General features: G+C 39.4%; 3 protein-coding genes across 4 annotated transcripts in view; 1 reads left to right on the top strand and 2 right to left on the bottom strand.

The window, feature by feature from the left end:
• Nucleotides 1–3,657: 3,657 nt before the first annotated feature.
• LOC126262901 (mediator of RNA polymerase II transcription subunit 28-like) lies at nt 3,658–31,537 on the top strand. 2 transcript variants are annotated; one of them, XM_049959805.1, is made up of 4 exons: nt 3,658–3,979; nt 4,060–4,239; nt 28,427–28,789; nt 31,382–31,537. In XM_049959805.1, exons 1-4 carry the CDS (start codon nt 3,920–3,922, stop codon nt 31,520–31,522), a joined length of 744 nt encoding a protein of 247 aa, XP_049815762.1. In that variant the 5' UTR covers nt 3,658–3,919; the 3' UTR covers nt 31,523–31,537. The 2 variants fall into 2 exon arrangements, with proteins under 2 accessions (XP_049815762.1, XP_049815771.1); XM_049959814.1 differs by having other exon boundaries at nt 31,334–31,523.
• Nucleotides 31,538–44,100: 12,563 nt separating this feature from the next.
• Nucleotides 44,101–44,787, bottom strand: LOC126206407 (uncharacterized). Its single transcript, XM_049938878.1, has one exon. It carries the CDS (start codon nt 44,785–44,787, stop codon nt 44,101–44,103), a length of 687 nt encoding a protein of 228 aa, XP_049794835.1.
• A 24,278-nt stretch (nt 44,788–69,065) lies between these two features.
• Nucleotides 69,066–72,089, bottom strand: part of LOC126262894 (ionotropic receptor 93a) — a 317,492-nt gene continuing 314,468 nt past the window's right edge. Inside the window, exons 16-17 of the mRNA XM_049959792.1 lie at nt 69,746–69,903; nt 69,066–69,459 (exon numbers count right to left, since the gene is read on the bottom strand). Of these exons, the coding sequence (XP_049815749.1) occupies nt 69,362–69,459; nt 69,746–69,903 (256 nt within the window). The 3' untranslated portion in view covers nt 69,066–69,361. The remainder of the gene's footprint in view (nt 69,460–69,745; nt 69,904–72,089) is intronic.

The following is a 72,089-nucleotide window of genomic DNA, read 5'->3' on the forward strand; positions in this document are numbered from 1 at the left end:
GGCCTGTGACGACATCGCCGACGCGGGTTTGTGTACTGTAATAATCATCACATTTCGTTGAACAACAAGGAAAGACGTGAATTCGCTCGTCCTCGATGTTCTAATGTCTTACTCCTTCCGTCCTGCATTACACTTCAACCATTCAACATACACATTCATTCGCGCCACCGTTTAGAGACTCCTATATCGGAACACATAGCATCATTCAACAACTATCACTTGCTCTTATCTAATAACTCATCCATCAGGTCTGGGGGCAAGGTCACCCCTTTCTTTCTTTCAGCAGGAGAGAGCTATTTTTTACAGTGGGCCATCAACTTAACATCGCCAATGGCAAAACATATCTTCAAATACGTAAACACTCTTACTCAATTACACAGTGTTCCCGCTGAGGACATGACCTTCAATATTACAGTTCTTAATCCAGTACCCACCAAAACAAGTACTAAATGCTCAAACTAACCCCTTGCACCTTACAAAGCGAGCGTCCGAGCGCCGCCGGCGGCATGACAAAGCCACATATCTGTCCATCTAAACAGCCGTCCACTCAGCCCCAGCACCAGCATCCTGAAGTGGGCTCTCCCTATACCTACTCTCCAGCTATTGTGTAACGACATACAGTGCACAAATGGATTCCTGAAGAGCGCAGATCTCTATCCTCCCCTCCATCTCCAACTCGACATGTAAACAATGTATCCCCCAACCAGCGAACCCGACATCATTCACGCTGCACTGACAATTTCCACTCACAAATTTTAAAGACTTGCATATATAAAAGCCTATTCACTCCCGCCAAAACTCACTTAATAATAAAAAAGCATTCTCCCTTTCTAACCATAGATGAGTATGCATTTAGAACAAATAGACAAACATAATTCCAAGCAGAAGTCATACATATGATTAAAAAGAAAAAAAAATGACCTCAATTTAGGTTCTCCGACATTTATTTACATGTCCTAATGATACAGTCGTAGACGAGTCGTGTCATCCACTCGCTCAATCCTTCAACACACACTTTCACAGAACTTTTTCTACTTGTATGCCACCCACCCTGTTATAATAATTTTGTACAAGCATGTACGCCCCCACATACAAACCAGCTCAATAGAACATTATAATTCCTTTTTCAACAGGTAGTCGTATTCGGTGAACAATTGAACGTACTAAATTACTGATACATGTAGTCAAATAAGCAAATACTTTTACCGACATACACACCCTCTCACTGAGGATATAGCATTTAGTATTATATACTTAAACATATACCAATGATAACAATATTCCGATGCGCACCTTGTCCTTGTAATAAAGATACAGTTCATTTTCCTATACGGTACAAGTCGCTCTCAGAACAGTTCAACTAATTCGAGAGCCTTTTCCCGTTAACAGAAACACGTCAGTCTTTCTGATCAGAGCCTGCCATCTTTTCTACAGACATCTCGAGACTCGTGTATTAGAAGACCAAAAATATTTTTTAATATAATATTATAAAATTCACCTCGTACTCGTCGGTATTAAGCACAGTTCTAGTACTTTAGCGTGCCTTAGACCTCTGACTAGAATTCCTGCCCTGCACAGACATTAACATAGACTGATGCACAGCCTCTCACATGAAACTATACCTTGCACCTTGTAAATCATATTCTTACAGTCGACAGCATAACACTGAATGATTTTAAATAAAGGACAGCTACGTCACAAGGAAACTAGAAGAGCCTGGTGACATTGTGGCGACTTTCCAAACTACCCTCTGAAAGTGATTGACTGCCTCTACATTTAAACTCATTTGTCGCAGTGACCCAATAGTTGAGAACTCTGCGTTCCATTTCTAGTGATTGTTCATTTTGCACACAAGTACGGGATCACCGTTTTCGGTGCTAGCAACCCCAGAAGTTGCGGTCCATCAACCAAAATTTCTACCCCAACTCAAACAAGCATTGTCACTCAATCATTATGTGGTATCCAATGCACGGATGGGATAGATAAGACACCACCGATATACTTCAATATTATCTATCACAGCTGATATCGCGAAAAATGTTACAGTAAGTCCAACACTGGCCAATCATGTGACAGCATGTTTTCCTAATTTCAGTATCATAGCTAAACAATACCTCCTCTACTTTGCAAGTATCATTGCCAGCATTGATAGATAACTGCTTAATACGTCCATTCACACTTAATTCTCGAACACATAAAAACGATCAAACTACAACAGACAACGCTATACATATTTCTAAGACCTCGCGCATAGTACTCGATCAATCTCTCTGCGTATGGCAGTCACAGAGCAATCTCGCCCTCTTACGTTAAAAGACCATCTTCACCTCAGCATTGACCAGCCTACCCCGCAACATCGCTACCCAATTAATCCTCAACCGAGCAGACGAATACAGCTACACTTCGCCTCTCTTGACTGAATAGAGCTTTCCTAGTCCTAACCCCTCCAAGTGCACCACGTTTCTCGAGATGTAACCACGTTTTGTAGCTTAACACACCATATCGATCTATAGTAACAGATCTCAAAGTGCCTTAATTTAATAGCATACAGTTAAGAAGAACAAGAACGGAGTGATATTTATACGCAATGTAGTTCGACACATTTTTAAATAAATCATCCAGTCTATCATGTGTAAAGTATTGTAGCTGCAGAGGAAAAGAACTCAGGCCGTATCACGTGACTAAAGCATCCACATAGATCACTGGAAAAAAATTGACCTTTAGCAACTTGTCCTTCTCTAGAATAAATGAGTCAACGTTTAAATCGTACCTAGTTACAGCTCTATCTCAATCGATCATCCAGTACACTCTCTGTTATCCCTTAAAACAGATGTGAGTAAGTTTAGACGTGAATGATTCTGTGTCCTGAAAAGCGTCAAATACAGTATTTAACTCGCGTGTATCGCTGCTACCTCAGTAGACATACACTATAATACAAACTCAACGAGAAAAAATTGACTACCTCGCTTCGATGTCATCGTTTTCCTACACTCCTCTTGTTGTCGCATACTTGACTCCATGTACAAATTGCTCCCTGTGAACCAGTAGATAAGCAAGTACGTCCTCATTTTCACCGCATTTCGGTATATATTAGGTTAGTTTAGGGGTAAGGATGGATTCAAAGAGCATGCGGAACAACGAGACATAAAGGGCGACTGAAAGAGGCATCAGAAGGAGGGTTCTTGGGTTTGGAGAACATCAGGATACGGGAGGTTTTCCTCAGGTAGGGGTAGAAGCCAGTGGCAAGGATTACGTTGTAGAGGGCGCCAAGGACTGCAAGGAAGGAGGGAGGGCAGTGAGATGGTGGTAGGTAACGCAGTCTTGGCCGGGAGAGGTTTCTTATGTGTGAATTTATATTACGTTGATATCCACGCGGTAAGTTGCAGTTCTATCCAACGTCACAAGTGTTTCTTCACAAATGTGTTGTAACTTGCCACTGTATTCATTATTTTTATCCCTACTTGCGCTTATTTTAGAATCATTTTTAGAAACATCTATGTCTTCCGACATTCACACAAAATCTCGAAGCCAAAAAAGTAATTCAAATATTTCGTAAATCACGTAGGAAAGGGATGAAAAACAAACATTATGCTTAGGCGAATCTGAAGTTCTCCTTTCTCACCGCTTGGAGTGCTAGTGACGCTCCAGCTGTCAAACGGTAACACCTTTAACAGCTGTGAGTGTCACGACTGTTATGTTAGACTGTGATGTTTCATGTTGTCATTCTAGAACAATCACGTAGCTTATAGGACAGGCTTCGCCCTATCTGCTAATCAACTCACTAGGCCATTAAACAAAACAATAAATACCCATAATTAATCGTCCACAAGGCAAATTGTGTGTCCTACCATTTCCAGCCTTGTGAAGAACAGTTCAAGTTGGCATATCTTCGGTTACGGAGGTGTTTGGTCAGCGCAAAATGGCGGCGACAACAAATGGTAATGGTAACTTAGTTGATGAATTCGAAGAAGCTTTTCAGGTTTGTGACTCTTATGTCATTTTATTACCCTGTATTTGCCTCATTTGAGTGCTGGCTTCATTTCCCTCCAATTGTTTCAGTCATGTTTGAATGTACTTACGAAAGAGGAGACCGTGCCGGCTATGGAGAAAGATGAGATTAAAGTTGAAGTTGATCACACAATCCTGCGTTTTATCGATCTGGCCCGTCAGATGGAAGCATTTTTTCTACAGAAACGGTTTTTACTTTCAGCCTTAAAGCCAGAATTAGTTGTGAAAGAGGTAAAATATAAGACATTTGACAGATCACATCTCTTAAATAATACTCGATTTGAAAAGTATCATTATTTACAAAGTACAAGACAAATGTAAGTATTGTAAAGCTGTTAGATCAAATTCTAGAAAATTCAGTATTAAGGAATGTTTTCAGTGTGGGTGGTAGATGGGGTGGAATGAGTGTTTTCTGTAAGATCTGTTTAAACAGTTGTCCCTAAATGGCATCTGCTAGTGTGCTTCTATTCTTCAAACTGCAGAATCGTGTATGTACGATGTGTTACCATGTGTATAATCTACAGTCATTCTAATTGCAATACATATTGAATAGATGGTATTCAGAACACCCAGCAGGTGTTAAAGTATCAACTTGGAAGTTTATTTCTATACTTTCTTTATGTTGGGAATACTGCAACAAATATTTTGTTTCCAGTAGTGGGCTAGGTTTTCGAACTGCTTGGAGGGCAGTGTTTGTGCTCTGAGAACCAGTCAGTCGTTGAAACATTCATTCTTCAATTATCTGCTCTTTAGTTTGTTACTTGAGCCACGAAAGTCCACTTGGGTGAACTAAACTTAGACTAGATACAGCTTTGTCCTGAAATGAATGATTTTGTATGTGGACAAACAAAATACATACTATATTTTTTGAATCATATTAAATTTTGTAATGTAGATTGTGGTGATAGACTGAACTGTAGCCTAGACTGAGGTCTTGGTTAGGTTGTAAGGTGACATTTTGGGTTTGAATTAGTGAAGTCAAACAAATGTTAATACAGAATCTTAGATATGGTGGCGTCCTGATATTTAACATACCTGTTGGTCTAGATTAGTTTGAAAGGTGAGAGTGATATCAAACATCTTGGTTTATCAGCCCCTTTTACACAGGTGGTTTTCTTGTATCAGTTAACTAGCCGCGCTTCACAAATGCTCATTTATGTTTACACATTTCCCCTTTAGTTGTATGTGTACAGTGCTGTTTGCTGTGTTTTGTACCTAAGTTTTTAGTGTATTAGAATGATTTACAATGAGCATATATGGTTTCTCTCTGGACAGAATGAAATGTCACCTTTAAGAAATTATTGGTGTGTGTAAATTAGATGAAATATGTGCTTAATGTAGAATCACTTGGACCACTACCTTTACTTGTACTTTACTGATTGTTAAAAGTGGACTTGTGGGGACTGTCCTTCTTACAAAGAGTCAGAATGTACAACAACATTAAGAAACTAGCTGGTAGTATTGTTAAATTAATGACCAAACAAAATTCGTGGTTGTTGTTCTTGACCAAATTCGTATAATGAATTCTTCTACCTGATTCGGACTGTAGGGACAGAGAAAGGCTTGTCCAAACATTTTAAAACATCAACTTGTTCATTGTTCAGGAAAATCTGTAAGCCTGCACACACACATAGGCTATAGACAAACTATTTTTAGGAGCCACATGCCACCTTTTTTGCTTTATGCATTTCGTATTGGTTTTATCTAAAACCATTTCTCTCCTTCAATAGAGCTCGTGGTTTCAGTGTTGAAACACATTCATCGGAAAATGTTTTTTATCTATATATGTTGTTTGTGCACTATGCAATGAGAGTGGATTAGCTTCCAGTGTTGTCAGGTGATGACACTGTCCTCTATTTCAGTGCATGCACACACTTCGGCATAATCAGTATTTTAAAACTCTACCCTCAACACAATTAAGTTACTATTGACATCACCAATCCACTAACAACACGGTTGGCACCCGTTTTTCACTCTACTGCGTGGCACGATTCCTTGATGATGAGTAGATGCTTCAAAGTAAAACAGATGTAACACCACTTGCCAATTGTAGCCCTCCTAGGAGGGGACAACAATTTGAAAACTAAAAACTTCATGTTGTGTATACAGTGTAGTAGACTAGACACACAACAAAACTAGAAACCTGTGGCCAAACCAGTACCTGTTCCAGCACCACAGTTATCTGGCTTGTTCAGATCATTAGCCAACTTGTACAGGGCAACATCCATCTGGTTTGTTTTTCTTTCTTTATGCTCCTAAGATGCCTTTTCATTCTCTCCATTTCTTTCCATGTTCTGCATAATCGCTATTCCAGTGCTCCCTCTCTCTCTCTCTCTCTCTCTCTCTCTCTCTCTCTCTCTCTCTCTAATGAATGTACTTTTCTCTCATTCACATTTGCAGTCTAATACTTCACACATTGCTGTGGCTCAGTGCTCAAATGCCATATTACAGAACCAAACGCCTAGGGTTGAGTTCTCAGCCAGCCGTAAGATTTTTAGCTCTCTTCCCTTCATTTACCCCTGGCAATGTTTGTTAATGTGAAAAATGGTTATTTGCTCAAGCAGTTCACCAGGTGTAAAAGTATGAAATGCAAATTTTTTGTCTAAGAACATGTCAAATTCAGAAGAATGATAAACAGTGCTTTATTCAAAGTATGCTCCATCGTTTTTTATACATTTTTCTGATCTTTTGGGCAATTTGTGAATACTACACTAGTAAAAAATTTTCCGCTTTTGTTCCGAAACATTCATCGAGCCATTTTTTCACATCTTCACATGAACCAAAGTGTTGCTCAGCGAATACATGACACACTGATGCAAACAGATGGTAATCGGAACGAGCCAAGTCTGGTGAGTAAGCCACATGGTGTAGAACTTCCCTGCCAAGTGCTTCTAATGTGTCACAAACAGGTTTTGCCATATCTGTAGCAGCATCGTCATGAAGAAAAATGACTGTGTTGCCTCTTTTGGCAAGGATGATGGTGTGCAAAGCAAGTGGAAGAAAACACTTGAGTAAACAAATCTTCAGAAATACTACCAACAAAAAATAAATTACTGTACAGAGAAACTTCACATGTGTTACACATACAAAGACCACTGCCAAAACAGGTAAATTCTTAAATTAAATTAACTATGTAAAGGATTTCCAAGGAAAGGAGAAAATTTCCCAATTTTTAGCAGCTCATAATAGAGCCCACCCATCTGGTCCCACCACACACAGAGCATTGTCTTTCTGCTAAAGCGTTTCGGTCTTGTGGTTTTTGTGGGTAGTGTGACTATATCTACGCATGACTTTTTGCACTTTGATTTCTCAAAATAAATCCACTTTTCATCCCCTGTAACTATACAAAGCAAGAATGACTTCCTTTTGTACCGAGTGAACAAAATGTCGTGAGTTTTTGTGCTTTGCCATTTGCCTGTCATTCAACTTGTGAATCTTTCCTATCTCTCGTAGCTGATTGGAAATAGGTTGTTGACTGACACCCAATTGCTCGGCAAGTTGGTTTTATGTTTGCAAATCATCATCATTCCATGATGCTTCTGATTCCACATCGTCTTATTTTTTTTCCTGTCTGCAACATCAAGGTCACCATTTTTGAAATGCCAAAACCACTGTTCTCATGTATCTTGCAATGGAGAATATTCACCATTAGCTTCTCAAAGTAGTTGGTATGATTCAGCAGCAGTTTTCTTCAATTGAAAACAAGAAAATTAATGCTGTCCATGAATGCTGTTCATTCGGTAGAAATTTCAACATATTGAACACAACAGTGTGCAACACTTTTCCAGTTTGTCACTTGTGCACTTCTGACACTTGTTGATGACACAACAGCATGGCGCATTGTTAAATCTTTATAGCACAAACAGCATTGGTGGGACATCTCTTGTCTAAAATCCACATTTCATATTTCTAAGCCTGTTAAGAGTCCACCTTCAACTGTAGGCCCCCATAACTTACTGGATGCGTCAGATCAGAGGATGGCGACAACATACCGCCTCCAGTATACCCATGCCTGGTAAAGCACTGCATTTTTCAAACCAATCTTTAGGTGAATGACAGTTTTACTCTTTCTATCTCAGTTCTTGACTATGTGTCCTTCAACATTAAATTTGAATTTTGATGCATCAACCACAGGTAGCTCATTTTTCTGGGATCTCAACCTTGGCTGTTTTATTGATGTGTTCCCACAGTCTACAGCTATGCAGATAATTTAAGAAGGAAACCACAAAACTGCTACAAAGGTTGATTTATTTATTAGAGGACTGGATTCAAAGCTGTATAGCTGCAGTGTCATTTCTCTGCGCAAAATGTTAAAGTTGTTGTCTTTGGAGGTACATACAGAAATAACTGATATACATCAAATGTAGAGTGTAGCTTCTTGGTGGATTTCCTCCCTGTACAGAAAACACTTTGACTGTTAGTCCTTTTCTTCCTAGTTCCTAAACATTCATTGTATCTTGTTGCTGCTTCCCTTTACCATCTATGCATATACCACAAATATTGTACTGTTCATCTCTTAATCCCGAATCAGTTTACTGCTTAGCCACTATATCTATTGATCTATGAATTTTATTAGTAATGCTAATGACAGTTATTGAGAATGTGTTACTCGTGGAGGATGATGGTGTACAAAGCAAGTGGAAGAAAACACTTGAGTAAACAAATCTTCAGAAATTCTACCAACAAAAAATAAATTACTGTACAGAGAAACTTCACATGTGTTACACATACAAAGACCACTGCCATAAGGTAAATTCTTAAATTAAATTAACTATGTAAAGGATTTCCAAGGAAAGGAGAAAATTGAACAAAAAGAAACTTCACCAAAGAATAGAGAAACCTGCAGATCAAATGGTTCAAATGGCTCTGAGCACTATGGGTCTTAACTTCTGGGGCCATCAATCCCCTAGAACTTAGAACTACTTAAACCTAACTAACCTAAGGACGTCACACACATCCATACCCAAGGCAGGGTTCGAACCTGCGACAGTAGCGGTCGCATGGTTCCGGACCTTAGTGCCTAGAACTGCTCAGCCACAGCTGCCGGCCCTGCAAATCAGGAGAATGAAAACCGAGAAAGGTGGTGCAATGGTTTGCACACTGGCCTCGCTTTCAGGACGACAATGGTTCTAAGCTGTGTCCGGCCCTCCTCTTTTAGGTTTTCCATGATTTCCCTAAATCGCTTCAGGCAAATGCCAGGATGATCCCTGTGAAAGGGCGTGGTTATGACATATTGGGGATTTGTAATTTTTCAGTGTATAAAAATGTTATACAGATAAGGATGGTAGTTTACTAATTTTCATAACTGATAGTGAATGTTAAAACTGCATTGTGGTTTTTAATCTCCTTGTGGCTGGAGTTTCATGTGTGATCAGTTCAATTCCTGAGTAACAAACTGTGATTTGACAAATAGCTCCAAAATCAGCAAAAAACACCACCAAATTTAGCAAAAACAAACAAACACCGAACTTTGCAAGAAACACAGAATTTGGCAGAAACCAACACAAAATTTGATAGAAAAAAAATAACATGTTAAATTTAGCAAAAATTAACACCAAATTTGGCCATGAAATAAAACGATTTTTTCCAGTCCCTACAGATGGGTTATTTGACATACTCAGTCATTAAATGTTTTCTCGAAAATATTTTCAGAAGTTTAATACACCATTTCAGCAGCTTATGATGAAAGTGACCTGTCTTAGTTCCTTGCCTGCAGTAACTGCTTTTCTGCATGTATCCCTTTTAGTAGAAATACAATAAACAAACCACAGCTAATTGTAAGCTGGTTTTGTAGGTTAAAAATTCCTACTGTATCATTTGTAGGAGAAAATTATATACTAGACGTCTTTGTTTCACCTCGTTAAATAGGTTACATGAGAGCTGTTTGGTAATTTCATGTGTATTTTATTCCTTAGACTGTAGAAAAAAAAGGCCTAATCACAGGCTACCTGTAATAAGTACATTGTTTAAACAGTGTTTGTAAACAACAGATGCATCAGTCTTATGTAGTAGCTAATCAAAGGATTGCTTTAATTTTGAATCATTTCTTGTGAACATGAAGTTGTTGCCTATCTCCAACTGAGCTTTATTTGGCGCAACAATTCTTAACTTGTTTGTTTTTGTATGTAACTTTGGAAATATACACTGTGTAGGATTCAAAGTTCTTGTTCATTTCCTGTTAGTCTGTACAGCACAAAAACTCTTCTGCAAACAACTTGGAAAGGAAGAAGTCTGAGTGCCAGAGAACACTCTGTTACCATTATATTTTGAGCACAATTCCAGAATATTTCTCTGAGTTTTTCTTTTAAACCACATAATAAAGGTTTCTGAATACTTCAATAATGTAGTAATACGTAGTTGCAAATTGGAAACAGGAAATTGCATATAATATTGTTCCAGTGATAGTGTATGCTGTGTTTTTAATTTTTGTACTTCGCATATAAAATAGACATTACTGTATCTGAAGTCTGTGAGTTTTGAACGTTTATCAGGACAGTAATTCATCCAGAGAGAATTTTCAAAGTTAGGATCTCTAAGTGTTTGAATTCCTTTTACACCATATGTACACAGGTACAGATATTGTTCTCATTGGTACCTTAATATTTATCCACTGTAGTGTTAGTTATTTTTTCTCTGTGTATACCAGTCTTCCCACAGGCACATCACATAATTTACTACCTGATGTTTTTTACATCGTCATAACTGCACCACCAAGTGGATTACACCTCTCACCGTATTTACTCGAATCTAAGCCGCACTTTTTTTCCGGTTTTTGTAATCCAAAAAACCGCCTGCGGCTTAGAATCGAGTGCAAAGCAAGCGGGAGTTCTGAAAAATGTTGGTGGGTGCCGCCACAACTAACTTCTGTCGTCGAATATATGTAGCGCCACACAGGCATGCACTGTAGGCACAAAGATAAATGCTGGCACCAAAATCTCTGCGTCAGTAAATAAATTTAAAAAAAAAAGTGGAAGACGAGCCTTTTTCCTCCGCCCAGAGTTTCGACCAATGCATTTTGGTACCTTATCCAACGAAGTAAATACAAATTCTGTATTGTTGATCTTCGAATGTAGCAGCATTTCAATGCACTACGAAAATCCGACTGGCAAGACTGGGATGTTTGTCAATATGGCCAACTCTACGTTCTGAATTTTTTCCTACCTGTGAGAAGAGATGGTTGCTAATAGGAGCTTTTATGAATTGTGAATCACATGTAGTATTCTCTTCGCCATAAGATTAATACGAATATAAACATTTTGCCATGTATTGTTTCGTGTTTGCTACTATCTCATTTAAATCCTGTCTGCCTAATAAACTACGAAACTAGAGTGAGACAACAGCAAACGCGGAAGAATATACATATCATGTCATGTTTATATTCGTATTATTCTTATGCCTGATAGTGATACAGTCAGAAATGAAGCACGGCAACTGACTAGATTTTTAAATCTAAGATGACTCTAATTTCTGTGCAGAATGTAATGAACTAAAGAGGCGCCTGCAAAGATTTTGGAACGGAGAAAAATTTTCGCTAAAATTTCGTTCAGAACATCATCTATCATACGCAGTCTGTTATTTGGTTCTTGTTGATCATTATCAAAGAAAGCAGTAGTGTAAGTAACAACAAATGTTTCGCTAATGAGACGACTCCTCTCTATTTTTTACTTGTAAGCGGCGGTAGCGCGCACAAAAGCAAGCCACGCCGCGAGCGGCGACAGGCCGTAAACACGCACTATCAGAATGCGACAAACAATGCATGACACAGTGCAGTAATGCATTTTCAGCTTGGAGTGACGTAAACACCTATAACAAAGAGAACGCCACTTATCAGATCAAAGAAAAATAAGCAATCAATTCAAACCAGACGAAGCACGTGAAAAAGGAAGGATATCCGTATAAATACGGACGGAGCGCGTGACGCGTAGCAATGTTTACCTGGTAAACCGTAACTGCTAAGCTTACGACTCGAACCAAACTACTGCAGCTGTATCGTCATTCATTCGACCTAAACTGTGTCTCATATTACAACTAGACGAACTTTGTTTCGATTTGGATGTGCGACCTAAAACTTTTCTCTCCCCTTGAATTTCGAGTCTCAAATTTCAGGTGCGGCTTAGATTCGGGAAAAATTTTTTTCCTTGATTTCGAGTCTCATTTTTCAGGTGCGGCTTAGATTCGAGTGCGGCTTAGATTCGAGTAAATACGGTAACCAGGGGAAAATAAACATTAATGGCTTGCTCTCGCCACGAGTTCTTGAATGTACTAACAACCTAAATACAGAGTACTCCTAATAGCTCTAATTATTAGTCCGCAAACGTAGTAAATACTGATGTAATGTTGTTCAGTACACTGTCCTCAGTCTTAGGACGAAAACACTCCTCCTAGATATGGCAAGACCTTGTATGCAGCTCTGATCTGCACTTATGCCTTTAACACCCTGTATTTTCCATCTGTGCTGTGGACTTGCACTGGCTAAGTTGACGATATACACCTTTGGTTTTATTTTTGATTCGGCCAGATTTTTTTTTTTCCCCCATTTAGTTTGAGCAGTATCAGTGTAACATCATCTTTCCTGTGCAGTCATTGATGGTTTTTATATGTTAAACCTCAAAACATGGCACGACGCATAGCAGTATATTTCATGTTCTGCCTTTGGACTACTTTTTTGATGACTTTCCATCTCAGGCTGACTATGCATCGGCGTACATTTCTTTGAGTGTTACTCTCGGTATTTGGAAAATGCTTCCCACTAAATCATAGAGGATCCTTCTCATCAAAGATGAGAGTGCCTTTCTCTGCTGATTTATGTAAGTGCATAGAGTGCTGGGTGGGTGTGTTTTATTTGGAAAGCATAACAAACATTACTTTCTTCACTGGAGTTATATAGCTCATGTCTGGTATGTGACATGGTCAAAATAATTTCAGCATCTCATTAATTATAGAGAAAAGTAGGTGTGAAAGAGACAAGTAAACAATTGATAAAATACAATAAGTGTGTTTTATTTTACTTTTGAACTATAGTTATTTGTAGAACAGGATAATTTAACGTTTGTTAGCAATGAAGTGGTGCTATTTTTACTGTAATATGGACACACTAGCCATACACAAAGATATAATGTTGACACTGCCATTAAACACAATCATTCTGCTCAAATGCAGCTTTGGAGTAAAACATATTATGTATAAATCTGACTATGACATACAATGGAAATTCCAGGATAGGATAACAGTATGGGAAGCATAGACTGCTATTCACCACACACAGGAAGCGTGGAGTCGCAGATGAACCAGAATTGTAGAAATGTACAGCTTTTAGATTATGTCCTTCATCAGAAATAGAAAAGAAACACATGCTCACATAAGCACAACTCATGCACGCAAAGCTACTTTCATCTCTGACCGACTGCAGCTGCGTCTGAGGTGAACCCTAGTCTAGCTGGTACAGGAAGTGGGGATATAGAGGAGGCGTGTTGCAGGGAGGAGGAAGGATAGCAGGGTAGGGATGGGGAAGATACTTGTGATGCCTGTGGGAGCATGCAGGGGTGTCATCCTCATGACAAGATAGGGCTGCCAGGTGCAGCATCAGGTTGCTATGCTAATAGAGGAGGGGAGTGTGGGGAAGGTGATAGAAGTAGAGAATGACAAAGAACTTGTATGTGTTTTTGCAAGATAGAAGTTGCCTGTAGCACTGACATGGGGGCAGGGAAGGGGATAGCAAGTGGAAGATAGGGACTTGTGAAGGTAGAGGCCTGGGAGGTTATGGGGAAGAATGTGTTGCAAGGAGAGTTCCCACCTGCACATTTCAGAGAAACTGGTGTTGGTGGGGAGCATCCAGATGGCATAGGCCCTGAAGCTGTCATTAAGGGGACCACCACCTGCCTATCTAACCCATGTTAATTTAGGCAATTATTTGACCCATTTCTGAAAAAACTATTTGTGAGCAGGACCTTAATATTTTTACTGTATGTTAGATGATGCTAATAGTCAACTGTACTAAAATCTACTTTATCCATTTTATAGTTTTTAAGAAATACTTTTTTAAATTTATTTACAAAAAATATTAAGTTTTTTCTGCAGAAAATATTGTTTTGTGATTTTTCCTAATGGGAGAATATTAATGAATGTAGTACCAGAGGTGGCTTTTTATGTTATGCAGAGTTTCTGAAAATTTCATTCATTTATCTATGATAGTTTCTGATATAATGGGGCAAATGTAATGAAAATTTTAGTTTGCGGGAAGTTGACTTTAAAGAAAAAACTTTTGAAATTTGTTACTTACGCTTAATTGAAACTGTCGTCCTGCATATGATGGCCCTTCTTTGGCCTCTAGCAGGTCTTCCAGCTTCTTTTTCACCTTCCTGGATGTTTGTCTTGCTTTCTTGGCCATATTAGGTGCAGACCTGTCTGCATCGGCTATCCTCATTTTATCGCAATGTTGCAACCCAGTGATCATATTTTCACCAGGATTAAGTCCCAGCTTATCAGTACCCAACACTTTCCAATATTACCACAATTGAATGTAATAACAGCATCATGAACGCCTAGTTTCATTGTATGCATGCCTACAAATACAGTTTTAGGAAGGCAGTTCGAAATTATGCTGTTGAAACATTCATTTGGGTTGTGTGTCTGCCCATGCAGACATTTCCTTAGAAGGTCAGGATGAGCCAAGTCTCTGAAAATAGGTTTAATTGCTGTAATAACAGCAGCAGGAAGACAATGCTGGTGAGAATAAGATTCTCCAGTTGCCTGAGCCCTACTGTACGCCTTTTGTTTCTAAGGAGCAATGAAATATTTGTTGTCCTCCATGAACTTCCATACCATCACTTTTTCCTCTAAAATTAGCCACACAGTTGTGTTCTTTATGTTCATTGACTTTACAACATTTGCAATATTTAGACATTATCTCCACATCTAACACTCTACTGGTGTCTACACTCATGGCAGTCACTACTCCATTCAGAGAAGTATGTCCTCTTTTCTGCCAACTTCCATCAAGTGCAACTGCAATATCCGAACATCCAACTGAACAAAATGTTCTCCCTGCAGTCATGCCCTTGCCAACGGATCGCAAGGCATAAACTAATCTAGTATTGATTTCATAAGGGCCACTTGAATCTGGTTTTGAAGAACTTGTAAATGAAATCGCAGCTGAGCTTTTAGTGGAAATTAGATCCAAAGCAATTGCTAGGCCTTTTCTCCCACTGGCACTCTCACAAATTTTCATACTCTGTGACTCGCCACACTGTCTACATTGTACAAATCTAGAAATTACATCTGATGATATTCTCAAATTTATAATGATGTTACTGCACCCCTTGTCACTTAACAGTAAATTCATTGTAATTTCCTGAAATGGTGAGAGATTCTTTGATATGCACTTGTTGAAGAATTACAATTAGAAACATCGTTGCCAGGCGACATAACCTCTTGTACAGGAAGCTTTCTAAACTTGTTTCCTCCAAATTGTCGTTTCTTGAAAATGCCTTTACGTTTCGTCATCTTCAATAAACACAACAAAACACACACAAACAAGCACTGCAAACGTAAGTATAACTACTACTTGCAATCACACTAGAACAAAACTAATCACGTGTTTGAAAGCGTGTTGTTTGCAAACAGCAGAAACAAAATAATACCAACCATTGCATTCCAGGGATAGCCAACACACTCGGGAGTAAAGAAAAAATCCCTAACGTGCAGTGTAGGGGTATAAAGATCTAAAATATATGCAGAAAAGTGGGCGTGGCACATAAACACATGTGGTAGGAAAATGTTCTTTAAATGCTCGGAAAAAAAAAAATTCTGCAAAATCCTTTTGAAAGTACTTAAGTAAAACCTTAATCTATCGAAATATGATGAAAACCGAAAATCGATTTTTTTGTACCTGAACCACGGTGTGGTCCCCTTAAAGCAAAGCACTTCATGTAACTGGGTGGTTGGGCTATCTCTTGGCCCTAGTTTGGCTGTGGCTGTTTATGTGGAAAGACAACGTGTTAGTAGTCAGGCACAAATAGAATGTGGCACAGCGGTTACAGCTAAGTTTGTAGATCACATGGCTACTTCCACAAGTGACGCTGCCTTTTGAGGGGTAGGAGATGGCATTGACAGGACTGGAGTAGGTGGTTGCAGGAGGATGTATGGGGTATGTCTTGCATCTAGGTCAGGGATATGAGGCAAGGGGCTTGGGAGCAAGGGTGAATTAGGAACAGACAAGGATTATGCATTGGCTGGATTGAAGGGTGGGGAGGATATTCCTCATTTCAGGGCACAACGAGAGTTAATTGAAACCCTGACAGAAAATGTGATTAATTTGCTCCAGTTCTGGGTGGTACTGACTCACAAGAGGATTGCTCCTATGTGGTCAGACAGTGGGTGTGTAGAGACTAGTAGGTGACTCATGGGATATACTTCCGGACAAGGTGGTGAGGGTTATCTCAATCTGTAAAGGCCCCAGTGAGACTTAACCTTTAAAATGTTGTTGATTTACAGTATAGCAGCAGTACAGTTCTTGAGTAAAAATTATGGCACTACAAGTGTTGGCTACAAGGGTTAGATGGGTGTCACTTACTCGGAGATCTGTGTTAGGATATTTGGTTCAGACTTAAAAATTTATGCTATATACTTTTCGCATTCTTATGAGGAAGAGATTCCTCCTAGATATGGCAAGGGCCTCTAGGCAGCTCTCATGTGACCTTGGATACAGCTTGCCCCTACTCTTGAAAATATCAGTACCATTGCCTGTAATTCTCATTGTTAGTTCTTTTTGACAGATGGCTGATAATACTTCTTTCATAGGGTAATCATAGCTGACAATTAGTAGTGCCCTATCCAGAAATGGTCACAGCCTTTCTATTTATTGTTTGGTAGATGTTTCAAACCAAATATTTTGTAATCTTAGAGCACCTAATCACACACACACACACACACACACACACACACACACACACACACACACACCTGGGAGAAGAATGATGGACATAAAACCAAAAATCTGATGGTATCTTGAATTCATGAAAAAATACATATTAATTTTGAATTGTTGAATATTTGCTTGATTGGAGATGGTGTAACAGGAATGAAAGCAAATATTTCTGTCGGTGACTGAGGACGATGTACTGAACAACATTAATCAGTAGTCATGTCATTTGCAGACTAATAATTATAGATATTGCAAGTTGTATGTTTTTAGGTTTGTTTGCACCTCCAAGTATGTGGGACAACAGCAAGTCATTAATAGCTATTTTGCCCCCAGCTAGCAGGTCAGGTGTAGTAGTGTGGAAACATGGACATGAAATGGTTAGTCTTCACTGATAGTTGTAGTCCACTTAGTGGTGCAGTTATGACCATGCGGAGAAAGTCATAACATTTGTCATATACTTGAAGGAAGACTGTCTGATGCAGAGATAAACAACTAAGCCCCCCTAACTAAGCTGGCAGGTCGATAGACACCCAAACAAACACAATCATACACACAAAATTCTAGCTTTCGCAACCAACGGTTGCTTCATCAGGAAAGAGGGAAGGAGAGGGAAAGACGAAAGGATGTGGGTTTTAAGGGAGAGGGTAAGGAGTCATTCCAATCCCGGGAGCGGAAAGACTTACCTTGGGGGAAAAAAGGACAGGTATACACTCGCGCGCACACACACCCATATCCAACCACACATACACAGACACAAGCAGACATTTGTAAAGGCAGAGAGATTCGGCAGAGATTTCATTCGAGGCAGAAGTACAGAGGCAAAGATGTTATTGAAAGACAGGAGAGGTATGAGCGGCGGCAACTTGAAATTAGCGGAGGTTGAGGCCTGGCGGATAACGAGAAGAGAGGATATACTGAAGGGCAAGTTCCCATCTCCAGAGTTCAAACAGGTTGGTGTTAGTGGGAAGTATCCAGATAACCCGGACGGTGTAACACTGTGCCAAGATGTGCTGGCCGTGCACCAAGGCATGTTTAGCCACAGGGTGATCCTCATTACCAACAAACACTGTCTGCCTGTGTCCATTCATGCGAATGGACAGTTTGTTGCTGGTCATTCCCACATAGAAAGCTTCACAGTGTAGGCAGGTCAGTTGGTAAATCACGTGGGTGCTTTCACACGTGGCTCTGCCTTTGATCGTGTACACCTTCCAGGTTACAGGACTGGAGTAGGTGGTGGTGGGAGGGTGCATGGGACAGGTTTTACACTGGGGGAGGTCACAAGGGTAGGAGCCAGAGGGTAGGGAAGGTGGTTTGGGGATTTCATAGGGATGAACTAAGAGGTTACGAAGGTTAGGTGGACGGCGGAAAGACACTCTTGGTGGAGTGGGAAGGATTTCATGAAGGATGGATCTCATTTCAGGGCAGGATTTGAGGAAGTTGTATCCCTGCTGGAGAGCCACATTCAGAGTCTGATCCAGTCCCAGAAAGTATCCTGTTAAAAGTGGGGCACTTTTGTGGTTCTTCTGTGGGAGGTTCTGGGTTTGAGGGGATGAGGAAGTGGCTCTGGTTATTTGCTTCTGTACCAGGTCGGGAGGGTAGTTGCGGGATGCGAAAGCTGTTTCCAGGTTGTTGGTGTAATGGTTCAGGGATTCTGGACTGGAGCAGATTTGTTTGCCACGAAGACCTAGGCTGTAGGGAAGGGACCGTTTGATGTGGAATGGGTGGCAGCTGTCATAATGAAGGTACTGTTGCTTGTTGGTGGGTTTGATGTGGACGGACATGTGAAGCTGGCCATTGGACAGATGGAGGTCAACGTCAAGGAAAGTGGCATGGGATTTGGAGTAGGACCAGGTGAATCTGATGGAACCAAAGGAGTTGAGGTTGGAGAGGAAATTCTGGAGTTCTTCTTCACTGTGAGTCCAGATCATGAAGATGTCATCAATAAATCTGTACCAAACTTTGGGTTGGCAGGCCTGGGTAACCAAGAAGGCTTCCTCTAAGCGACCCATGAATAGGTTGGCGTACGAGGGGGCCATCCTGGTACCCATGGCTGTTCCCTTTAATTGTTGGTATGTCTGGCCTTCGAAAGTGAACAAGTTGTGAGTTAGGATGAAGCTGGTTAAGGTAATGAGGAAAGAGGTTTTAGGTTAGGGTGGCAGGCGATCGTGGCTGAGAGACTGCGTCAGCTTTCAGACGACGCCACATACAAATTATGCCAAGGTAATCCCATTCCTGATGTCCAGGTGGAGCTTCAAGGAATCCTCAGAACATTAGGCCCCCTACAAAACCTTTCACCCGACTCCATCAACCTCCTGACCCCACTGACACCCCGCACCCCTACCTTCTACCTTCTACCCTCTTCCTAAAATTCACAAACCCAATCATCCCGGCCACCCCATTGTAGCTGGTTACCAAGCCCCCACAGAACATCTCTCTATATACGTAGATCAACACCTTCAACTCATTACATGCAGTCTCCCATCCTTCATCAAAGACACCAACCACTTTCTCAAACGCCTGGAATCCTTACCCAATCTGTTACCCCCGGAAACGATCCTTGTAACCATTCATGCCACTTCCTTATACACAAATATTCCGCACGTCCAGGGCCTCGCTGCGATGAAGCACTTCCTTTCACGCCGATCACCTGCCACCCTAACCTAAAACCTCTTTCGTCATTACCTTAGCCAGCTTCATCCTAACTCACAACTTCTTCACTTTCGAAGGCCAGACATACCAACAATTAAAGGGAACAGCCATGGGTACCAGGATGGCCCCCTCGTACGCCAACCTATTCATGGGTCGCTTAGAGGAAGCCTTCTTGGTTACCCAGTCCTGCCAACCCAAAGTTTGGTACAGATTTATTGATGACATCTTCATGATCTGGACTCACAGTGAAGAAGAACTCCAGAATTTCCTCTCCAACCTCAACTCCTTTGGTTCCATCAGATTCACCTGGTCCTACTCCAAATCCCATGCCACTTTCCTTGACGTTGACCTCCATCTGTCCAATGGCCAGCTTCACATGTCCGTCCACATCAAACCCACCAACAAGCAACAGTACCTCCATTATGACAGCTGCCACCCATTCCACATCAAACTGTCCCTTCCCTACAGCCTAGGTCTTCGTGGCAAACGAATCTGCTCCAGTCCGGAATCCCTGAAACATTACACCAACAACCTGACAACAGCTTTCGCATCCCGCAACTACCCTCCCAACCTGGTACAGAAGCAAATAACCAGAGCCACTTCCTCATCCCCTCAAACCCAGAACCTCCCACAGAAGAACCACAAAAGTGCCCCACTTTTAACAGGATACTTTCTGGGACTGGATCAGACTCTGAATGTGGCTCTCCAGCAGGGATACAACTTCCTCAAATCCTGCCCTGAAATGAGATCCATCCTTCATGAAATCCTTCCCACTCCACCAAGAGTGTCTTTCCGCCGTCCACCTAACCTTCGTAACCTCTTAGTTCATCCCTATGAAATCCCCAAACCACCTTCCCTACCCTCTGGCTCCTACCCTTGTGACCTCCCCCAGTGTAAAACCTGTCCCATGCACCCTCCCACCACCACCTACTCCAGTCCTGTAACCTGGAAGGTGTACACGATCAAAGGCAGAGCCACGTGTGAAAGCACCCACGTGATTTACCAACTGACCTGCCTACACTGTGAAGCTTTCTATGTGGGAATGACCAGCAACAAACTGTCCATTCGCATGAATGGACACAGGCAGACAGTGTTTGTTGGTAATGAGGATCACCCTGTGGCTAAACATGCCTTGGTGCACGGCCAGCACATCTTGGCACAGTGTTACACCGTCCGGGTTATCTGGATACTTCCCACTAACACCAACCTGTTTGAACTCTGGAGATGGGAACTTGCCCTTCAGTATATCCTCTCTTCTCGTTATCCGCCAGGCCTCAACCTCCGCTAATTTCAAGTTGCCGCCGCTCATACCTCTCCTGTCTTTCAATAACATCTTTGCCTCTGTACTTCTGCCTCGAATGAAATCTCTGCCGAATCTCTCTGCCTTTACAAATGTCTGCTTGTGTCTGTGTATGTGTGGTTGGATATGGGTGTGTGTGCGAGTGTATACCTGTCCTTTTTTCCCCCAAGGTAAGTCTTTCCGCTCCCGGGATTGGAATGACTCCTTACCCTCTCCCTTAAAACCCACATCCTTTCATCTTTCCCTTTCCTTCCCTCTTTCCTGACGAAGCAACCGTTGGTTGCGAAAGCTAGAATTTTGTGTGTATGTTGGTGTTTGTTTGTGTGTCTGCCGACCTGCCAGCACTTTCATTTGGTAAGTCACATCATCTTTGTGTGTGTGTGTGTGTGTGTGTGTGTGTGTGTGTGTGTGTGTGTGTATATATATATATATATATATATATATATATATATATATATAGTGTTCACACTTACACCCATTATATCATTTTATCCTGTGTAGACAAGCGTAAGGGAAGATGCAGTATTAATATCTAGTATTTCTCTTTTAAGTTTTTAAAAAGTCTAAACTTTTATAGCTATAAATTTTAGGGATGTATGTCTAAATGTTCAAACTTGGTCTCTATGTTGTATATTATAAATAACAGAATACACAGTATTTTATCCTGAAGAAGGAAAAAAAAAAAAACTTGTAAAAATAGTTCTTACCATTTGCATAATATGGTATGCTTTGGAACACACAGACCAATAACATGGTCAAAACACAACCAGGACATTTTCTTTTGGAACATTTTTTCCTTTGCACTCGTAACTGATACAAAGTTTGTGGATACACTGGATTTGTTTTCTGGTTAGGTGGTGCCTTTATGTTAAAATGTCTTTCATTACATCATCTTGGACTAAAACAAGAAGACACGGTTTTTTGAAATTTTGTTGCCTTGTTGCAAAGAAATTTATTATCATACCAAAAAATTGAGTGAGGCTACATTTGTTGTTCTTCTGCATGTGTCCTTTATCTACTGATAAAGCACAAATGAGTTGATGCCATCCAACAGAAATAAGCAAAAGAACAGTTTTTGCCAATATTTGAATTACGTTGTGGTGAAAGAATAAGACACTTATTTTATTTTCTATGATTTACCCACCTCAACTCAGTCCTTTCTGCGATTTAAACGTAGATTGTATCAACACCACCCCCCCCTCCCCGTCACTGAGTACTGCACTTGCAAGTCTGTCATGTCCATTGCTGAAGTTATGACATGTTGAGAACAAGAGCATAGGTTTTCTCCACAAAAAATCTTTTATGTTTGCTGTGCAAGTCCCTACAATTTTCGTCTTGCACTCCAGTAGTGAATTACTGTACACACAGTTTTTTGTTGAGGGCAGCCACAGCTGAAGTAATCCATGTTTCAGAAATAAACCCCTTTCAGCTGGCTATGAACTTTCCTTTTTATTTACAGGAAGACGTCATGTTTCATGATACCAGCTCACATTTTCTGATGTACATTTACATTATAGGAAACAACAATTGATGTTATAAAAAAACTGGATACCTGTCCTGGTAATCTATGCTATATGACAACTGATATGAAATACTCACATGTTAGTAAAACATTAAGCCCATGGTCCGGAAAGGAGGGGGACTCAGCCAACTCAAAATGAAATACTGTTACCTGTGACAAGCAGAGCATCTGATGAAATTAACCAGTTGAAAAACTGACAAGTGAATTTATCGAAAAATGAGATGCACAGAGTAAGAAAACAAAAAAAGGTAAAAGTCCCAGCTAGCAACATTGAAAGCCTAGGTTTAAGAAAACTATTTTCATACTACTAAATGGCGGACAGTAACTAGACTTCGCCTCACCAAACAAGGTCACACTGCAAGTCAACATGCTCGTGTGTCATGGAGGGCACTATTTTCACCACACTTAGTGGGAAAGGTTACAAACATTTTCACACATATCCAAATATCATGGAAATGATTGATGCCCTGTTTCACCACACAATATATTGGGATCATTAACCATCAACACATCTGCACCATACTAAAATTTTACTAGCATAGATGGGAAGCAGAGCACCAATATCAATTTCATGCTTAGTCATAAACATATTAGCAATGCAATATGACAACAGGGAGCCCATGGCCAGGGCGTGCTTTTGAATGTTGGTATGACTCCCAAACCTGAAATAATTGTAGCTGCGCACTGAACTGAGTAGCTTGAGGGTGTCAGGGTGTCATCGATCTCATCTGTGGGCCATCCACTGCAATGCCTCAAGTTGTGATCAATCTTATCCTTTACAGTGTCGACCAGAACATTGATATACATTATTTTTATATGTAATCATACCAGATGTGTGCACTGCAGAATGTTCAAATCAGATAGCTTATTAACTAACCATTCTCTATTACAAATACTGAAGTTACTTGCGTGAGAATAATGCTCTTTTAGATATTTTTCCAGTGTTTGCTCAGTCTGATACCAAACCCTCTCTTGCATTAACAATAGGTCTCACTGGAGCTCCATCTTATGTACCTTAATCGTGGCTCTCGGCCTAAGTGGTCTAGAGTGCATGGGAGCTAAGTTCTTAATTTGAAACTTCTCAGGGAAGATCTTAGTGTCCTTGAAGATATCTTTTAATATTTCAGCATAGATTCTCTAAAACACTCATCATTCTGGTTGTTTGTGAAGAATTGATGGACTTTCTCAACATGCTGTGACCCTCTTCTAAAATAACTTATCTTTGCCGTATCAGCTGGGACAATTAGTATTTGATTTTCTACTAATTCCTTTTTAGTATTCTTGAGAGTTACCTCCACACATTGCTCATAATATATTGCCCTATCCAGTCCTTGTGATCTCCTTCATATGACCTTGATACTATCACTAACTCCAACAGTGACTACATTGTGTTCAACAGTGGTGAATTTTACACTATCCAATGCCACAGCTGTGAGAGTTATTTTTCGTTATTACCTGCAGTTGCATGCTAGTGCAATGTACATTGCACTCCAATCCTGTTCTCAATAAATTGTTTTCCTTGTCACCAAACATAATGTTTGTATAGTTACATATCAGAGGATAAAAGTTAAAAATCACATCCTTTAAGCAAATGCTCCTCATCCTTTTTATCCTGTATACCCATTCCACCCAACTTATTGACACAAGTGCAAGCTATTTCGCTCTTAAAGACTATTGGCAACATATGCTCACAGGCCCACAGCCACTTTTTAGCATTTATTATCTTTGCAAGTTCTAAATGTAACAGATGTATGCCCCTAACAAAAAACAAGTGAAACATCTCTTTCCTGATACAGTAGAACATAGCACCTCTTACGCAGCTTGCAGGCCACGCAACTTGGTTTTTAAATGGAAGGTAAACTCCTCTTTGTTAAACATGTCTTTAAAAAACATAGTATTAGCATTCACTTTAACTAATGATTTCTCCTAGTTCAGGAGATAAAATGTGTCCTGAATATATCATGTTAGCCTCATGAGGCAATCCGTTAGAAATAATTTTTTCTTGGGGGTAACTACAGCAGTAGTTCAGAAATAAACAGCTTCCAGCTGTATATGAACTTTCCTTTTTATTTACAGGAGCATAACCAGTTTCATGATTTCAGATCACATCTTCTGTTGTACATGTACTAGATAGGAAATAACAATTGACATTGAGATAAATAACTGAATACCTATCCTAATGATCTATGTTCTATGACAAACAATGCAAAATACTCACACGTCAGTAAAACATTAAGCCCATCATATGGGAAGAAGGGGGGCTCAAACTTCTCAAAATAAAATATTGTTACCCACAAGCAGGTCATCAGATCAAATTGACCTATTAAAAGTGAATTTACGTACAATGACAAGAGCAAAATAAGAAAACAAAAAAAAAGTGAAAAGTCCCAGTTAGCGAAGCTGAAAGCTCATGGTTAAGAGCATGTGCTTCATACCTGGAAGTAGTGAACAGCAACCCTCCAACCATCTCGCCGAGCAGGGCCACACTGCAAGTCAACATGCTAATGTGTTGCGGAGGGCACTAATGCCACAAAATACATAACAGGGAAAGTTACAAATGTTTTCATGCTTATCAAAATATATGGCATTGATTGAGGCCTCTGTTACACAGTACAACAGTATACGCTATAAAATATCTCAGCATAAAAAAAAAAACATTAAAACCAAATAGACCAGACACAGAATCATACAACATGCCCAGGATCAATAAACAAACAGTCAAAAAACTATGACATGTCCTTGAAAGGCAATCAAAGTTAGATAGTATATTGTAACATCTTAACTCTATGCCCATATTGAGGACGTATTGGGAGTACAGCATTGGACACCACATAATTTGTCGCCTCCAGAATGTTTGTCTGCCCCTTTACTTCTCTGTGTAACTTTTAAATTATTGGCTATACCTGTTATGGCAGGGTTGCCACAGGTCCTGGAAGTCAGGTAATATCGAGGAATTTCAAACACATCCGGGAAATCTGAAAAAAAAAAAAAAAAAACCTGCAAAAATCTCATTTTGGTATTAGTAGCTGAAATGGTTTGTGTACTGAGGCCTGCATCATTGTTGGCTAGGTGCAGCTGAGTATGTGCACCGCTTCCCTACTCCCTCATTACTACTGCTTCTCTCCTTCCTACCACTCCCCTCAGCTTGCAGTTACTGCTGCCACCACTTCTTGCCTCTAGCTCAGCAGCTGCTGACAAGAGGCAGGGAGGCATGAGGAGTGGTTTGTTTGGATCTGATTCTCCGATACTGTAGACGCAGCAGCCGGAGATGGTGGTCCTGTGTGGATGACTTGTGTCCGAGTGATTGTGTGAATGTATGTATGCTCTCACTTACTTACAAAAGGTATGGCTCAAAATTTAGTTGTGATAGTGTAATTGTCTTTTCTGTGTGCCTGCCTCTGGCTCAGCAGTCGTCTTTATGGTGAGTTGCTACCTATCATCATTATTATTGATTCTCAGAGTATTTGAACAAGTTATCCGTTGCATAGATTGATCACCGTGCTCTCATTTAAACAACATGTTGTCTTTGGCTCATAAATAGCTGGCCACATGAGTGGATTTCCACAACAGGCCAAAACCACAGGCCGTTTCTGTGGGTATCTGTAACGGATCATGCCTGCTGATCTGAAGCCATTCATTTCCCACTAATGTGCAGACCCTACCCATTGGATGTAGTCTCACCGATCTCCCTGCAGGCCGGGTCTATTAGGTGTGGCATAAATCAGCAGATTTTCATGGTTTATCCATGGACCCAGGACTGCAGTGCTCATCAGCATGCTAGAGGCCATGGGTGGTGGATTTCAGGACATGCAACTGTCTCACCACAAGTACGTTCTACAGTATGGCATTTTATGGACATTTTATTTGTTCTAGTACATTTTGGCACTTCAAAAGTAGTTTATATGTTGGAAAGTATGGGCAATAAGAAGAAGAAGTGTGCCAGTTTCGAATCCTGTGCTAACCAATGAACTCGTCTTTCGCCTCGTCGAACTCCTGCTGCGTGGTTTCAATACCATTAGACCTCTCCCAATTTTTAGCGAATTTGTGTATATGCAGTTTACCTTTATTGATATTCATTATATCATTAGGATTGTATCCATTGACATATGCAGTGTAGAGAATACACGGAAATTCTCAGGCATGAGCCTCCATAGGCAAGGCTACACTTTGAAGGATATACGACATTGAGCTGTCATCGTGTATGCAAGAAATGTATGTATAACAGTACCTGTCATTATAGCTTTTTCTAAAATGTCATACTCAGTCTTTGTATCCTGTAAGGTCAGTTTATCATCTGGTCAGTTTGGTCTATGATGCCCTACTTGTTGCGGGTAACAGTATTTTATTTTTAAAAGGTAGAGTCCACTCCACCTGTATCATGGGCTTAATGTCCGCCCCTGGTAGCTGAGTGGTCAGCGCGACAGAATGTCAATATTAAGGGCACGGGTTCAATTCCCTGCTGGGTTGGAGATTTTCTCCACTCAGGAACTGGGTGTTGTGTTGTCCTAATTGTCATCATTTCATCCCCATCGACATGCAAGTCGCCGATGTGGCATCAAATCGAAAGACTTGCACCCGGCGAACAGTCTACCCGACAGAGGCCCTAGTCACACGACATTTACATTGGGTTAATGTTTGACTGATGTGTAATTATTTTATTGGTTGTCATAGAGCATTGATTATTAGGATAGGTATCCAGCTTTCTATCATAATGTCAATGCTGTTTACTGTCTTGTAGATTTACACCTGAAGATGAGATTTCATATCACAAAACTGATTGAGGGCCTGTAAATAAAAAGTAAACTTCACATACAACTGAAAGCAGTTTATTTCTAGGAAATATGAATTACTGTAGGTGATGTATAATGGCGATCGCTGTATACATTACAACCGTTGCCAAAAGATATCGCAGGACTGGTATTGGTAGTGACACTTTTGAGTAACAGTAACAGATTTTTGGATTCTTCAGAAAATACATGTGGATTATTGCTGCAGACGTGAGTAAATATCCCTGAGCCACTGCAATGCATCATACAGGTTTGGTATTTTTTTTTATTTTTTTTTATTTTATTTATTTTTTTTTCCCCCCCAACACCAGTTAGTCTCCGCTTTTATTATTTCTTCCAGTGGAAACAGTGAGAAACAGTCAGTGTGGAAAGGATGTTGAGTGGCGCCTTCAGTCTAGCAATTTCCTGATAAGGGTGAATGAGAGGGGGATAGTTAGCTGCATGCCATTAAAGTTCCTCATTTGCTGTCTCTTTAGTAGTATTGGTGAAATTGATGGTTCAAAAGCCCGTTTCTAATCAATTTATTATGTATTTTATTACCAGCAAAATGGTGCAGTAGTTAAGGCACTGGAGCTGCATTTGGGAAGGAACATCTTATTCCCCGTCCAGTCATCCAGGTTTATGTTTTCTTTGATCTCCCTAAACTGTTTAAAGCAAATGATGGAATAGATCTTCTGAAAAGCACACTGCCAATTTCCTCCCCCAATTCAACCTCACAATCCAGTTCCTAATAATCTTGTCAATAGGATGTTAAACCATAATCTTCCTTCGTTGTTGCAAAAACTTGATTGTATAAATCATTTTCTTTTCTCTGTATCAAAACTGTACATTTAGCTGCATAAAAACATTGATAAGTATCATCACCCACTTTTTTTCTGAACAATAGTTACCTAATTCTTCTCCCAGGGTACTGAAGTTCCCCATTTCAGAGCTGCACAACTTGGAAGCTTAATGTGACTGTAAAATTTTATGCACAATATAATTTTAACTCTGTCTTTGCCCTTGTTGTTCTCTAAAATGTGTTAGATTTAACGGCGTTTATGCCTTTGAAAATGTCTGCAATGCTATGTCAAGAAATGTTGCATATGCTCATATAGTGGTGTGCAGTGCAGTAGTAGTAAAGTTCCACAAAAACTTTTGGTTGCTTCTTTGACCAGCTATCATTGACTTGATGCTTACCTTTCTTAGGAAATTAACATTCCTAAACTGAAAATTAATGAACCTTTTCATTTTTCAAGGATGTCACAGAACTGCGTGTGGAGTTAATGCGCAAAGAAGAACTCATAAAAAGGCACTACGAGAAAATCACTGTCTGGCAGAATATGCTGGCTGACCTGCAGGGTTGGGGCAAGTCTCCAGCATCCTCAGGAATACCCAATGGTACAGCACAACAACCACCACAACCTCCAGCAGCCCCTAATCTCCAGCAGCAACAGCAACAACAACAACAGCAGCAGCAGCAGCAACAACAACAGCAACAGCAACAGCAGCAGCAACAATTACAGCAGCAGTTACACCAACAACAGCAGTTGCAGCAGCAGCAGTTGCAACAAATGCAGCAGCAGCAGCAACAGCAACTTCAGCAACAGATGCAGCAACAGGTATGTTTTATATTATTCCTCAGTCTGTGCACATGTCTTAACAAATCCATCTAGTAGTTAACAATCACATTTACTGAAAGTTTTATGAAGAATAAACATATCACAAAAGGCATTACAATAACTTCTGAAGAACATCAGTTGAAACTGTTTGTATTTAAAATTGCCTTTATTAAGATATACTTCCAAACACTCTCTACAATCATGCATATCTCTCTTGCTGTTACCTTTAATAAAATTGTGCCACCTAAATCTCATATGCTGACTTTTGTTTCAAGTTAGCAAACTGTTCCTGCATTGAATTGTGCTTACCTATGATTCTAACAAAGATATAGAGGGGCTGGCCAGAACTTACCTCAGCTCAGTACAGCCGATAGATACACAAAACATAACAGAAAATTTACGTTTCCTAGCTTTCGGAACTTTGTTCCTTCATCGTCCCTGACGAAGGAACAAAGTTCCGAAAGCTAGGAAACGTAAATTTTCTGTTATGTTTTGTGTATCTATCGTCTGTACTGAGCTGAGGTAAGTACTGGCCATCCCCTCTATATCTTTGTTAGTATTTGTTTCACATCTTTATATGAGATTTTCCATTAATCATTTAGCTTACCCATGATTCGGCACATTTCACTCTTCTGACCATATTGCATGAATTGTAACCATTAAATTGACATGAAATGTCCTGTTGCTCAGGTATATTCTGCTTAGTTGGCATTGCCATTTGTAGAATATCCAGGATCCAGTGCAGTATCATGGAAGAGAATACTGATTACTTATTATCATTCTTTGTGAAAATTAAGAACAAGGAATATATTGGTCATACCATAGATCCAAAGGTCTTGGGTTTGACCCCAGGTTAATTGTAGGAGTTTTATCCTTCTTTTATCACTTCTTCCACTGCTGGGAGTGGTTTTTTAATGTGAAAAAGACTTATACCATGGTTTGGAGCTCTTGTGAAACTTTAGCCCCCTGTAACTGGTAGGGTGAGTAAGTTCGAAGGTAGGTAACAGCATACCGCCTCCGACAGGACCATGCCTAGTACAGCATTGTGGTCTTCAAACCAATCTTCGGATTGATGACAGCTTCCTTTTTTTACTGTTACTTCCATGTTTGTTGCACAATATTGGCATCACTTACTGTGAGGTGTGAAGGGAATGGCAAGTAGTGAAGGATATGATACAGGAATCCTCTCAGTAATATGGAGATTTCAGGCAGTGATATTCTAGCTATCGCCTTGAAAATAAGAGAAACTTGGAAATATGAGTCCACAGTGGGAAAATAGTCCCTGATAAGAGCATACTACTTATGGAAACTGAAAAAACACTTATCCAACGTGCCATTTGTATCATAAAAGAAAATGCAAATATATAGTTCACGTGAAGAATCAGAAATGCAATTACAAATGTAATAAAATTTGTTATTGACAGTAGTTTTGTTATGTACTTCTAATAGCACAAATGGTAAATTTCTAGATGAAAATATTGTTAATTACTGAATAGACATGGTTCTCATTATAGAATACATGCAATATATACAAAAGAAATACATATTCTTGATGTTAGATATTTATTGACTTCATCAGAGTTGGCTTCTCATAAATTCAGTTCTAGCTTCTTGTATGTTACTGTTCATTGAACTAAACACAGTAAAAACTTTGGTAAGTTTTAAGGTTTAACGTGTTTAAGACAATGGAAACATTGTTGAAAAGCCAGCATCTTACATGACGGGTACCTTTTAAACATTTATTATTATAAATAAGCACTAACTAGATTCATATAAGCTATTCTGTTACTGTTCAAAAATGCAAAGCTAAATAGATAAGAAAAACTACATACTTGGTGGCATGTTATAAATAATCTTTTTAATATTAAATAGAAGTGTGGCCATCAAATCTTCAGTGCATATCTGGAAGACAGCTGTGCCAATGGATTTCCTAAGTGTCCCAGATGTCTGTGAAGCGTATTTGGTGAAGTTGCTTTTCTGACTATTGTTAGAGTACATTTTTATCATAAATGTTTTCATGCTTCTGAATAGCTGCAGTTAAATTCAGCTTGTTTAATCGCATCTGGAGATTAGTTTGCAGTAAATATAAAGGCAGCACATAGGTCTTAGTCAGTTGTTTTCATGTTTAACACATTCACTTCTATGGAAGACTTTGAGAGTATGATGTATTGAACTATTTTATTTTTCATATAAAGCTTATGTAGTTTATTCACATTCTTAATTGAGCAGATTGGGCGTGCTTTCCCCTTTAAATAAATTATCCTACATGCATTCAGTATGGTTTGATGATACTATTACAGTTATATATTCATTGTTACAGGTATATCCTTGCATGACTTTAAAGTACACGGAAATATTTTCCAGTAATTAGAGATTTTATTTCTGTAATTATACATCTGTTGAACTCTATGGTTTTTCCTTCTTCATTTGTTCTCTATTTATAAAGCTTTTTTATTATTTTAATTTTGTAATCCATGTTAATTTTATCAGTTCTTTTTTTATTTTCTTTAAGTTCTGTTTTCATTTGGTTTTTGTGTGTTTCAGTGAGCCCCCTGCGGGTTTCTCACTGGAACTGTTTGTGTGTGCTTGCAGGGTATGGCAGGTGCAGGCCCTCTGGTGTTTCTCCCACAAGGGGGAGGGCCACCTTTCCCCCCTCAGGGTCCGTTGCAGGGTCCACTGGCCTACCTCGAAAAGACGACGAGCAACATAGGGCTGTCGGAAGGACGGAGGTGACGGGGGCGGGGGAGGGGGCGGGGCAGAGGCCGGGGGCGTGGGCGCGGCCGGGGGCGTGGCGCACCGCCTGAGTATGGGCCTGCCCCCTAAACCCTCCCTCCTGTCTCTTCATTTCCAGCCAAATGTTTTGTTGATGTTAATTTTTTTTCTAAATGTTACCATATTTATAGAATTAACTATATCATTTCACCAATTAAATTGCAGTCTGTGATCTTTGTTTTGACGAAGCTGATGTTACTTGATATAATTGACAGTATATGAAAGAATTGGCAAAGAAACTGTATGTTGGTGCTTCCTGAATTGTAAGATGATTCATATTAACCTCTTGCAACAGCTGGGAAATCAGTTGCTTGTAAAAATTCTCGAATTAAATACATCGTTGATGCTATTCAATATTTTGTGCGTGGACTTTCAGTTGCCTGTCTAGATGGCAGTTTGCAGTGAAATACTGATGTAAAAATTTTCACTGTCATTTCAGGTCTTAATCTACAGTTTTTGTAGTGTATTGGTTTGAAATTTTATTTTGATGGGGGGACTGAAACAGAAACCTCTGCTGCACTGTTGGGAATTTTGTGGATGTCAGAGATGTGAGCAGAAAGGACATGGGCTGAGAACTGTAGCTTTAAAATCTTATTAATGCTATAGAATGTGAGAGAAGAAAAACAATATTTGATTATAAATGGCATTTTTACAGTTTTAAGTGGTAGTTCCATGAAACAACTGGTTTCTATAATTCAGCAAATGTTACAGAAATCAGTTGCAATATTATGACTATTTTTTTAATACCTTAAAATCTGATGAACATTTATCATGGTTCAGGTCACTAACTGTAAATTATTTTTATATGTATCTTCAGCTGATTTTATATTTTGATCTGATGTTATCCTTGCTCTTCTCCTGTAAAACTACAATAGCAAAGGATGTGCACCTATCTATTCATGTGCCTTTTTAATAAAATACTCACCTATGTGCACTGATGCATAAGTCACAGTTTCTTCTTCAAATTTGTATTTCTTATATCTGCAGTAGCAGTCATTTCATGGCTGTAAATATTTTTAGTGTTTCACTGCAAATAAATTTTACTTTAAACTGACTAGTGTACACTCTCTATTGATGCAAGTTATATTGATTGTTAGGGGCTTAAATGCCCTGGCATTTCACAAGTAACAATCAGTGCCTTATGGTATTTTCTATTTGTGAGATCCTTATTAATATTTTGTTTTGTGGTACATTGCTTACATTGATGAACATTCTGCCAGTCACATCATATATTGTCATTAGGATCAAGACAGTGTTGTTGGGTGTTCAGAATTTACATTTTTTGTTACAGGCTTATTGGAAGAAGTGTCAAAAAAGTATTTATTTCCTCTGTTATTTAAAGTCTAGCACTAATGCAAAAAGTTATTTATTGGACTGAGAAATTGTTGAGGTTTGGTATTGTTGCCTCTGCTCTCTTAAAAAGAGGATTCTAAATTAGACATTTGTCTTTTCCAGACAATTTTGACAATCTGTATTTGTGGAAAGGAAAGGAAAAATTCTATGTATTCTGTAAATAACCCAGTGCCTGTTACAAAACAAATGTATACGATTGGATACACATGTAAAAACCGTTTTCAAATTGTAAATTGTGTAAATATATCAATCTGTTTGGATTCATATTTTGATGTCACATTCTGTACCTTTATTTTGGACATTAAAATTGTTTTGTTCAAAAATGTGCGTAAGTGATATATCAGAAATAATCATGTCTAGAAATAAGTAACTAAGAATAGTTGTAGATGGATATGTAAACATTGTGATGTCTGTGCTCATGTCTCATTATTGTAGAAGTTACAGAAATGAAGATACGAGCATGGAAGCATTTCACATATGTCTTTATTACCCATATAGTCAACAAAACAGAGACAAGGTTTTTACAAATTTTTGAAGGAACTGAGATGTCTACGGAACTTCTGTAATAACAACTCTTAATCAATAGATCTGAATATAATAATCACCACTGAAATACTATTCACTTCTGTGGACTGGCAGGCCATTCAATATCAACCAGCCTCAATTCTTTGTAAACTGCATCATTCAGATGAGGTATGGAGGGACATGGGCTCAGCTCACAGCTCTCTCAGCCATTTGTTTTCCAGGCTTTACAGGTACAACTTTTCTGAAATAGCTCCTCAGTTGGCATCACAAGGCTCAGTTCACCGTGTTCCAATCTTCCCAGTAAAGAAAACTTGAGGGCAGTGCTAGAAACTGGACCCAGGCCTCTGTTCAGTAGACATACATGTTGACCACATAGCTATAGAGGTTGATGCAGTATTACTAATATTACCAAATGTCTCTTAACATGGTGTGTGTGTGTGTGTGTGTGTGTGTGTGTGTGTGTGTGTGTGTGTTTTTTAAGTTGGAACACTGACTTGACCAGTCCATGGCAATGATAATGCTTATTAAGTTCTGGAGTGCAGAAAATGTGTGCTGCTGTTTTTATAGTTGTATGAACTCCAGCCTAACTGACATTTCTGTGTGGAGGACAGTGATTTCAAAACAGTATGCAGTAAAGGCATCTAGCAGAACTGGTCACTCAGTACCATCCTAGTTGCAAGAAAGGAATTCCAGCTGCTTTAGCCATTCTGCAGGTCACCACCACTCATCAGTGATAGTAATCCGAGGTAGTGCAGATTTATTACTGAACACAATGTGACGTCTTCATCTTGGTCATGGCACCATTCCAAATGCAGTCGTTTGCACTGCAGTGTTAATCAGTGTACACATGGGCAGGGGCCCCGGCTTATAAAAAATATTGAGGGGGGGGGGGGGTCGGTCACACTTGGGGTCTTGTCCTAGGAAATTTTCTAAATTTTAGATGAAAAATAGTGAGTTTCAAAGTTTTTGAAGCAGTTTAGAGTCACGTGATCAACATTAGAACCTCGAAAGCTGGACTCTCGATAACTCGACACTCCAGGAAACTTGACAAGCCTGACACATTTTTTGGCTTTGAAAAAAGAAACAAAGCAAAACATAAAAACGCACGGTATTTTCATAAAAAGCTAATTTAATTTACTGTAATAATCATGCTTATAGCCTATTACTAGCAGTGAATATATATCTCTGAAAAGACTAAAATTATATTTAAATTCTAAACTATCATTAAAAGAATAAAACATAAAATATTGCTGTCGCACAGTAATAGCACTCTCATGAATAAGTGAAATAGCTAATTTAAGCTTACTTTGAATAAGGCTCGGAGTTCATTAAATAAAAATATCTCAAAAGTTAATGCTTTAATAAAGTTGATACAATATGCCTAATACTTTGTCAAAAGAGTATGTAAATAGCTGGTTTTAATTGGGTCTTACACCTCAAAAATATTGAAGTATTTGAAAATAACTAGTACTATAGTAATACAATACTAAACTAGTACTAATATTTCGAAACTGGAAATGTAACATTGTATGTATTTAATTCTCTATTTTATAAAGATTTTTAATATTGCTCTAAATGCCATTATTAGGACTAGAGTGTCTTTACAGAGGTGCAAATGTTGACCGTCTGATTGGATTACTGAATATGAAGCCATCGATGACTGGTCGGATATCCAATTCATCCAAAACATCTAGGTGGGCATGAAGAACAGCCAAGTTGTTCAATCGTTTCTGTCACATTATTGATCGTAGATATGACTTCAGACATCTAAGGTCACTAAATGACCTTTCTGCTGTTGCTGTCATGATTGGAACTACTTGGAGAAGCTTAATGCACTTCACATAACATTTATCCAACTGCAGGCTCTGTGTAATGTACTTTCTTACATCATGCATGCTTTTAAGACCAGTTGTTTTTTATAAGTGACACTGGCTAACATATTCAAGTGTAAGTGCAGGCTCTCAATGTCTAAGTAATTTTTGAAAAACTCAGTTGATTTTTTCCAAATTTGTTTCACCTCTGTTTGCTCTGTTGAGGGGGCTTGGCCCCGATGGAGTCGGCGCCTGTGCACACGGGATTGTTTCGTTAGCTGGCTGCTGCTAGCCTCCAATCATCAATAGTATGGAATGATAGAATGTTTTAGGGAGTCGATTACTTTTCTCAGATGGCAGGTGGAGATGTGAATGTGTTATGATGTATTCAGTGCACAATTCAACGATCCTGTCATGTAGTGGTCAGTCGGACTCTTGAGGAGTATACCTTCCGCCTGGATCCCATGCAGTCCAGCATTGGGCCACTATGGTATACGAATGCCCCACAGATTTGGATACTGCACAAATTGACCAACTGACCGTATGGAAACCCACAATGAGACCCCCTTTTAAACTCTTGGCAGGTGTTGATAATGCTATCTTACACCCATATGTGGCATCTCCACGTCCTTCACAATGATTCCTAAACATCTGACACTGTTTACAGTCCTTATATGCCCTACTATATCTGGTTACAAAACTAAACACCAACAGCATTATCAAGCAAGGTGGTGCAGTGGTTAGCACACTGGACTCGCATTCAGGAGGATGACGGTTCAATCCTGTGTCGGGCCGTCCTGATTTAGGTTTTCCGTGATTTCCCTAAATTGCTTCAGGCAAATGCTGGGATGGTTCCTTTGACAGGGCACGGCCGACTTCCTTCCCCATCCCTCCCTAATCCGACAAGACCGATGACCTCACTGTTTGGTCTCTTCCCCAAATCAATCCAATCCAACCAACATCATTAATGCACTCTAGTGGCTGACTTACATGTCACAGAGAATTGCAGCTCTTCATTTATATATCTGCCGATGATGTGTACATATAGGATGTTACCTTTGCATCTAGATGTCCGTTTCGTCTGGGTTCTTCAATTTTTGTGCCAGGTACTGTAGATAAATTCCCTACTTATCATTTTATGGTCCTTTAACAGTTTTCAGTTGTGAGAGTTCATATTATAACTGTAGCATCAATATGCTTGCTGTTTGAATGACATTTGTTTATTATTAGGATTACTTTAGGAAAAGTTTGGAAATATGTAATGCAAAGTAGTCCGACCACATTAAATAATAAATTAATGCATAGATTCTCAAGTCACTGTCAGTGCATGGCAGAGAGTAGTCCATGCAAATATGGATATCATTGTCCTCTGTTTGCATGCAGACTAAAGGAAAATGACTGTCTGTCTACAGCTACATATATAGTGTGCAAACCAATATATGGTGCATGATGGAGGATATGTTGTACCACTACTAGTAATTTTCTTTCCTTTTCTACTCAGAGTGAGGTAAAAATGACTATGTGCCTCCTTACGCTGCCTAATTTTTCTTATATTCATTGTCCTTATGCAAAGTTGGCGGCAGTAGAATAATTCTGCAGTCAACTTCAAATGCCTTGGCATACATTCAGTCTTCTATTCTCAAGATCCCTACACAAGGTATATGTTTGAGGCAGCAGAATATTCACACATCCAAAGTTACAGGAGCTTACATACAGGCACTATATGGATTAATTAACAGTAATTATGCAGAATGCACTAGGTTGTAATTAGTCCTATTGTCCAAGCATTCTGTACATTATTTTCCATAAGAATTCTATACCTTGGCTAATTCATTACTCATCTGGCATTGATCTCCCACAGTACACCAATACCTCACAACTGCCTCTTCGATGACACTTTAGAATACTTTGCTGAAGCCTTTGACCTATTGTGCTCCTGTCCTCAATGTACAGATTATACACGTTCTTTATGGCTTTGTAATGCTGAAGAGCCACAGGTATAATTTATCCTCCAATTTTCATATTTCTTTTGAAAACATTTGTGGTTACATTATCGTAAATTTTCAACCCACATGAGAGCCATTTCATCAGATGTTAATGTGTGCCGGAACAGGAAAGGATAGTCCTACTACGGTGATGCAGATCTTGTATTGCGGAAGGGGGAGGAAGCATTGAGTCTGTTTCCCAGAACTTCGTTCAGTGTGACAACTGTCTTGTCATGAGGACATCATCAAATGAAGTATGACATAGTGCATAACACTGAAAAGGCTTTCAGATGATTTTTTTGTGATGAAATTGTGAACACTTACATCGGACATCATCAAATGAAGTATGACATAGTGCATAACACTGAAAAGGCTTTCAGATGATTTTTTTGTGATGAAATTGTGAACACTTACATCGGCAGTGATGCCTGTTGATCTTTTAAGCATTATTGGCTTCAAGTACATAACCGGATGATAAAAGATGGGTCTGTATAGTTTTAAGAAGCTGCTGAAGAACGAGACTGAGGATATGCTTGTCTACAAATGCTAACAATAGTGAAATTGACCTCACCACAGCCGCTAGTCTTATTGTTCATCTATACAGAAATATAGTTGGGCAGATTCTTCATATCTTAGGAAATCAGTTGGTTTTATTTCCTGCACATGTTGAGCTCTGTAACAATAGCTCCTGAGGATGATCCTAAGTGATCACCATCAAGTCCTTAGTGAAGTGTGTAGAAATTTCATGTGATATAGGCGACACATGCACCATGATTACAAGCATCGTGCCGTAGCCTGCTGTTATGTGTTGTGCACAATTTCAGCAGATATTTTAAATCTCCAATTTCTCAGAAGTTCTCCCAGTCTGTTCTTTCAAACATTTCAGTCATAGGTTTCAGTAAGGAGATTTACATCAGCCCCTTTTCACTCCTAATTTCTAAATTGTATGGCATAAGCTTAAAGTAGCATTTGCATATTTAGATCTGTGATGATATAGTTAATCTTGTAAAGAATCAGCTCTCACCCTCATCCAGTTGTTGAGAATCTCTAATTTTGGGTAGGAGATAGATTAGTGGAAGGCATGCAATATTATGTTATTCTGAAATGTGAAAGACCTAAATATGGGCTCTACTGATGATTTTATTACTATTGTATGTTACATAGAGTTATAAATGTGCTTCTCTAGTTTTGTTAATAATTGTTTTCTGTGTAGTACTTTTTGAAGCAGTTCCTAGGATGAAGTCCAGATTTTCACATCAATCTCTCATGGTAGAAAATGGTTTCTCTGCTTACACCTTTTGCATTTCTTCTGCTGCAGACCATAAAATCCTTTGTTGATTTTTGTCGTCGTTGTTTATTGTAAAATGCTTTTCCCATCCAGCCCCTCCTCAGCATAGAAGATGGTCTTCCTCTCTTGAATGTCTATTCTTAGCAGTGCCCACATGCTGTGAGATGAGATTTCTCCTGTATGAAAGATGTTTTTGCCCCTTCTCTGCTGTCTCCTTCCTTCCCATTGTCTAAAGGATGTAGCTGTTTACAACTGTGTCTTCTACAAGTCAGAAGAATAAATTTTTCAATCATATGTACAACCTTGTAAATATTTTAACACCTATAGTACTGGTCAGCCATGCCAACTACTCATAAACTTAGTGTATTCTGAAATAACTGCTAGGCTTCTCAAACGGAACTGGCTGTTTCTTTCTATAACTATGTTTCAGGAGCAATTGATATACTTCATGAAAAGACAGACTGACTTTGCATATCAGGCCATTATTACACTGTCAAAGATCTTTGACAAATATTTTATAAAAAAGAGTGATAAAAGTATCCCAGTACATTATCAGAGCTATCTTTCTGTACACATGTAAATTATAGTCCTCTGCTGTAGTTTCTTTTTGTATGTTTGGGCTAAAGTCAGGAACTAATGTAAGGATTTTGATAGTGCTTTCACTGATGTATTGACCCGATTCACGAGGAAGGCTTGTGCATATAACATAAATGTTCCATACAAATTGGCTGAACTATGAGGAACTAAACTCCCCTTCTGTTGTGAAAATAATGCCATTGTGCAATCGAGCAGTAAAAGCAGAACTCTTTGGAATCATCCATGGGCATCAGAGGTATGCATCAGGCCACCCAACTGCAGTGCCAGGCCGGCAAGAGCTACCAGCGCTGGTGGACAAGTGCGAGCTAGCACTGACTTCCTAAGCAGTCTGCAATGGAGGACATATTTTAAGCTGATGAAAACAGTTTTTGGCATACAGGTAATGTGTAACAGGTGTGAAGGGATATGCAGCAGGTCACACACAAAATGTAGCATATGTTAGACTGTTGCTGGAGTGCCATAACTGTTCCCTATTGTATAAATTTCTGCTTTATGTAATTCCTTAGTATCTTCAGGGTTGTGTGGATCCTGTCAGTGTATATGCGAAAGCTTCTCACAGTAGGCTGCTGTGTGTTCTTTCATGTCTTGTGCAAAATGAATCATTACTCAATAGGTAAATGGCAAATAAAATGAATAACACTGTCAATCGTTGTCACGCCATAATATGGAATGTGGGAAAACACAATTATTTATTGAAACCAGAGGCAAAAATTTCAAAGTTCCCACTCTGTGGGCTTCTTTTGATTATAGCACTTGAACTGCATCTTGTCTTTGAAATAAACTGTGCTCTCACTTATTCTTCCAGTTACATAAAGTTCTTTACATTTATTAGCAATGTATTCACTAACTTCACTTTGCCTTACTTGAATGCTCACTTCCTTGAGCTAAACGCAGCATTTAAAACGACTGGAACAATTGAAAATGTGACAAAATATCCTTTGAGAATGAAGTTCAGTCTAGCAAATCATTGGTAAAATAGTCACCTAATTCTTCTTTCAAACTCCAAGCCATGTTCGATATAACATTGAGGAATGCCTTCATTTCTTCCAGCAAAACATGTTTCCATGTTGACTGTTTTCCCAGTGGAGTAACATTCTGTATTTTTTCTGCTGTTTACACATTTGTTGCAGTCTCAATTTCATCAAGAAGATCATCAGTGAAAAATAGCTGAAAATATTGAAGTTCTATGGTTAGGTGCACATTTCAGGGAAGAGTAAATCCTTGTTGTCTAATGGAAAAGGGGAACTTGATAATTACAATAAACATGCCATTCACAGGTGATAAGTCACACATTCTTGTCAATTTCCTTTTTGTCACTGCATTTACACTCACTGGCACTTACATCACTACACAGAGGATTTGATCCTTCTTGTTCACTCTTGTCACTGAACTCAGCTTAATCTTCAGTATCTTCCAAAAGCTACCTCACAATACTGTTGTCACTTATAAGCCCTTTACCTGCCATCATCATACAAGCAAAAATTTTATGGAAAACATTAAGTCACTTGCACACGTAAAAGCACATGGCCTTTTGGGAAAAATGGGAGAGCTTCCACATCTGTTGGCTAGAGTCACTACCCCATGACTAAGCATCTTGGATTACCTCTGCAAGAGTAGAATAACTGGGGGAAGAGGTTTTGAACAGAAACGGCTTGTTCTACCACGGAGCGGAAGCAGAAAATTCGCTATGTCATATGAGATCCAACATTAAGAGTGGAAAGGATTCAGTGATGAATTTTAATGTAGAAGCTTGATTTCAGCAGTCACTGCAACCGCATTGACATTCCTTACATCAAAGTCTAATTAATGTTTGCAGTTATGGGCAGCAAAACAGTAGCAAGAGCAGACTTTTTAAAAATAATAGAGAGCAGGAACTTTGGAATTGTTACACCACCAGTGAAAGATCTGCCTATTCTGATGTCAATTATCTTCATTATTAAAATATGAACATCCCACAGCTATCTTGCAACAATTTTAAACTTAGTATTCCGTTATTGGAAAAAAAAGAAAAGAGAGACTGTCTTCCTGGCCATCCATTTGAATGTGATATGTCAATGACTATACTTTTTAATTACTCATTTTTCTGTATGTCATTTCTTTTTTGTTTCCCTGTGCACCACAAATTCTTTTACCTTTACAGCTCTCCCTAAGTACTGTGGAAGTTATTCCCAGACTGAAGTCATATCATCCTCTCTCTTCTTGTTAGTGTTTTCCATATGTTGGTTCTTCAGAGAACCACCTCATTCCTTGTATTTTCAGTCCACCTATTTTTCAACATACTTCTGGAGCACCATATATCAAACATTCAGTTGCTTCATTTCTTGTTTTCCTACCATCCTTAATTCTCTACCATACAATGCTGTGCTCCAAACATACATTCTCAGAATTTTTTTCGTCAAGTTAAGGCCTACATTTGATACTGGTAGACACTTTTGGCCCTCTTTTCCACTGCTGGTCTGCTCTAAATGTCGTTGCTTCATCTCACTTGCGTTATTTTGCTTCCAAGATAACATCAACTTTGTGGTCAACAGTTTTGATGTTAAGTTTATCACTAATCTCATTTCTGCTACTGTTCATTACTTTTTTCTTTCTTTGCTTTAATATCAACCTGTTTTCTATGTTCAACAGACTGTTTAATCCATGCAATATGTCCCATAAATCTTCCTTGTTCTCACTGAGGATAGCAATCTCATCAACAATGTTATCATTGACATTCTTTCATCCTGAATATTAATCCTACACCTGAACCTTTCTTTTATATCCATCACAGTTTTTTCAATGTACAGATAGAATAACTGGGGGAAACACTGCAGCTCTGCCTCACACTCTTTGGTATTGGAGCATTTCAGTCTTGGTCTTCTGTTCTTACTGCTCCTTCGAGGTACATGTACATGGTGTATATTACCATGTTTCCCTGTAACTTACTATTATTTTCCCAAAAATTCAAACATTTTGCAGCATTTTACATTGTCAAAATTTTTTTATGTCAACAAATCCTATGAACATATCTCAATTTTTCTTAAGTCTAGCTTCCCTTATCAATCAGAACTGCCTCTCTGGTGCCTTTCCAAAAGGCAGACTATTGATCATCTAACAGGTCCTTATTTTCTTTTCCCTTCTTCTTTATATTATTCTTGTCATCAACTTGGCCGCATGAGTTGTCAAGCTGATAGTGCTATAGTTCTCTCAGTTATCAGCTCTTGCTATCTTCAGGATTATTTGGGTGATATTTTTCCCAAAGTCTGATGGTAAGTCTCCAGTCTCTTAGATTCTACACAACCAAGCTGAACAGCTGTTTGGTTGCCACCTCTCCCCCATGGTTTTAGTAATTCCAAAACAGTGTCATCTATGTCTTCAACCTTATTTGACTGCATGTCTTCCAAATCTGTATAACACACTGACTCTAATACTGGATCCCTATGTCTTCCATATTAAGTCCCATTTCTTCCATTATATCATCACAACAGCCACCCCTCACAGAGACCTCATATGTATTCTTCCTGCATATGTGAGATCTCCTCTATATTTTAACCGTGGAATTGTACATGTGATGGTGCTGCCCTTGTTTTTCATTTCCTGCGATTTAACTTTTCCGTATGCTAAATCAGTCTTTTTGACTGCATTTCTTTTTCAGTTTCTTCACAACTTTCCTGCAGCCACTTTTGCCTTGGTTTCTCTGCACTTCCTGTTTATTTCAATCGAAAGTGATGCTTGCTTGTGCTTATGCTTGTCTTTCCAACTACTGTGATTGCCCTTTTTAGATATTTCAATTGCCCTTCAACTGAGCTACCTACTGTGGTATTCATTATCATAGTATCTACAGCATCAGAGAGCTTCAAATGCATCTCATCATTCCTAAGAGCTTCAGTAACCCACTTCTTCATCATTACTAAATTGTGATCCGAGTGTATATCTGCTTCTGGGTATACCTTATAATTCAATATCTGATTTCTGAACCTGACAATGATGTAATCAACCTCGAATCTGCACATGTTAATGGGCTTTCTTCAAGCCCACTTCCTCTTGTTATTCTTGAATAGCATCTTTGCTATTACTAGCTGAAATTTACTTTAAAATTCAGTTAGTCTTTCTTCTCTTTCATTCCCACTGAGCCATTTTCCTGTAACTCTGTGTTCTATTCCTTACCCTGCTATTGCATTCCAATCCACCCATGACTATTAGATTCTTGGTCTCCCTCTATATATTGAATTACCTGTTGAAATATCTTCATATACTTTCTCTCTCTCCCTTCACCTTCTGCTTGTGGTGTTAACATATATATCTAAACTATTCTTGTTGATATTGGTTTGCTATTGATTCTGAAGAGAACAACTATTTCACTGAGCTGTTCCAGTAACACACACTCTGCCCTCCCTTCCTATTCACAAGAAATTCTCCTCCCTTTATTCTGTTTTCTGCTGCTACTGATGTAACTCTATATTTGCCACATCGGGGGCATGAGATTGCCCTGAATCTCCACACATATACTGGTAGTCTTCACCCCCCCCCCCCCTCCTCTCCCAGGGGGTCCACAACTCCTTTGTGGATAAGTGCATTGCAAACATGGGACCCCGAGCTACTGCAGCTCTCTTTCCTTTCCGATCTGCATACCTTCCTCTTCCACATCCCTCACCATCCCCCATCCTTCCCCGCCCCTCCCCCCACCTCTTCCCACCCCCTTTCTCCCTCTCTTTGGGAGTATGTTTTGTGCGTACGTCCAGAGATATACAGTTGTAACTGTAAGATAATTATTACGGACACACAACACCATGATTCCAATACAACATTAATTTATTTCCCTCCAAGGAACGTCCATCAAGGAATATAAAACATTAATTCAAGGATAATCAATATTTCCAGTGTCTATAATTACAAATATCAACCCGCAACACCCTCCCCACCCTGGTCAACTTCTAGAGGAATGACCAGTTGAATGGGGTGTGAGATTATGGATCCTTCTGAAGTTCGTAAGGTTACAGTTCATATTTTCTCATCTCTTCCTTCATGAAGATCTTCTATCCACGCCTTCCTCCACATGTGTTGTGGGCGAACATCCTCTTGTAGAAGAACGACATCACCCAGCTGGAGTCTTCCTGAACCTGGCCTTGGTTGATGAGTTTCATGGAAGTTTTTGAGCAGGATCAGATATTCTTTCTTCCACCTGTTCCAGAAGTGTTCTACCACCTTCTGCAGCCGTTGAAATTCCTTGAACAAGTCCTTTCTAACTGGTGATTCTGGACCAGTAGATAGTGATGTGAGTCGATTACCTACAAGGAAATGTGCGGGCGTCAGTGGCTCAGATTCCTCTCCCCCTTGCGTAATTGGTCTAGAATTTAGTGCTGCTTCTATGCTGACCAGGATTGTGTTGAGACCTTCTTCGTCCAACTGTGACTGTCCTAAAACTTTTCTCAGGCAGCGTTTGACAGATCCCACCATCCGTTCCCAGAATCCTCCCCACCAAGGCGCATATGGGGCGATGAATTTCCAAGTGATGGCTTGCTGGGCGAGGTACCTGTGTGTCTTGCTTGCCATGAGAGCCTGCCAGAGCTTCTTCAGCTCTAAGTGCATGGCATGGAAGGTAGTAGCATTATCAGTGTAAATTGTGCTGGGCACTCCTCGTCTTCCGACAAATCTTTGTAGGGCTTGAAGAAATCTGTCAGTTAACATATCTGAGCATAGTTCCAGGTGTATGGCTCGTGTTGTTGCACATGTGAATAGAGCAATATACGCTTTCTTCATAATATGTCCTTGTCTGACATAATGGACCAGCAAAGTCAATACCTGTTACTGTAAATGGTTTCAGTGGTGAGACTCGTTCAACTGGTAATGGAGCCTCAGTTTGTTGAACAACGTGAGCTTTCACCATCGTACAAGGTAGGCAATGGTGTAGAACATGTTTAATTGCCTGTCGAGCTCTAAGGATCCAGAATTCTGTTCTCAGTTCAGATAACACTATGTTTACTCCAAGGTGATGCAAACGAATGTGAGTCTGCTGGATCAGTAAACGTGTGAAATGATGTCCATCAAGAAGAATCAGGTGGCATTGATCTCTGGTTAATTCTGCAAACTGCATCCAGCCACCGAGATGAATAATACCATTATCCAAGAATGGGTTGTAGCGAGCTATCTGAGAATTAGGTGGTAAAGGCATGTTGTTGTATAGTGCATGCAGTTCGAGTGCAAAATGTTGCTGTTGAACTACTTGAATCCAGTAAGTGCGTGCTTCGCCCAAATCTGATGCTGTTAGTTCTCCAGATGTTCTGTTTTCTTTCAATAAGTGCCGTTTAAAGTGAAGTACCCATCCTGTAACTCTTAACAGCTTGAAGTAGCTACTGTACCGTGTAGCTGTTAAAATAGGAATTGTTGTTTGTACCATGGAGACTTGGTCTGTTAATTTCTTCTTTTCTGGCAAGGAGTGCTCTTCCGTCTGTAAAATTTGAGGCCACTGTGTTCTGTTCTTTGTTAACCAAGCAGGTCCATGGAATCATACAGAAGCATGGTGAAGTTTATCTGCTGTGGTGCCTGTGGAGGTTAGATCAGCTGGATTTTTGTCACTAGGGCAGTGCCTCCACTGTGACGGATTTGTTAGTCGTTGTATTTCCGTAACATGGTTTGACACAAAGGTTTTCCATCGATTAGGGTCATGTTGTATCCATCCTAAGGCTACAGTTGAGTCAGTCCACAATGTTGCACGACTTGCATTATAGCTCGTGGACTTACAGAAATAATGAAGTAGTCTTGATCCAAGAAGTGTCGCTAGAAGTTCCAGCTGTGGAAGGGTTATTTTTTTGATGGGAGCTAGTCGGTTGTTACTGCAAACTAAATGGACTGATACCATATTCGTTGTGGTGCACCGTATATAAAGGACTGCTTCGTAGGCCTTTTCTGATGCGTCACAAAAGACATGGATTTCTGGCTCAGTGTTTTCAAATACACCAATCCATCGGGGCATTTTTATGTGTGAACATGATGGCAATGTTGATGCCCACATTTGCCAGCGTTTGCTAGGATCAAGGGGTAAAAGCTCATCCCATTCAATTCCTCTTGACCAAATTTCTTGAAAAACTATTTTTGCAATGAGGGTCACAGGCGACAACAAACCCAGTGGGTCATAGAATCTAGCAGTGTTTCGTAGTACTTGTCGCTTAGTGGCAGGACGATTTATAACATTGTCGGTAACATTGTTGTGAACAACACTGAGCGTATCAGTCTGTGTGTTCCAGTGGACTCCCAGTACCTCCATATGTGTAGTGTTTATGACACCTTCTGATTGCCATATTCCAATCAGTTGGCTTGAATTTATGGCCCACTTTGCCATTGGTAGACTGATCTGTCCCATGAGTGATGTAAGCTCATAATATAAGTTAATTACGGCATTGTCATCTTTAGCACCTGCTACAAAATCATCCATGTACATATTATCTCCAACAAGTAAAGCAGCTTGCGGAAAATTTGTTTTGTGCATTACAGCAAGTTCTTTCAGCGTGACTGCAAGAAGAAACGGACTGCAGGTAAGTCCAAAAGGTAGCCAGGTGAAGCGGTATGTAATCCTTTCGTCAGTTGTAATATAGTTTCCTTGTTGATCTATGATTACTTTGTGCCAAAAAAACCTTGTGAGATCTCTATCTTTCCTGTGAAGAACTAACTGCAGAAATGCTTGTTTGATATCGGCAATTAAGGCTACTTGATGTAGACGATATCTCAGTAATATTGAAAGAATGTCAGGAAGTAAATTAGGACCTATTTCTAAAGAGTCATTCAATGAACATGCATTCTGGTTGTGCGACGAACCATCAAATGCAATCCTCCATTTGATAACACCTAACTTTTCTTTCTTTACTGCATGATGTGGCAGATAAAACGTGTCACGCAATTTCTGTCCAGAAGGGGTGACTTCCACATGTTTCTCGTAAATTTGTTTCAGTTTCTTGTCCTTCGTAAATTTTTTCTCCAGTGAAGCAAATCTCTTCTCTGCTTGCTGAAGATTATTAGATAACATAACGTTGGGTTTTCTGGGGAGAGACATGACTCTTCTTTTGTCTTTGATGTAGTATGATTTTGAGAAATTTGCAATAACGCCAATTCCTTCTGATTCAGAGTTGTTGTTTCATCTTCTGTGATTCCCATTGTTTCTAAATTCCAGAAATGTCGTAAAATATCATCCGTTGTTGTCACTGTCTCTAAACTGATGTAGTTTGCCGTCACAAGGTTAGTCGTGGTGCTTGATTTTCTTCCACTAAGAATCCAACCTAGAAGGGAAGGTACCAGAACAACTGATGACGCTAGTCGAATCGGAGGGGAATCTTTAATGATTTTCCAATAGTAATCTGCTCCGATAAGAATCTCGATGGGAAGATCTTCTGTACCATCCCTTAGGTCCGCAAACTGAAGTCCCCGTGTGTGTACAAGTTTTCTTAAATCGGAAGGCACAGTTGCGTGCACGGAAAATGAGTATGTGCTTTTAAACACAGTCATAGACATCTTGGAATTAGTCCATGTACCCTGCAGTGTGAATTCTATGACTCTACGATGCGTTGAAGTTGTGGACGGCATTTCAAAGGTGTTGACAGGTAGATCACAATGTTCTATAGTTCTTAAACCTAGCTCATCAATCAGGAACTTGGAAATGAAGCTTGACTGACTACCGCTATCCAGAACGCAGCGAGTAAGTTTGCTTAATCCTGCGGGTCCACTGACCCAAACTCGAGCTGTCTGAAGATAAGTAAAACCTGCTGAACTTACATCGATTCTCCCTACAGATGTAGAGGTAATTTGCTGAGAAGATGAAGAAGAGGCAACAATGTCAGTACAGATAGCTTTGTGATAACTTTTCTTGCACTTAGAACACGAGACCTTGCCCTTCTTACTGCAGTTTCTAGCATTATGACCTCGGTTTAGACATATAAAACAGCGATTATCTTGCTTTAGTTTATCAATACATTGTTGGCTGTCAGTTACTATGTTGCAGTCTTGGGCCCAATGAGAGCGAACTTCACAAAATACGCAATATGGTTGTACCGGTACTTCTCGTTTAGGCTTATGCGGATTTTTCGCTTGCTTTGAATTTATGTGAAGCGCTGCTGCAGTGGGCGTGAAGCTAGGAGATGACTGATATTCTGTACGAATCTTTTGTGCAGTGAGAGCACCACGAACTTCTTCTTCCAAAAAGTTAAGTAGTTTCAGTACATCTCCTTCCGCTACTTTGGTTCTTCTAGCATGAATGACCCATTTCTGGCACATTTCAGAGGGAAATGCACGCAGAATTTTTGGAGTGAGAATTTTATGTATGCCACGACATCTTCTCCTAAGACACGCAGTGCTTGAATATGACGGTTACATTCTAGTAATGTACTGTTCAGCGTTTCAGGTGTCGCTGACTGTACAGGCTTTAGCGCATCCAAATAATCGAGGTGTGCCTGTATAATGCGATTGCTATCTCCGTATCTATTCAATAAAATTTTCTTTGTTTCTTCATAAGTGTTAGCCGTTATAGGTATTCCATCTACTAGCAACTTCGGTTCGCCTGACAGATACCCTCGTAGGAAAACATGTTTGTTTACTGTAGAAAGGGATGGGTCTTTATCAATGGTTGATTCAAATTGTTCCCAGAAGTGGGACCACATTTCGACATCTCCACAAAATGACTCAAGCTTAATTGCTGGTAGCTTGACAGAGTGGAATACAGTTGGTTGTGTGAGCACTGGTGGTGACATGATATTCATCTGCGATGTTGTGGCTGAAAGCTTGTGATCAATTGCTTTTGTAGCCTTCTGTATAGCGCGTTTGACTTTGTCTATATATTCCTCACAGCTCAGTACATCTGCATTGTATTCATCGTCACTGAGAAAATTATGAACAGTGTCATCTAATGAAACAAGCTTCTCTAGAGTTTCTTGAAGACGTTCCCTGTAATGTTCAAAATCATCAAACGGGCTTTCTGTGGTAAGAGCATCAACAGCCGCACAAAACCGCGTAGCATTAGTCCTCTCCCTAGTTCGCTTTCTTTTGAAGTTTGCTAACTGTATCTCTGATTCGTCCTGCATTATATCTTACTAAAGATGGCTGTTGTAAGATTGCTTACGAGTGCGCTTGTGAATAGCTTAAACGTTTAACAAGCAGCGTATGCGCAAACATAAATGGACGAAAACCTTTTAATAAAACTAGCTACTCTGAGTGCAAGTTTCAGACTTGCAATACAAAGCCGCAAAAATTGTTTTGAAGCAACCAGTTCATGCGATCATATTGTATTGGAATGGACTTAGCTTCTGATGCGGTCCGACGTCATCTCTTGTTTCCTACAACGTGAAGTAAGCCGTTAATTGTTGAAATCATGCAGGAAATCGCAATTTCTTCCTGGGTTTCAGCACCAATATATTACGGACACACAACACCGTGATTCCAATACAACATTAATTTATTTCTCTCCAAGGAACTTCGATCATGGAATATAAAACATTAATTCAAGGATAATCAATATTTCCAGAGTGTCTATAATTACAAATATCAACCCGCAACAATAATAGTTTCTCTTCTTTGCTCTCTCTGCTGGACAATCTCTGTCCTCTGTTTGTCCTTCTCTTTTCCTTGCTTCTTCTCTTTAACCTCTTCTTCACTGCAGTGTTTGAGGCCTCTCTCCTTCCCTTTTCTTTGTTCCTCCCTTTTTCTTTCTTTCCTCCCTGTGCATGTCTGAAGGCTGACCCATGCGTTCCCACACGTAGCCAGTGACGGGGTAACGTGTAATTCCCCACCCCAGGTAGACAAGTAGGACATGTATGTACCCCCTGGTAAAGGCCAGGCCCAGGGAGGGATGATTACCCGAACGTGCCAATTGGTCCCTCCATCCAATTCTCGGGAGGTGTGACCTGGGGTGTGGACAATCATGTAAGGTGGGAGTGCCCTCAGAGAGAGCCCCCACGAGGAAAGAGCACGCCATTGGAGACGCCGGTAATCAAGGGGGATACTTTCGCAATGGCTTTCTCTACTCCTACAACTTCTACCCACAAGACAAAGCTAGATGAGTCTCAGCCACTAACAATTCTTCCATCAGTGCCAAATTTCCTAGTTGTTTCTGTGTCTGTCGAAGGTCTTAGGTTCTCCACAGTCAACCCTTTCATTATTCATAAAAGTGTCGACACAACTGCAGGTCCTGTAAAGTCTGCTCCTGATTACAAAATGGCACCTTGTTGTTAGAAAGAGTCAGTGCCCTACAGGCACAAAAATTTCTGCAAACTACACTGCTACACAACTTCCCTGTACGGGTGGAGGCGCACCGTACTTTAAATCCATCACACAGGGTGGTTTATACATGCTCACTTGATGGTTTATCCAATGAGGACATTCAACACTACCTGTCTGCCCAGGGCATAACGGCCATCCATCGAGTCATGTAAAGGGTTGACAAGGACTTGATACCGACCTGTACACTCTTCTTGACATTTGACAGATTTCAACTTCCTTCGAACATTTAAGTGGGATATGAGATCATTTCAGTTCGCCCTTACATCCCCAACCCTATGCATTTCTATCGGTGTCAGTGGTTTAATCATAACAGCCAGTCGTGTTCCAATCCGGCCAAATGCGTTACATGTAGCTGGGATGCATATGGGGGTGATTGTCCACCTCCATCCCCTCGTTGCATCAACTGTATGGGCAACCACACTGCTTCTTCTAGAGTGTGCCCTATTTTCAAAGATGAATGAATTATTCAGAAAATCTGAGTGAAGGAAAAGTGTCCACATTTGCTGCTCATAAGTTATTCGCCAGTAGAAAGCCCACTGTGCTCCCAGTGGGTAAATATAGCACTGTCCTTGCATCTCCTCAGCCTACTAAGGAGGTAGCCACACAGACTTGCGATCTCACCTTTAGATCACCTTCAGATCGGCCAGCCCAAAGATATTCCATTCATCCTCCCCACTATTGCCTGCTCACTCTCAGGTTCACCCTTCATCAGCTCCTGCTAAATTATGGGCCCCAAAATCGGATGCCCGGACTCCCAAAAAAGAGACTACTCACGAAGATTTTTTACATACCCCAACCTCCCAACCATCGATTCCTCCCTCCTCTCACTGGCCTGCTTCCAAGAAGACTCAAAACAAAGTTCCTCTCATTCTCCGCCACGGCGTGTCTCATCTACAGTGGTAGCCACAGTTGGCCATCTTCCGTGGCGCCGAGACACACCGCTGGTGGCCGATCCACCAGCTGATCACTGTCAGCAGGAGCTGCCCCCAAGCAACCTATGGATCAGGATCTTCTGCCTTTGGCTGAATGCTGTTCCATGCCATCGGCCGCCAGCTCTCAGCAGTCATTGAATTGACGGCAACTGTGGTGAGATTTTTCCCTTTCCTGTCTGTCCTATGTCAGTTTTCCATTGGAATATCTCTGGAATTCCCTCCAATCAGGATGAATTATCGATTCTCTTATGATCCTATTTCCCGGTTGTCTTCTGTCTTCAGGAAACAAAGCTACATCCCCATGACTGCTTTGTCTTCCCTCATTTCCAATTGGTCCAGTTTGATCTCCCCTCTGTAGATGGCACTCCGGCACACAGGGGACTTATGATTCTTCTCCATGATACTGTCCATTATCACCCAATCCCCTTAAATAGTTCCTTCAAGCTGTTGCTATACGTCTTTCTCTTTCTGGATACACCTTCTCCCTTTGTACCATATACATTCCATCGTCCACACCAATGGCAACAGCCGATCTCCTTCATCTCCTTGGTCAGCTCCCGCCCCCTATTTGCTGGTTGGCGACTTCAATGCCCACCACCCACTTTGGGATCTCTGCATCCTTGTCCGCTAGGCTCCCTATCGATTGACCTCTTCCACCAAGTGGATCTTGTTTGCCTCAACACTGGGGAACCTACAGTTTTGTCTGCCTCCATGTCAAACTTCCTCTCATTTGGACCTTCTGGTCGGCACTGTTCAGCTAGCTTCGCACTTTGAGTGGCTCGCTCTTGCTGATATACACTTGAGTGACCATTTTCCATATGTCCTTTGATTACAGCCACAACTGCCATCTATGCACCCAAGATGCTGGAAGTTTTCCCGTGTCGATTGGACACTTTTCCCCTCTCTAGCGACATTCGATGACCGTCACATTCCTAGCATTGACGATCAGGTCACTCATGTTACAGAAGCTATTCCTACAGCCAAGGAATGTCCAATACCTTGTACCTCCCATTTGCCCCAGTGCCCCCCAGTTTCTTGGTGGAACAAGACCGGCCATGACGCAATATGCGAGCAGAGATATGCTCTTTGTATTTTCCACCACCATCCTACATTGGCCAATAAGCAGTTACATGCATGATGCTGTTGCATCATCCATGATAGCAAGAAGGCAAGCTGGGACTTCTTTATCAGCTCCTTTAATTCCTTTACTCCCCCTTCTGTAGTTTGGAGTTGAATTCGACGGTTATCCGGCATGTCTAGTTTCTCCCCGATCTCTGGGCTCACTGTCGCACATGATACCTTAGTGGACCCAGTCGCAATTTCTAACTCATTGGGTCAACACTTTGCTCAGATTTCGAGCTCTTCAAATTACCCACCAGCCTTTCTCCCAAAGAAACGAGCAGCGGAAGAATGTTGCTGCATTTATTGTACCGTAGTCTACGTTACCTCCTTCGCCTTTATTATTGAATTTGGACCGACAGTACAATTCCCAGAAGATGGCGGAAAGCTGTCATCATTCCTGTTCTGAAACCTGGAAAGGACAAACATCTCCCATCTAGCTATTGCCCCATATCCCACACAAGTAGTGTATGTAAGGTTTTGGAGCGTATGGTGAATTGCTGTTTAGGCTGGTGGCTGGAGTCCCGAAACCTTTTAACACCTGCCCAATGCAGTTTCTTAAACCATCGTTCTGCAGTTGACGATCTTGTTTCTCTCCCCACTTACATCCTGAACAATTTTCTCAGGAAACGCCAAGTGGTAGCAATATTTTTTGACCTGGAGAGGGCATTGTACTGGTTGTTATCTTACTTGTTTCTTAGATAACTGAAAAATTGTTTGTAGTGTAGTGTGGTAGGACAACACTCTCACCACATGTTTTTGAATGGGAATAATACGACCAGTCCCAGAACAATTTCAGCGTGAATTATTTTTTAGTAGTTGCTGAAAGATTACACACTGCAGATCTCATTTGTCTAGGGGGTTCCATTGTTTTCTTTGTCTGCAAAATAATCATTCCAACATCAAGCATGGCCTGGGTTTTCTTCTGTTTAAATAAACTCCACCGGATTTCAGCTAAAAATTATATTTATTTGTACTTTTTGTTAAGAACTACACCATTTTCACTGTCAACATTGATAATCCAAATCCATTATGCTACACTTGCCACAAAAGCATGTCTGTCTTCCTCCAAGACTGAAAAAGAAGTGGCGATGTGTCCGGAATTACCTTAACTCTTTACTGTGGGCATCATACTTTATGCTTCAGATAAACCTTATCTCTGATGGTCGATTACATAACAATAGCCCACCAGGACTTACAAGTGTACCCTGGTCCACTCTTCAGTCCGATACAGAGATTGCATCACTGTCTTGGCTTGTATACAACCTTTTATCACAACTCTAGTAAATTGTTCATTCTTACATCATCCATTGACTCCCTCCTTTGCCTCACAACATAAATTACAAAAACACATATATTGGTTTGTTGCCCAGAAACTTACTACAAAATAATACAAAAGTTAAAACATTTTCTCATATTAGAATAAACATAGCACTAACTCCTATATCATCACTGATGTTACAAAAGTATTTCAGTTCAACAATACTATTCTCTCATGAACCTTGTAGATTATATGATAGATATCATGATTAAGAGGTGAAATAAGCCTACAAAAAGTATCTGTGTTGTGTGATCAACACAGCTGAATAAAAATGGTTATTCATGGTGAGCATGATGTAAACCAAAGGCTTACTTGCATACACAAGAAAGTATGGTCTATTAACTATAGAACATATTGTATAAGCATTATGGTCTATTTAAGTGAATGAGCAAGATTTCCAAAATTATGAGATTTGCTATTCTCAAACTGTCGGGGTGGGTGACATGTATTGTCTCCTAGCATCATCATTAAAATAACATCCCTCATTTATCAAGTTTACATATTTTGCAATTCATTAAATACTATACAGTTACTTAAACAAGCACATTGGAATCATGAAATCTAATATTATAACAGAATTAAGTGACAATCAGTCTAGATACAACATCATTTTGCATGAGATAGGTTACATGGCTTAATATGGTGATTGCAATTTGTTCCTCTCACTATATCTCACAGCATTTCATTTTTCCAGTAAAATTCTTTCTAGATAAAGGCATGTTTGTAGGCTCAATTTGTCCTTTTCTCAATATACGGCTTCAAAGAAACAACATTCCTAAGACCAAATGGCTTTCTCGACTTGGGATATACTAATCAGTACAAATTTGGGTGGGGGTTCTCAATAATCTCAAATGGCCCAATGTAAATATCAAAAAACTTCTTGAGTTCTGCTGTTAGTAACTTCAATCATTCATGGGATTTCACTAAGACATGGTCGCTTACTCTGAATGTGGTAGCCATTATTTTCCTATCATGTCTGTTTTCTCTAACTTCACCTAGTTTCTTCATGGTTTTCTTTATAATCTCTTCACATTCTTTCATTGATATTAAGGCACATTGTGGAAAGTCTATTAATTCAGAAATAAGATTCGCTGGTCTGAGATGAAACTTAATTTCATATGGTGAAAATCCAATAGAGCTATGATGCAAGCTGTTCATGATGTCCTCAAAGTTGTTTACAAGGTCGGACCAACTAGGGTGTTTGTGACTACAATTTGTCCTGCAAAGTCTCCCTATTTCCCTCATGTACCATTTCTGCTGGGCTTGAAGACAGATTGTACACAGATATCAAGATGTGTTTTGTGTTCATTTTTTCCATGAATGCTTTCCAGTTTTTTGAAACAAACTGTGGACCATTATCAGATAGTATGGTTTTAGGTTTCCCTATGCTCTTGAAGTAATCTCTCTCAATCTTTGTAATGATCTCTTTACTCATAGATTTTTGAACAGGATAAAGTTTAATTAATTTGGAAAATACATCAGCCATGATGAATATAAAACAATGACCACCTTTGCTTTTAGGTAAAGGACCATAAAAGTCTACAACTACTAAATCTAATGGCTTATCCGGAATAATGTTCTGCATTTCTCCCTGACATGTTCTGTTACTTACTTTTGCTCTTTGACATTTGTCACATGTTGATATTTCATTCCTCACCTTCTTTACCATGTTATAAAAGTATATGTTTTCTTGTAACTTTTGTACACATTTCTGTATTCCACAGTGACCATAACTTTCATGGGTGTACTTTATTAACTTGTCTGCCTCACACTCTGGCCAACATAGCTTCCAATTGTAAGAGTCCACATCTGTTTTTCTAAAGAGTGTTCCCTTAAAGACCTTATGGTATTTGTCAAGTTTATCATACCCTCTTTTGCCTAAACAGTCCTTAACCAATTTCCAATTAGGGTCGTTATTTTGTCCCCTCCTGATGTTACTGCAAAGTGTCCTTATGAGCTTTTCATCTTGGATTCCCTTCATGTATTTTATTTTAAATTCTTTTTCTTCCTCTTGATCATAGATTTCCACATCTCCTCCTACTGGTAACCTGGATAAAGCATCAGCTACTACATTTTCTGACCCCTTAACATACTCAATTTCATAGTCAAACTGTTGCATGAACATTGCTCACCTGGTTAATCTATTATGATATAGTCTACACTCCTGTAAATAACTTAAAGCTTTGTGGTCTGAATACACTTTTATCTTGTGTCCTAACAGGTATGTTTTAAATTTTGTAAATGCCCAGTGTACCTCGAGTAACTCTTTTTCTGTGACTGTGAAAGTTCTGTCATGTTTAAGTAACATTCTACTGGCAAATGCAATAGTACAATGAAGATTTTTTCGATTCACAACTTTCTCATGAAATAGTTCTGCTCCTAGTCCATAATCACTACTGTCAGTGTAAAGACAAAACGGCAAACTAAAATCTGGTCTGTGTAAAAGATTGTTCTTACAAAGTTCATTCTTAATTTTCTCGAATGCTTTCTGACACTCATCAGACCAATTCCATGTATCATTTTTTCTAAGTAAGTTGCTTAAACATGTTACATATATATATATTTTCGATAGAATCCATACATTCCGTAGAAAGATTTCAATTGTTTTCGGTTTCTAGGAGATGGAAAGTTTATGATAAATTTTATCCCTTGCTTAGTAATGACATGACCTAAGAATTTGAGTTCTGACACACCAAATTTACATTTTTCTAGTTTTAATGTCATTCCCCCTCTTCTGAGTTTCTCACACACCTTTTTCAATAACTTCAAATGATCCTCCCAACTTTGACTTGACATTAATATATCATGTACATAAATGGTTAATTCTGACACAACTTCTTGGCCAGTTACAAGTCTAGTGCTCTTATAAATTCTGTGACTGATGAGTTTAATCCAAAAGGCACTACGCAATATTGGTAACATCTCCCATTGTATAAGAAAGCAGTGTAGTTTCTAGAACTAATTGCAAGAGGTATTTGATGAAAACCTGAAGTTAGGTCAAGGCTTGACATAATTTGGATATTTTTAAATTTATATAACAACTCATCGATGTTCTCTGGGTGGTCAGTTTCTCTGTATAAACATTTGTTTAACTGTCTGGAATCTAGTACTAATCTCACTTGTCCATTATGTTTACTTACAATGACCAAGGGATTATTATAAGGGCTTATACTCCTCTCAATGATTTCATACACTTCCATCTTTTGTAATTCTTTCTCCACTGCTACCCTTTTCGAGATTGGAATACCATACAGTTTTGCAAAGAAAGGTTCATGTTTCTTCAACTGCAAATTACACTGGTATCCAATTACTTTACCTGGTATGTTGCTAAATACATCACTATATTCCCATAAAAATAATTTCAAATCTTGTTTTTGGTTCTCAGTTAGTTCTCTAGCTTTGGCTACTTTTTCATTTACCAAGTTTTCAAACTCAATCTCATCTGTATCAAAATCTATGACATGGATTGCAATGTACTTATCTTCTTTTGTAAATTCAATACTGTTCACAGTCTTATTCATACATGACACATTTGATGTAAGATGTTTTGTAGCAATGCCTTCACCACTTGGTAGAGTCATCATTAATATCTGTCCTACCCAATCAAATACTGCACTTACTTTTGTTATCCAAGACATGCCTAGGATAAAATCCTCTATGAGATCAGGAATATTGAGACACCCATGTGACCATGATACTCCTTCAATTTCAAAAGTAATAAAAGCCTGACTCCTTACTGATTTACTGTGCCTCCCAGTAGCATCTCTTATTTTAATTCCTGCTACAGGTAACTCAACGTAATCCTTATTAGTTTTCAGTTTTTTACTTAATGATTCTGATATCCCAGATACTTGACTTCCTGTGTCCACTAAACACTTTCCTTTCCATGATCCTATCTGTACATCAATAAACGGATTGGTTACATCAAAGTCAAATTTTTTATTAATATTCTCTTATAATAAGTCATCTTCAATTTCACCAAATCCATATCCCTTTCTAGTGTCCTTACCTGTATCATTACAACCAGAGTTATATGCTGTTATTACCCTAATTGCATTTTCTTTGGCCTGATTACTGTACCTGAATATTTCATTAATCCAACTACATTCATTTGTGCTATTGTGTGTCTCTCCTTCATATTTATCTCTTAACATTTGTGCAATGTGGTACTTAATTCTATGCCACCATTCTGGATACAAAGTTTCACATATATCAAGTGTTACCTTTCTGAAATTTTCATCGTTCCTAATGGCACTACAGTTAATTCATAAGTTAAACAAAAGTTGCTCACTATCTGACATTTCATCATCTACTCCCCTAATGCTGTTAAGATTACCTGCTGTCAATTCCCTCTCATTGTTTTTCTTACATGTATTAAGATAAAATAGCTCATCGACTAAAATTCTGGCATCCTTATCATTCAAATTGTCAACTGTGTTCATGTGTACCTCGCTAACTTCATTACTATCCTCTTTTATATTAGTAATCCCTAAAGCTTCCAACTCCTCACTTACACCAATAAAACATCTTTCTTCACTACTATCCTCAATCTCCTTTTCTTCCCAATCGTTTTTGTTGTTGTTGTGGTCTTCAGTCCTGGGACTGGTTTGATGCAGCTCTCCATGCTACTCTATCCTGTGCAAGTTTCTTCATCTCCCAGTACCTACTGCAACCTACATCCTTCTGAATCTGCTTAGCGTATTCATCTCTTGGTCTCCCTCTACGATTTTTACCCTCCACGCTGCCCTCCAATACTAAATTGGTGATTCCTTGATGCCCCAGAACATGTCCTACCAACCGAGCCCGTCTTCTAGCCAAGTTGTGGCACAAACTTCTCTTCTCCCCAGTCCTATTCAGTACTTCGTCATTAGTTATGTGATCTACCCATCTAATCTTCAGCATTCTTCTGTAGCACCACATTTCGAAAGTTTCTATTCTCTTCTTGTCCAAACTGTTTATCGTCCATGTTTCACTTCCATACATGGCTACACTCCATAAAAATACTTTCTGAAACGACTTCCTGGCACTTAAATCTATACTCGATGTTAACAAATTTCTCTTCTTCAGAAATGCTTTCCTTGCCATTGCCAGTCTAAATTTTATATCCTCTCTACTTCGACCATCATCAGTTATTTTGCTCCCCAAATAGCAAAACTCCTTTACTACTTTAAGTGTCTCATTTCCTAATCTAATTCCCTTTGCATCACCCAACTTAATTTGACCACATTCCATTATCCTCGTTTTGCTTTTGTTTATGTTCATCTTATATCCTCCTTTCAAGACACTATCCATTCCGTTCAACTGCTCTTCCAAGTCCTTTGCTGTGTCTGACAGAATTACAATGTCATCAGTAAACCTCAAAGTTTTTATTTCTTCTCCATGGATTTTAATACCTACTCCGTATTTTTCTTTTGTTTCCTTTACTGCTTGCTCAATATAGAGATTGAATAACATGGGGAAAGGCTACAACCCTGTCTCACTCCCTTCCCAACCACTGCTTCCCTTTGATGTCCCTCGACTCTTATAACTACCATCTGGTTTCTGTACAAATTGTAAATAGCTTTTCGCTCCCTGTATTTGACCCCTGCCACCTTCAGAATTTGAAAGAGAATAATCCAGTCAACATTGTCAAAAGCTTTCTCTAAGTCTACAAATGCTAGAAACGTAGATTTGCCTTTCCTTAATCTAGCTTCTAAGATAAGTCGTAGGGTCAGTATTGCCTCACGTGTTCCGATATTTCTATGGAATCCAAACTGATCTTCCCTGAGGTCGGCTTCTACTAGTTTTTCCATTCGTCTGTAAAGAATTTGTGTTAGTATTTTACAGCCGTCACTGATTAAACTGATAGATTCTTCCCAATCAACATCATAAAAATTATCCTCTTGATCCGATGCACCCTTACCTTCAGTATGCAGATACGCATTTAAATCATCTTTACTAGGTGCAATTTTCATTCCTAGCCCAACAGACTCTTCCATAAATTCTCTAATTCCTAACACACTTTGATCATTTGAACAACTATTTTTCAGCAAGGTGTCCCTCTCAGCCCACTCATTGAATAAATCTAAGTTTAATTCTCTTCTTCACAGTTCTCTAAGCAAGCAGTGTCTTTAAATAACTTACCTTTTGTTTCTGGTTTATTTGTATGACATATATTATTTGTAACAGATACGACATTAATGGGATAACACTTCTCTTTGAAATAATTACTCATTATGTCACTGGTATTTTTCTGTTTAGTTTGACAGGTTGGCTTAGCCCTTTCCGTTTTTGTGTATAAGGAGCTCCTACCTTGCGGACCACCAATGGAGCCCTAGTTAGTTTTTTAATTCCTGTGTAGTTGCCTGTTCAGTTCTCCCCGTACCATTATGACTATGCCACTCCTTTGGTTTACTTCCAAAGTGTCTGTTACCAAATTGATTATGATTATTTCCGTATTGACCCTTGTAATAGAAATTGTTTCCTTGTGATCCCTTGAAGTCGCACTGGTGATTTCTCTGATGAGAATCATCACTTCCAAAATTGTGTGGTTCCTTTTTATCATGTTGTGTGTTTCCCCAATTTGTATGCCCTGTCTTTTGAAAATGGTTTTGACTATGGTGTGGTGGTTTACCCATTTTCTCAATAATTCTGTCTAGTTTGTCTACATACTTCAAACTGATCTATTGTGTCATCAGGTCCACAGGCTAACTCCCACTGTAATTCATATGGTAGCCTTCTTTTTCATGCATCAGTTTGAGTGAGTTCATCAAAAGGTTTGCTTAGGTGAATGAGTTTCCTTAACTGATTTTTGCAAAATTGCTTCATGCTACCATACCCACATTTATAACCAGGTCCATTCAAGAATTCACTTTTTATTCTAGCTTGTTCTGTCTCTGACAAGAATTTACTTAAGAACCTCTCCTCAAACTCTGCAAAAGCTATTCCTTCAGTACAATAATGATTAGTCCATGACAATGCTTGACCTTCTAGAAATCTTTTCACAAATTTAATTTTCAAATTAAATGCATATTTGGAAAAAAGTTATTTTTGCAATACTGCAGGAAATCTACCGGACCGGATGCATACTGCTCTCATCTGAAAAGTTTTAACTGGAATGTTGCACCACACAGTGCCAATATTGTTCACCAAACTATTGGTGACCATATTGCTACTAGCACTTTCAAATTTCTTAGTGATGTCACTAATACTATTTTCTAAACTCTTGACTTCATCTTTGCTTATTTACATATATTTTTTCAGTAATGACTTCTATCTTTTTTTCTACATGTTTGATATCTGCATGCACAACTTTAAACACATTATGGATTTTCTCTCTACCTGTGCTAATTTCAGTTTTCAGATTTTTTTACTTTTGCATCTACATTTTTAGCCTTTCTCGCGACATTATTGACCTTACCTATGATCTTAACCATATTACAACTCAAACTGGAAATTTTTGCTTCTACTTTTTGAAAGTGATCGTAATTTTTCTTTTCATATTCTTTGAACTGTTTTTCAAATCTATCACTGATGTCCTTAAGATTCTGGTCTAACTGAGCTGTGTTGTTTTGCTCCATTTGATTAAAGTGAATCTCATTATTTTTCTCCATTTGTTCCAAACGAATCTCATTAGCACCGAGTCTGTCTTTAATATTTCCTAACCACTCCCCATTTTGTCTGTTAGTGTCATCAATGGCATTAAATTTTCCCTCCATATAATTAATTATTGTTGATAACATGTCTTTAACTTCATCCTGTCTTTCTGCACAAGTTCCAACTTTCTCTACAGGATCCAGACTATTCCTGTTACATTCACTTTCGTATGGTAAATTTGCATCGGTACTACTGTTGACGATACCATCGTCAATACTTTCCTCTTTTACAATCGTCATCTTTTACACAAGAGTAAACAAACACAATAAATTTATCTTTGCTAAAGGATACTAAATTATCTTACTCACAGTTTACTGATTTTCTTATCTTATAACACCTTCTTTGTTGATTGGTGCCTGATGGAATTCACAACATTGAAATACTACTCTCATATGAATATTGCTTTTTTGTTGCACAACACTTTATACTTTTTTCTTCTTTCTTGACTTATTGTGCCATTATTCTTGCTCCAGTAACTACTTTCCATTGTCTTGAAGGTATCAGTATACGACTTTCTTGAACATTTTCGTCCAAGATGTACAAATTCTGTTGTTGTCTTCGCAATCTCTTTGGTAATTTATTTCGATAACTTTTTCAATAATCCCGGCCGAGCCCCCATGTTGTACTGGTTGTTATCTTACTCGTTTCTTAGATAACTGAAAAACTGTTTGTAGAATGTTATGCGGTATAGTGTGGTAGGACAACACTCTCACCATGTGTTTTTGAATGGGAATAATACGACCAGTCCCAGCGCAATTTCAGCACGAATTATCTTTTAGTAGTTGCTGAAAGATTACACACTGCAGATCTTGTTTGTCTAGGGGGGTTTCATAGCTTTATTTGTCTGCAAAATAATCATTACTGTGGGCATCATACTTTTCACTTCAGATAAACCTTATCTCCGATGGCCAATTACATTACGGCATACGATACCTGTTGGAGGACAAGCATTCTCAGCACACTGTTCTCTTCGGGCTTTCAAGGTCAGCTACCCCTTTTTATTCATGAATTTATGACAGAGTGCACATTTAAGGTGCGGGTGAACACTACCCTCTCCTGTACTTTCTGTGAAGAAAACGGGGTGCCCCAGGGCTCTGTGCTAAGTGTAGTACTATTTGCCATCGCCATAACTCCCTCTTTGTTGATGATTTTGCGATCTACTACAGCTCTCAACAGACCAGCCTTCTTGAACGACGTCTTCAAGGATGTCTCGATCACCTCCACTCATGGAGCATCAAAACCGGCTTCCCCCTGCAATCCCTAAACACCCTCCGCGTTCTGAGTGGTACCTCCTGGGGAGTGGACTGAGTGGTCCTCCTCCGCCTATATTGCACCTTAATTTGCTCAAAATTGGACTTTGAAAGCATAGTTTACTCCTCTGCATGGCCGTCTATTATTCGGTGTCTTGACTCTGTTCACCACTGTGGATTGCGTTTAGCGTCTGGAGCTTTTTACACTAGCCCCATGGAGAGCCTTTACACTGAGACTGCTGAACTTCTGCTGTCCAATCAGCGAGCTGTCCTTCTGAGTTGTTATGCTAGTCATCTGTCTTATGGTACATGCCTGCTCATCTGACCCATGCCCTTTTCTTCGACGCCTCCTTGGATTTAGGGTATGCAGGCTCCCTTCCTCTCTACTACCACCTGGAGTCTGCTTCCATCAACTGCTACGTTCTCTTTCCTTCCACTTTCCTTAAACTTTCCTGACAATTAGGGGTGTGGCGCCACCTTGGCTTTGTCCCCAGACCTGCCTGCTCCGTGACCTTTGTCAGCTTCCAAAGGATAGTACCCCCCCCCCCCCTCCCCTCCCATAGTTTATTCATAGTTTATCATTGGGCATTTGCTGCTCTATGTGCACAAATGTAGGATGCCACATTTATCTACACTGACGGCTTAAAAACAACATTTGGTGTTGGAAGTGCCTATATTGTTGGTGACACTCCTAATAGATTTCGGCTTCCCGACCAGTGTTTGGTTTTTACTGCGGAACTTTACACTGTTCTCCAGGCAGTCCAATACATCCCATAAGCAGCTACAGTATATTATATGCTCAGATTCACTCAGCTCTCTTCTCAATCTCCAAGCTCTTTATCCCATCCACCCTCTGGTCCACTGGATTCAGGACAGCTTCCACTTGCTCCACTTGGGGGGAGTGTCTGTGGCATTCCTCTGGATCCCAGGGCATGCTGGTATCCACAAAAACAAGGTAGTCAATATAGCGGCCAAGGCTGCAGTCTCTTTTCCTCAGCCCGCTGTTCACATGGTTCCCTTTGCTGATCTACAGAGCGTTTTATGTCATCATGTTACTCTTTTATGGCACACACATTGGTCTACACTTCCCCAATAATAAATTACGGGTTGTAAAACCTCTTCCCTGTGCTTAGACCTCTTCCTCCTGGCCTGATCATTGAGAGGAGGTAATTTTAACTCGACTCCAGATAGGGCACTGTCTTTTTAGCCATCGACATCTTTTAAGTGGTGATCCTCCCCCACTTTGTCCTCACTGCTCTCAACCGTGGACGGTTAGACACCTTTTACTTCAGTGCCCCTATTTTAATCTGCTACACGCCTGTTTACAGTTGTCGCCTGATATATCTTCCCTTTTAGCAGATGACACGCGCTCAGCCTATCATGTTCTTGAGTTTATCAGTGTTAGTGAGATGACATCAGTCATTCGAAGCTCCTTTTTGGGAAATACAACCCCACTTCAGTAGTAGTTTTCTAATATTTGCTTCCACTTTTAGTTTCCCTCCTTCTTGAGTTTTGCTCCCACTGCTGCTGATTTCACATTCGGTTTTTTACCCTTCCCTAAGCCACAGAATGGCTGCTTATGACCGTAGCAGTTTTGAGCCCTAAAACCATACAAAAAGATAGTCTTCAGCCACCATTGCGGATGATTTTCATTCAAAATTTAATCAGTGGCTGGTATCGAATGGGGGTTCCAGGAAGTTTTAATTAATCGGAGACACTATCCCTATACATTGGAGTCTCTCAAATCGAAAAGCTTAAACTTTACAGCTCTTAAATGACATGCATAAGCAAAAAAGTGGCATAATTGGTTGCTGATTAGACTTACATACATATATCCATGATCAACACAAACTAGGTCCCAAAAAAATTATAAAAGTCATAAGGTTGTTAAAAAGTGGTAATTCTTCTAGATACAATTTTTTGAATAGTGTGTCAAAATCTTTTAAAAATAAGACCACCATTGTAATCACTCAATGGCCAAGGCATATTTTCTGGCAGACATAATCATATAATATTAACACCCATATATAAAACAAGTAATTCAAATCACCTCTAATTAAGAACCTATTACTCATTATTCATTCAGTAATTATTTTTGTTTCTTTATTTAACCCCCCCCCAATCCTGGAAGAGATTCTAAGTAAGACTTGTACTAATCATGTCTGCAGTCAAATGGGCATTTTGATGTGATAACATGTATATCAAAACTAATGTGCATAAGCCAAATCAACTGGACTATGTGGGATGTATCCTATGCTGTGAGTGGTGCTTTCAAAAATACTTAAATGAGACATATTCCATCATTTAGAATTTATTCTTTGAAAGAAAAATACTTTTTTAGCTATACCCATAATAATCACTGGGAAAACTGCAAACTCACGTGCTGTTTATGAAATGGTCATCATGATCCATGTAAGTTAAATGTGTAGGAAGTATTTTCAGTAACCTTGAAGTAATGTCATGGGATGTACCAGATAATTTCACTCACTGCAACAGTGGCATTATTGGCATCAGTTTGAGTCCCAGAGTGTCTAGGATCATTTCTCAGGTTACCAAAGTACATGGATATAAATCAGTTAGAGGTTTTCTTTTAGGGCTAATGAAATCATTTATTTGGCAATACAGTAATGAAACATCAAATACACCTATCAACAACAAGTATCTGAGTCTCTAACACATAGCAAGCCAAATCTATTATGGTCAATTACAACAATTACAAGGTGTTACACATGTGAATTTCCTTAGCAATAATTTGTTTCATGATCATTCACTGTCACAACACATTTTAAATGTTGACTTGTGACACCATAAACATTTGATACAAAAGACAATGTAGCATGATGAAATGAGATCTGCAGTTGTAAACTATGCTGTACATCTAGTTTTCTGGTATGGTGATGCTCTGATTCACTTATTCTCTTTGACTTTGAACTCTACAGTCTAACACAATTAACATTTAAATTTTTGTTATTCCACTTTCACTTTTTCTTTGTTGATATTCACGCAGATCATCGTTCACATTAGAATAGAGAAAATAGAGCTATTTGTAATTATTTACACCATGGCTTGGGTTATTTCAGATATGATTACTCTGCAAATCACAATTAAGTGCCTGGCAGAGAGTTCATCGAACAACTGTTAAGTTTTTTCTGTACCATTCCCCTCATGAAAAGCCCTCAGTAAAAATGAATGCTTAAAATCTTTTCGTATGGGCTCAGATTTCTCTCATTTTATTGTAATGATCATTTCTTCCCATGGAGGTGGGTGCCAACAGAGTATTTCACATTCAGAGGAGAAAGTTGGTGATTCAAATTCTGTGAAAAGATCTTGCTGAAACAAGATACACCTTTGTTTTAATGACTGCCAACCCCAAATCATGTAAGATATCTGTGACACTCTCTCGCACGCTTCACAATAATACACAACAAGCTGACATCCTTTGATCTTTTTCAATGTCCCCTATCAATCCTCTCTGATGTGGATCCCATACCGCACAGCAATACTCTAGAAGATGTTGGACAAGTGTTGGTAGGCAGTCTTTTGAGTAGACCTGTTGCATCTTCTAAGCATTCTGCCAATGAAACACAGCTTCTGGTTTGATTTCCCCACAACATTATCTATGTGATTTTTTCAATGAAAGTTATTCATAACTGTAATCCCTAAGTACAAGAGTGGTTTGAAAAGTTCTTGGAACAGGATAGAAAAAAAGTACCTTCATCAAAGAAAGTTTTTTTATTTTTAAATTTAGTCTCCTTGTAGATTAATGCACTTGGTCCAATGATGTTCCTGTGCATTGATCCCATCTCGAAAATGAGTTTCCTGCAGGCCTGCAAAATAGTTGTCAACTCCGGCTATCAATTCTTCGTTTGAAGTGAACCTTCGTCCATCAAGAAAAATTTTCAAATTTGGGAAGAGATAGAAGTCTGATGGAGCCATATCAAGTGAATAAGGCAGGTGTGGCAACAATTCATACCTTAGTTCGTGTAATTTTGCCATGGCATCGGCACACTTTCTGAATCAGCGTTGAGAGTCATGGCATTCATCTTGTAGATATTTTTTTTCATTTTTAATTCTTCAGTTAAAATGTTATATACCCTTTCAGATGACACCTAGCAAGCATGAGCAATTTCACACACTTTTGATCGGTGATCCTCCATGACCATTTTGTGCACTTTTGCAATGATTTATGGAGTAGTGAGACATCTTGGCCGACCACTGTGCAGATTATCATCTAAGCTCTCCTGGCCAAATTTAAATTCATTTGTCCACTTGGCAACAGTTGAATATGAAGGAGTAGACTCCCCAATGTATTCTGGAAATCGACATGAATGTCCTTTGCTTACACTGCTCGAATCTTGATTTTTTCCATCTTCGCAAATCACTACGTGGAATCAACAACAGAGCCACATCACCGCCACTGCTCTCTTCCAAGAGCACTGATATGGCACATGTTTACAGTGAACAGTCCAATGAATATCACATGAACAACTCGTTGCCCTAGTGCTGACCTCTCGTAGTGATTCCGAGAACTTTTCAAACCACCCTCATATTTAGTTGAACGGACAACCTTTAGATTTGTGTGATTTATTGTGTAATCAAAATTTAGCAGATTCCTTTTAGTATTCATCTGGATTATTTCACACTTTTTATTATTTTGAGTCAATTGCCACACTTCATACTATGCAGATATCTTGTCTAAATCATTTTACAACTGGTTTTGACCTTCTGACGATTAAAAGGTAACAAATGTCAATATTGTCTGCAAACAGTCCAAGAGGACTGCTCAGACTGTCACCTAAATCATTTATGTAAAGGGCTATTCAGAAAGTAGGGAACATATCCATCTGATGCCACTAGGTGCGCGCTGATGACGTATATTTTGGCATGTGCATGCTTGGCATCTCAGTCGGAATCCATCCATGACAGCGGGAACGTCTCTGTCCATCTGGTTTTTTTCGATATTCGAATTTGAAATGTGCCCTGCAATCGAAAATCCTGCCAGTTGTGAGGTGCGGTCTGTGATATGGTTTTTGTTGGCAAAAAACCTAAAACCTATAGAAATTTACCGTGAACTGTGCAAAGTGTACAGAGCAATGTAATGAGCAAATGTTCTGTCTGAAAATGGTGCATTTGGTTTAAAAATGGTTGAACCAAAGTTCATGATGAAGAGAAGAATGGACACCCGAGCATTCTGACTGACGATCTTGTTGCTAAAGTTGATGAAACGATTCGTGAAAACCGCTACTGACCATATAGCGGAGATGCTGAGCCACGATATGCACAATAAAAAGATTCACACAATCATAGCTTTCGGCCATTAATGCCTTTGTCAGCAGTAGACACGCATACACAGTGTAGTTTCAGCTCTCTTAGACTGCAGATGTGTGTGCAAGTTGTGCTTGCGTGACTGTATGTGTGCGTGTGTGTATGTGTGTCCACTGCTGACAAAGGCCTTAATGGCTGAAAGCTATGATTGTGTGAATCTTTTTATTGTGCCTATCGCAGCTCAGCATCTCCACTATATGGTGAGTAGCCACTTTCCTTCTCTTGTATTGTTACATTCCATCCTGGATTTTCTATTGTTTGATTCATGATAACTGTCACTTCACAATAACGGAGCTTTTGCTTTCTTTTCCACAAGTTTCATGGACTTTTTTGTTTGAAATTGTCACTCAAAAGCTAGGCTACCGCAAATTTTGTGCACGATGGGTGCCCAAAATGATTACAGAGCACCATAAAGAACAGCAAATGGGAGCAACATTGACATTTCTGGAGGCCTACCACAAACATGGTGATTCATTACTGGATCGAATAGTAACCGTTGATGAGACTTGGGTGAAACACATCAATTGCGAAACAAAATTACAGTCCATGGAGTGGGGGCATACAAGGTCCCCCCAAAAACCAAGAAAATGTTTGCAAACCTTGTCAGCAAGGAAGCTGATGCTGACAGTGTTTCAGAATAGGCAAGGTGTGCTTCTTATTAATTTTCTCAAACATGGAGCAACCATAAATTATGCCCAGTGCTGTCAAGCTATGCACATCCTTAGAAGAGCAGTTCAAAACAAACACTGGGTAAAGCTGACATCCAAAATTTTGTTTTTGCACGACAATGCCCGACCTCACATGGCAAACCACACTAAAGAACTCCTTACTTCATTCAAATGGGAAATTTTCCCTCATCCACCCTACAGCCCTGATCTTGCACCAAGCAACTTCCGCTTGTTTCCCAAGATGAAGAACTGACTTGCAGCACAGTGCTTTGATGACGCGGAACTCCAGGTGGGTGTGACTCACTGGCTGAAGTCTCAGGCAGCAGAATTTTACGACGAAGGTCTTTCAAAGCTTGTCCACCACTATGATAAGTGCCTCACTGTGTTTGGTGAGTATGTGGAAAAGTAGTATGTCAGTCACTCTTTCATATGTATATAATAAAATGTATTTCTTGTACCTTTTTTTTTTTATTTTAATGCCAAAACGTTCCCTACTTTCTGAATAGCCCTCATACATCAGATCAGAAACTGCAGGAGGGCATATAACTCTTACTTGGGAAATACCCAGATATCACTTGTTTCTTTCTATGACTTTCTGTCAGGTACTATTAACTGTGACCTTTCTGACAGGAAATCATGATTTTCATCACTATGAATGTGGAACATATACAATTTACAGAAGTAACTTATTTTCTCTGTGTGATGTTAAGTACTTTACTTTCTGTGTGTAATGTTAGTGATATTCAATCACAATCAGATGATAAATGGTTTGACCAGTCTTCTTTCTCTTGATTTTGTATACAAGTGGAATATGTGTTCCATAGTTATTGTTATGGATGCTGCTGCAGTTCCTGTATCATAAATAAAGTGCAGGTTGTAACATAATTTAATATTAAAAATTATAAAATGTTTTAATGTGGTACTGGGCAACATACTTGCATAGAACATCCATTTAATATTTTTTAAAGTACTGTAAGGAGATAGAATAGGACTGCATCTGTACAAATAAAAATATAAAAAGTGTACGTTATATGCAGTATTCATCGTAGTTTGCTGTAAAATAATGCCATTGGTGGACTTGTTTTTTACCTGTGATTTACATATAAGAAACTAGATGTATGTAATTCAGCTTCTTACCAAGTAAAAGTACAAAGAAGCATCCTTGCATGTCAGCCATGTTGACTTTGTGGTTGGAAACATCAGACGCAGATGCTATTTGTGTACAGCGATCCCCAGAGAGTCTGCTGTCAGCCTCCCACTTTTCAATAAGACCTGATTGCTTTATCCGCCTTATCCTGCAATACTTAAAGAATACTAGTTATGTGTATTGATGTTTATTTTCTGTTAAACATTAATAAAATTGAAAACAAGACTGCAGATTAATTGTTTGTTAAAGTTTTCTTAAAATTTAAATCATATAATAATCTTCTGTATTAGACTGAAGAATTCAGATAACCTGAGTTCCTGAAAAACAACTAATCAGTTTCCCAAGGCAGTGAATTAGAGACATCAGCATGAGTATGACAGATTATGAAAGAAAAATATATTGGTACACTGTAATGTTGAAAGTCATATATACCAAGAGTTTGGTTTTTAACAGAAATAAATGTGGGTCGATAACTGAGATCTCACTACTTTCCTTCTTAAAAAACCATGGACAGATTCTGGTTAATAATCAATCACTATTACAACTTTTTTGTTTTGGTAGTCATCTGACAGTTAAAATGTACTGCATACCATTGTGCAGTGCACATTTATGAGAGTCAAGCCAATCAACAGATTCAAACCTTCCATTCAGTATTGTCACATCACAATCACGTCCAAGTCCAAAAGCATGGTCGTCAGTGAAGTACAAAACATAACACGGAAAGCATGTTTATTATGAACACCCACTTGCAGTTAGAAAGAGAACTGAACTCCTGCATGGAGTGTGTTCATATTTGTACAAATTTTAATATTCAAGAATACATAAAAATAAGACATTTTGAGAATCTTCTTGAAATTATAAATACTAAGTAACAAACGATGGCTGGTGGTTGGACTTGAACTGGTGACTTGTAGCATGCCAGCCAGTGATGCCACACCGCATGTAGCACAGGTCACAACATTGTTCACTCTCAAGGAGAAACAGTGATCTGTTTCTTCAGAAGTCCTTATTGGAGCCATCTACAGCACCCTGGACATAGATATTGTCAATGGTTCTTTCTATGGCAGCACTACTGGATCTTCGTGTTCTGGTCATGTTGTCACATCCTCTTCATTATGACAAGCATCAAAGGTAGCCTCTCCCATTGAAACATCGCAATCTTCAAGCAGGTCTTCAGTTGCCTTGGTTGAGAAGTCCCCATTGTTGATTTGTGCATCAGGACTGCAGTAGGGCTTTTTACAGAGGACATGGGCAATGTTGCTATGCTTTTGTCTTTTTGATGAAAGTTTACAATCCTCTACTTTGTATGTGATATCAGACAAGACACGAAGGATATGATATGGCCCACAGTAACACTTCAGTAACTTATCTGACAGTCCCACTTACTACAAAGCATAAAAATCCATACAAAATCTCCTGGGCTGTATCTCACTGTTTGGTAGAGATCAGAAACAGAGCTATTGTAGGTCTAATGTTCAGGTTGCAGTTTAATCAGATCAGACATTTTGTAACATTTCAACTTGCACTTGAAAATGGTTATAAAACTGAAATCATGATTGTGTGAAAGAAATGAATAGCAATTTACAGTCTAATGGTGGAAATTTCTTCAAAAAGGTTGCATATGTAGCAGGAATACTGCGTGTCTGCGGTCATATGCGCAGACTCATGTACTTGCTCTCCTTTCTGGGTGAGTCTAATCCATCAGTGCCTAACAATAGACTCAGGTGATGAGTGGACTGTGGTGGAGACACACGATCATGTCTACAGGTACACAAAGACAGCAATCTCAGAGATGATGTAACAGGACTCCTTGGCATATTTAAAGCGAGTATATGGAGCTTATTTCTGGTCTCTACTGGTTGGTGATTGGCATTACAGCACTTTTTGGTCCTTCTCCTGTGCACAAAAGTTCCATATGACATCTATCTCTCTCGCTTCTTTGGTCCTGGTGGTGACTTCCACATAGACATTCTGAGTATCAACCCCCCCCCCCCCCCTCAAACAAGTATAGTGCATTCATTGTCATTTCAGCCTCTCAACCCTGAAGAAGAAAGGATGGTGTGAAGCCTATAGTGCCTTGCTTTTTGTATTACATCCAAGTGTCACGATGGGCAGTACTGTATCCCAATCTCTCTGTTTGATATCATCAACATACATTGAGAGTATATCTGCCAACATATTATTAAAGCTTTCTGTGAGGCCATTTGTCTATGGGTGGTAGGCAGTTATCATTCTGTGGCTGATTTCACAATGTGAAGTTACCTCTTGTACTAGCCTCAACTGGGAAAGTTTTCTACAAGAAGAGCTCATCACTCAGGGTGCTCCATACTTAAA

Source organism: Schistocerca nitens, chromosome 1 (assembly GCF_023898315.1).
Source record: "Schistocerca nitens isolate TAMUIC-IGC-003100 chromosome 1, iqSchNite1.1, whole genome shotgun sequence".
NCBI lineage: Eukaryota > Metazoa > Arthropoda > Insecta > Orthoptera > Acrididae > Schistocerca > Schistocerca nitens.

Coding starts and splice junctions, on each gene's coding strand:
- LOC126262901 (XM_049959805.1), top strand. CDS start 3,920: ATGGCGGCGACAACAAATGGTAATGGTAACTTAGTTGATGAATTCGAA. Junction 4,240..28,426: donor CAGAATTAGTTGTGAAAGAG/GTAAAATATAAG, acceptor TCATTTTTCAAG/GATGTCACAGAACTGCGTGT. Junction 28,790..31,381: donor AGCAACAGATGCAGCAACAG/GTATGTTTTATA, acceptor GTGTGCTTGCAG/GGTATGGCAGGTGCAGGCCC.
- LOC126206407 (XM_049938878.1), bottom strand. CDS start 44,787: ATGTTAACTGACAGATTTCTTCAAGCCCTACAAAGATTTGTCGGAAGA.